The sequence below is a fragment of the Tenrec ecaudatus genome, chromosome Y, assembly GCF_050624435.1.
Source record: "Tenrec ecaudatus isolate mTenEca1 chromosome Y, mTenEca1.hap1, whole genome shotgun sequence".
Lineage (NCBI taxonomy): Eukaryota > Metazoa > Chordata > Mammalia > Afrosoricida > Tenrecidae > Tenrec > Tenrec ecaudatus.
The window spans coordinates 18308541-18380629 of NC_134549.1; the positions used below are offsets into that span (position 1 = coordinate 18308541).

Here is a 72089-nt window from a genome sequence, read left to right on the forward strand (position 1 = left end):
CCACCCAACACCAAGGTGCTCAGCAGGGAACAGTGGCCCAGAGCAGGCTGCAAGGCACGGAGCTCAGAGTCCTCAATTTCGCAGTCAGCTAAGTTCAGGTGGGTCAGGGTGGCTGAGACCCTCCCTAGCAGACTTGGGAGGAATCTACGGCTAAAGCCTGCACTGAGCGCACCACTCAGATCGAGGTAGCTGAGGAGGCTGGTGCAGGGACACGAGCACAGACTACTCATGTCCGAGTCCACAGGCACGCAGTACGAGAGGGTGAGGGACTCTAAGGGGGCTGACAGACTTCTTAGCAGCTGGCCGAGCTGTTCATCCCTGAAGAAGACCGATTCCAGGATGAGGTGCTGGAGCTGATGCAGACCGAGGAGCTGACAGGTCAGTTTTTCAAGTACCTCCTCCACCTTAGTCATGCGATCTGGTACCGGGGGTTCCAGGATTATTCCCGTGAGGTGAAGTGTGTGAAGCTGACCCATATGGGTCAAATAAGGAAGAAACCAGTCGAGGATGTGCAGGTCCCATCTGCAATGCAACGCCACTTTCTGCACATCGCCCAGCTGCACCGCCTTCAGGATCTCCTCCATAACGGGAAGTGGTGGGACACCAACAAACTCTAGCTCCCTACAACACAGATTGGGCAGGTCCTTTCCCTGTTGGGCCCTTTCCATGAGGAAGGTAAGCACTTCATCTGGGCCTGTTTCTAGGACACGCAGGTCTGTGAGGAACATGGCGGAGGCCAAGGGCTGAGGCTTCTCCCCTGTTCTGGAATCCTTCCTGGTGTGGGTCAGAGTCCAGGGACGGGTGGCCACTGGATCCTCTGATGAGGTCACAGAGGCAATGGATTCGGTTCCAGACCACACTTTCCAGAAGTTGGTGTCAGTGTCCAGGCATAGATCCAGCACTCTCAGCTTGCATCTCCTGGGGGGAACTTTTGGGGAAAGCAGGATGTCAAAAGCATCCAGGGCAGCCTTTAAGATGTCCTGGTGAGAATGTGAAGACTTCATGAGAGCCCCTAGTGGGAGCCGGATAAAAGGCCAGGACCCCACCATGGCCTTCACTGTCTCTGCGTGTCCCCCAATGACAGCTGCCATGAACAGCGGGGGGAAGAGCTCTGTGGGCAGCCACTCCAGGGTACCAATGGCTGAGGCCTCATCCTGCAACACACTCTGGATGGCCAGGTTCAGGAGCCTGGGTGGGTTCTTGCTGCTCATGTTGACCAAACAGCTCCACAGAGAGGCCAGACCTGTGAATAAAAAGAAGGGTGTGCTCAGACTTCTCGGATAGCCACACTGGTTGTTCCAGCACTTTAAAACCTGTAACCTGCCCACCTTAGCTCCTCACAGGGAAGCTTCATGGCTATGCCACTCCTGTTATGAACTCACAGTGGTAGAGGCTGGCAAGGTAGGGGCTGGAAAGTTTTCAAACTGGATACTTTCGCAGATTCAAGTGTGTCCTCGAGTTGTAGAATCCAAGATAGGCAGGTCCGATGGTGGGCAGTGACCTCAGCAGCTGTGGAAATGCATAAATCAAAGATCAGTAGGAAGTATGGTGGTTGCGCATTGTATCCAACCATCCTATGGCTTACTGTGCAGGAGAGATCCATTCAGAAGGAATGACTGGGCATTCCTCAAATGGAAATTTTACATCTATATTGAACTACTATGCTCTCTGTTTAGGGATATTACCTATGGGAGGACATGAAAGTCTCGTCAATACAGTGAACAGTCAAATTTGTTCACCAATCGCTAAATGAAAGAACTGAAGGATTCTTCAAACCGTCTCAGTATGAAATTGATCAAAATGAAACCAAACATACATGATCTCAATGAAGAATGCTATTAGCATGAAGCCATGGTAGAGTCCAAAGATTCAGTCAGGATATTCTGTCACTAAGTCATGGAATACAGGAAACTCTCAAGGTCATGAAGCATTGGAAGCTCATTAATCACAATAGGAGGAGGGATTATGGAAACCCAAAGAAGTCCAAGATTTAAAAAGATACTTTTGCCTTCATATAGCTTAGATGATTGATCTTTCCAAAGAAGGCCGCCTAAGCAACAGGGCTAGGGTATGCCTTTTGACTGAAACTTCCAGTACTGGACTATCCATCAAGCACACACCCAATCTGGTGAGAGACTATTGCTCCCAGGATGGCCTGTAGGAGGGTGGAGGTAACCCACTCTCCAATGCACTCTCCCTGTGGGCAAGATGATCTGCTTTATTGTTCCATGATCTCAAGGAATTTAATAAAGAATTTATAGGTGGGGGGAGGGGAGACTCCGGGTGGGGCAAGATCTGGCGAAAGGGCGAGGTATGGATTGCCGGGGGCGCATGGGGGAGGGGGGAGGGGGGAGAGGGGAGGGGCGAGGGATGGGAAGAGAACGGGAGGACCTGATGCAGAGGGCTTGAGTGGAGAGTGGATGCTTTGGGGGTGATTGGGGCAGGGAATGTATGGATGTGCTTTGTACAGTTGATGTATGTGTGTGTATGGATGGTGATGGGAGTTGTATGGGTCCCTAATAAAATGTAAAAAAAGAAAGGAGGAGAAAAAAACGATTGGGGCAGTGACTGTACAGATGTGCTTTATACAATTGATGTATGTATATGTATGAACTGTGATAAGAATTGTATGAGCCCCTAATAAATTGTTAAAATTTAAAAAAAATTAAAAAGAAAATGATTAGGGCAAAGAATGTACAGATGTGTTTTATACAATTGATGTATGTATATGTATGGATTGTGATAAGAGTTGTATGAGCCCCTAATAAAATGTTTTTTAATTAATTAAAAAAAAGAATTTATAGGTAATTTGGGGTTTTTTGGTTGTTGTTGTTTTTATTTGCATTTCAATGTTATGTTTACCCTCCCAGAAAGGAAATGTTCAGAGTTAACCACTAACATAAAGGAGATTCTGGGGGAGCTCGTTATCTGCAGTCAAAAATGAAGCTGAAACCATGAAGCTGAACAAATGATTCCAGTACACAAGAGTTCAAATATAACCTGAGACACATCCCGCATGAATGTCAAGACCATCTCAAGAACAGGTATGGGTAACTGAACACTAACTACAGGGAACTGGACCAGCTGTGGAATGACATCAATAATATCACTATGAAGAGAACAACATCCTTCACAAGGCAGAAAAGGAAGAATGACCAAGGTGGACATCAAGAGACTCTGAATGTTGCCACTGGGAAAATCATAGCTAAAGCAAATGGAAGAATTGGTGAAAGAACGAGCTAACAGAACAATTCAAAGACAAACGGAAGTATTAGAGGGAAACATGCTGCCCGGCGCTAAAAAATCAAAGTTGTAAGAGGGAGAAGACAGAGCACGTCGTTCTCTAGATGTGGTGGAGAAAGGAGAGGTGGGAGTAGGCTCGCAGCCCAAGAAAGGTTTGCCTGACATTATCCAATGAAAAGTATATAGACAACAGTTAATATAGAGTCTGTCCTCCTTACAATCTCTTCATTGGGGGGACGTGGTGTTTGGGGCCCCGTGAGAGTTTGAAGACTAAGATTTAAACTTGCCCTTCAGACATGAGCATTTTGGCAGAAGTTTTGTTGGTTCCAATAGATGACAGCCATGAGCATGTCTTGATGATTTAAAGACTCTTTATTAAGTTATCTACTAAAGGTGATTCTGGTTGCAGTCTGAAGTGGACATTTGAGTCTATCTTTAAAGGCAAAACACTCATACATCATTTGTCTAAGACTCAATCAACAGTGGACAGAACCACAAAGGAAAATGAATGTTATTATTCTATATTGTTAGTGAGCCTTACATGGTACAACATTGATATAACATACCAGTTAAAATAAAAATAGCAATTTCCTGGTTGTGCATCAAAATCAACATTATTGATAGCAATGTTCTGATCTGTAGAACATAAGAGCACACTTTAAAACCAATCACTGTCCGTCCTCTCCACCCCAACCCAGAACTATCAGACCAATTGTTTTCTCCTCCACACTGTTCATCTAGCCAATCTCATCTAGAGAGAGCTGAAGAGATAAAATACTTACCTAAAATACAAGGCATAGCAAGACAAAGTGACAAAAGAGAACCCAGCGATGACAACAGAAGGGTTGTAGTGAGGAGACGAGCCAGTCAGGGTGCGATGTAGCAATGATGGAATATACAACTTTCCTCTAGTTCTTAAATGCTTCCTCTCTGCCACTATCATGGCCCCAATTCTACCTTACAAATCTGGCTAAACCAGAGTATCTGTAGAAGGGTACATATAGGAATTGGAAACACAGGGAATCCAGGGAAGATGACCACTTCAGGACCAGTGCTGAGAGTGGTGATACTGGGAGGGGGGGAGGGAAAGTGGGGTAGAGAAGGGGAACCGATTACAAGGATCCACATATAACCTCCTCCCTGGGCGAATGACAACAGAAAATGGGTGAAGAGAGACATCGGACTATCTAAGATACGAGAAAATAATAATAATGTATAAATTATCAAGGGGTCATGAGGGCGGGGGTGGAGGATAGAGAGAGAGAAATGAGGAAATGACATTAAGTGCTCAGGTAGAAAGCATATGGTTTGAGAATGATGATGGCAACAAATATAACAAATATGCTTTACCCAATTGATGGTTGTATGAGCCCCAAAAATGATTAAAAAACAAACCAAAACCAAAAACCAATCACTAGGTGGACTCTCCATGATGGGAGAGTGAAGGTGGCAGGGCACTCAGCAGTCCACAAGATGGCATATAGCCACATTAAAGCAATCTTGTTGACTAATGAATAACCTGCCTCCTTCCCCCTCCCATGTCAGAGAGTCCCAGTAGTCATTTATTTTAAAATATGCTCCTATATAATCAAAATCAGAACATTTTAATTAATATCATTGTTCCCTTGAATGTTTTAACCATGATGGTACTATTTTTATTTTATTGACCAGGATGTTGTTATCAATTGTATACCCTGAAACATTCACTAACCCTAAAGAATAACAGCATTAATTTTGCTGGCTGATTTGCAGAAGCTGGTGCCTTGTGTACTCTTGCTGGGTGGTCTGCAGGCCAGCAGCACCATGTAAGGCCATAGCCAGTCCACCAGGGGGATGCTGCCCAGGTTGTAGTGGATCTGCTTGTGGTAGAGGAGGAGCCCGTCCACCTCAAATGGGAAGCCTGTGGCAAGCACCTCACACAGCCTCTTGGGGTGCACTGGAACTTCTGGGCCCCACAAACTAAAAAGGATTGAGCTTTGTTTGCTCTCCCAGGTCGCCTTCCTCGTCTAACTTCACTTGCATCCAGTAGAACCAGAAATCAGTGGGGCAGTCATAAACGGGATGTCCCTGCCAGTACATCAGGTCCAGAACGTAGTAGGTCTGCTGCGCCTCGCTGTGAAAGCAGTGCACAATGATGTCCATGAGCTCTGCCTGCTGCCTCCCGGCAGGAGGGAAGGAAACCTGTCCACACAGTAACCGCTCTTGGTGTAGGCGCTGGTGCAACCCCTGGAGGCCACAATGAGCGCTCTTTTTCCAATGGGGCACAAGAACGCAATCCACTCCTGCCCCATGTCCGCGGGGACATAAATCAGCCACTCAGAGAGCATCAACTGATTGGCATAGCACTTGGGGAGTTTCTCATCAATATCAACATCCATGTCTTCATCATCTTTCCTGTGTTCCTCCTCCTCACTCTCCACTCCGGTCCAGTCATCTGCAGCCAGCCTTCTGGTGTGGTTCACAGAGGCCAGTCGCTTGCATTTCTGCAGTTCCAATAATGATGGTGCAGCTCATCCTGCTGCAAGGAACTGCACTTGTGCTTGTACTGGGACAGGTTGGGGTGTGAGGCTGCACAGCCTTTCAAATCTCGGGACACAGAGAATCTGCTAGCCAGGGCTGGACTCAGCTCTTCCATCGTTCCATCAAACTTTTTTGAACAAAATAAATGGCAGCTATGCACGACTGACTTCTGCCTATACAATCCACGGAAATCAAATCCACTACAGAAGTTGCACAAGTGTTTCACTACAAAAGGGACCCTAACACCAAAGATAAGTTAAGGACAAAGTGCCTTCGTTTATGAAGGACACAAAGATGCAGACACATTAGGGTCGCCATTCCCACGAAGTCTTCATACCATCAGACCATTCAAAGACGGGATTTTACTTCACTAAGTCCTATGTTCTAAAGAGTTTAGAACATTGGCACTTTCAAATGAGGCATCTGAGCAAGATGCTGGGGTAGGACTCCTGATTATACAACCTACAGTACTGTCCATCAAGGACACGCCCAGGAAATCCCTAAAACACTGCCTCTGCCTGGACCATCTTTAGACGCATGCAGGTAATGCAATTTCCAATGTACCCTACTTGAGGGCAAGAAGAACTACTTCATTGTTACATGATCTCAAGGCATTTCCGGAAGTGTTTTTTGGTTTGGGGTTTGTTTTTGGCATTTGAAAGTTAGGTATAACATCCAAAAAGTTAATGTTGAGACTTAAGCCCTAACTTAAGGGATTTTGGAGGAGGTCATTATGTGCAGGGAAAAATAAAGCTGGGGCCATGAAGCTGAAGAAATGAATCAACTACGTGAGAGCAGAAATATAACCTGAGATCCATCCCACATGAATGTCAAAGCCATCTCAAGAACAGATATGATTGAGTGAACACTAGCAACAGGAAACTGGACCAGCTGTGTGATGACATCAATAACATCATGTATGAAGAAACCAAAGTCCTCCACAACACAAAAGGTAGAATGACCAAAGTGGACATCTAAGAGACTCTGAATCCCGCCATTGGTAGAAATATAACTAAAGCAAATGGAAGAAATGATGAAAGAAACGGAACAGAATATTTCAAAGAGCAACTTCAGGAGAAAAATTAAAATATTAACATGAAACATGATGCCCAAGGGGGAATCCTTCAAGTTATAATAGTGAGAACATCGAGAATGTCATTCGGTAGATGTGGCACAGAAAAGAGAGGTGGGAATAGGCTCACAACCCAAGAAAGCTTGGCCTGATTTTATCCAAAGAAACATAGTCAGACAGGCATTTTCTGCACAGCTTTCAGTTAATAGCTTAGTAATCAAGAGGGCCTTATTCATCCACCAGGTGAGAATTGACCACAGAAGACTAAGCTATCTCTGGTTTACATGTCTAGGACCTATTTGTCTACCCTCCTTAAAATTTCTGTTTTAAGGGTTTGGGGTGGGGTTGTGAGAGGGTTGAATAGTAAGGCTTCAACTTACTCTTCAGACACGAGAGTCTCGGCAGCAGTGCTGTGGGTCCACAAAAATGACAGCACTAAAACACCTTGATAATTTAGAAGAGTTGTTATTCAGTTTTCACCCGACATCGAGAATCTAAAAGCAATTCTAGGATTGAAGTCTTGAGTGGATATTTAAGTCCATCATTAAAAGCAAACACTCACTTAGAATCTGTCTATAATTATTAAGCAAGCACAAGGTTTGCACTAAAGTGCATTCTCTCAAACAAAGAGTAAAAGGAGCTTCTTGCCACTGTCCATGCAGATGAATGGAAACCACACAGGACAGAGTAAACCACCCCTGTGGGATTCCACGACTGTAATTCTGAATGAGAGAAGAAAGCCCCATCTTTCTCCCCTATTTAAAATACAGGTATCACTGAATGGGCCATTCCATTTCACCTCAGTGGACGTGATCACCTACTTGGGGACCACTATTATATGTCTTTATGGGAGCAGGCTCTCATCACTCTGAACTGGAAACAGCGGTGGTTCTGAAACCTCCAACAGTTGATTACTAGATGAATAACTCCACACTGGAGCCGATCCCCCAAATTGACACCCTTCTTTACCTGCCACACTACAGAGAATCATGATCTCAGCAAGAGGATACATTTAAAAAGAGGACCTGATGCAAAGGGCTTAGGTGGAGAGCAAATGCTGTGAAAATTATTAGGGCAAAGAATGTACAGATGTGCTTTATACACTTGATGTATGTATACGTATGGTTTGTGATAAAAGTTGTATGAGCCCCTAATAAAATGTATTTTAAAAAGATGATACATTTAATGAATCATTGCACAAAAGCAAGCTATTAAGATGCATCAAGTGTCTGCATAGGTACTGAGGTGTGAAGGAGATAGAGGGTAAGCACAACACCCTGGTTAGACTGGGTAGAGCAAATATATTTATATGTTCATAATGCAATATTGAATGCACTCAATTCACATAGGCCTCAAAGAAAGACAAGTTTGGAATGCCACACCTCAACCTCTAGGACCTTCCCCACTTAGCACCTCAGAACTATTTAGAGAATTTTCCTGTTACTCCCTATTTCAAATCACCATAGGAAAAGTTAGAAAGGCTCAGACTTTAATCTTGACTCTTATCTTTGATCAAGTATTTCCAGTGGGTGATGAATCCAAGATGGCAGGTCAAAGGACAAACTTCTTCCCAAGGGTGTTGAGACCAACAATTTCCATAGATACAGAGATAATGGCAGGATTCTCTCTCAAGTCTCCAAACCTTCAGGACACAGGAAGGGTCCAGTTCCTGAACAAAGCTAGAGAGCTTTCAGAGTCATTTTAATTCATAAAACCACACCCACAAGATCGCTAGCTTCCCCATCATTGGCTGTTCACAGTAGGTCTCAGCAGGGAAGTGATGGTATTTTGGGTCATTTTATCCACCAGGCTGATGCCATCCTAACAGAACACACCCTTAGCATCCAGACCCAGCCTTGTTGAGATAAACTCTCAGCCATCAAACCTCACCCGCTGTGATTGATAGAACATAGAACATTTTGAGGAAGTGAGTTAGCAGATGCGAGTGGATTAAGCAATTGGTTACAGAAATGGCTCTAGTCCACAGATTGTCAAATATGCAAAATAATACCCTTATGAATATTCATTGCTGTAACTCATTTCCCATAGCACAAACACACTTGTACTCAGGGTCTTCCAACATAGAGCCAACTTATGGGAAAGAGTAAAAGTGCCTCCTTGGCTGCCTACAGACTGTTGATCTCTCCAGGGGTAGATGACCTCATCAAGCCCCACAGATTGCCTGGTAGGTTTGAATGAGTGCCCTGGTTACCAAGCATGCCACATCAATTGCATTTATCTGGAGCACTGCAGGGGTGATTGGATCACATTGGGCATGTTTAAAGGATTGACCTATGGAGAAGCGCCCAGTATATTCTCTTCTCAATGGCTCTTATGTAAGAAGCATTACCAATTAGGGTTTATAAAACAAACAAACATCATTGTCTTACTGTTTAGGTAGGTGTGGGGGGCTTCTGCCGCACACAGCTGTATGGAGCCAAGAAAGCACAGAGATGGCATTCGAACAAGCCCAGGGGATGTGGCTCTGCCTCCCACCTTTCTGGACCCTGCAAGACAAGGAGGCTTCTCAGGGCGCACGCGCACGCGCAGTGTGACGAGGGGCTGTGCTTTGCCCAAGTTGGATTCACACGGAAGTCCTGAAGAGGGCGGAACTTCGTCATTGCCACGCGCCTGGGCTCAGGTGTCCTGCGCATGCGCGCAGCGGGCTTCCTGGCTGGTTCCTGAGTGACTACCCATCCGGGGCTCGGGCGCGCGGCCGGGGGGCGGGGCTCCCTGGAGGGATCCGCCCCCTTACCGCCAATCCCTGGGCCAGGCGCGTGGAGCGTGGGGCGGGGCTTCGTTCCGGTTCCACTTTCTTTGCGTTCTCACAGATCCAGAGTCAAGACGATGTTTTTTTATATTCTGGGTAGATGAGAACTAAATACCACAATGGATGGTTTTACAAAGCGACATTTATTTCATCTCAGGAAAGGGCTGTTGGCGTACAGAAGCTTAGGTGTGGGTGTGCAAGGCTGTCAGCTGATTGTCTTGCTGTAGGAGGGACTGGCCTCTTTTCAACATGGGGGTGAATTCCTTGGAGATTCGTGGAGTGTTGGCGTCCACGTTCCTCGGAGTCTATGAGGTTCCCAGGGCAGGAAGCTTGGGTTTCAAGGACGGATAATGCTCCTTTCTGTCATTTCCAGGCTGTGGGAATCTATTTTCATTTCTTGTGAAAGAGATGTGAAGCCGGCAAGGAATGACTGGGTGAGGCTGTTAATGTCACATGCTTCCTGTAGTCTTCCAGTCAAACGGACCACACTGTGCTAGCAAAGATAGCCTAATCCTCTTGAACCGAACTCGAAATTATCTTCTTAGCGTAGTAAATATGAATGTCTTAAAAGTGAGAGGGTAAACCAGGAGCAGAGCTGAGAATTGGTAAAGAGGGTCATCACATTCACTTTACACATGTATGATGATTTCATCCCAAGTACTTTTACCTGTGCTGGGAGAGAATTTTACAGAGAGGGGCCCATAGGCCTGCAGGGTCATCTCGAGCTCCCGCAAAGCCTCCGAAAGAGTCCTCAGATACACTGGACCTCCATGATCCCGATAGCAATGCTGAGGAACAGGGAGCGCCACAAAGCAGAAATTGCACAGTGGCCACGTGTGCTCAAGCAGGTCCTGCAGCACAGCCATGGAGACTGAGTTTCCACCCAGCAGCAAGGTAGTGAGCTGGGAGCACTGGCCCAGAGCAGGCTGCAAGGCAGTGAGCTCAGAGTCATTGATGCCACAGTCAGCTAAGTTGAGGTAGGTCAGGGTGGCTGAGACCCTCTGTAGCAGACGTGGGAGGAATTCATGTCTTAAGGCCGCCTTGAACACTCCGCTCAAATCCAGGGATCTGAGGCTCCTGGTGCTGGGACTCGTGCACAGACTAAACATGTCAGAGTCCACTGGCACGCAGTACTTTAAGGTGAGGGTCTTCAAGGGAGCCGGCAAACACCTGAGCATCTGGTCAAGTTGTTCGTCGATGAAATAGACAGATTCCAGAATGAGGTGCCTGAGTTGATGCAGATTAAGCAGCTGAGAGGTCAACTCTTCAAGTAACTTCTCCACTTCCTCCCTGCTACATGACCCAAGGGGGTCCAGGATGATTCCAGAAAGATGGAGTGTGCTCAGCTGAGTGAAGTGGGCCAGGTAAGGTACAAACCACTTGAGGGTTTTCAGGTCCCATCTGCAGTGCAATACCACCTCCTGGACAGAGTCCAGCTGCACCTCATGCAGTACCCCTTCAATAACTGGGAGTTCTGGTAGACCTATAAATTCTAACTTCCTACAGCCCAGGGGTGGCAGACCCCTTCCCTGCTGAACTCTTTCAATGAGGCAGGTGAGCAATTCATCCTGGCCTGTTTCAAGAAAACACAGGTCTGTGATTAACACCATAGAGGCCAAGGGCTGAGACGTCTCCCCTGCTCTGAAATCCTTCCCTTGGTGAGTCATAGCTCTCGGCTGGGTGGACAGCGTATCATCTGATGAGGGCACAGAGCACACTTTCCAGACGTTGGTGTCAGGGTTCAGGGTTAGGTCCAGCACTCTCAATTTGGATCTCCTTGGTGGAACATTCCGTGCCCGCAGACTATCAAAACCATCCATGGCAGCCATTAAGATGTCTTGCTGAGTATAAGGATACTTCAGGAGAGCCCCTAGTGGGAGCCAGATGAAAGGCCAACACCACATCATGGCTTTCACTATCTCTGTGTGTCCCCCAACCGCAGCTGCTAGGAATAAGGAGGGGAAGAGATCTGTAGGCAGCCAGTCCGGAGGAGCCATGGCTGAGGCCTCATTCTGCAACTCACGCTGCAGGTCAAGATCCTGGAGCTTGGGTGGCTTCCTGCTGCCCATGCTGATCAATCTGCCTCAAAGGGAGTCCTGACCTGTAAATAAAAGGAGGGGTCTGCTCAGACTTCTGGGATAGCCAAGGTAGTTGTGCTACAACTCCTAAATCTGACTCTGATCCCCTTTTCTCCTAAGAGGGGAATGTAGGACACTCCTCTTATCAACTCACCGTGGTAGAGGCTGGTGACACTTCCACGTGACACGTCGATTGCAAACTGGATACTTCCTGTGGCTCAAGTGGGTGCTGAGGTTGTGGAATCCAGGATGGGCAGCCAAGGGTGGCAAGTGACCTCAACAGCTGAGGAGGTGCATAAATCAAAGATCAGTAGGAATATCGTGCTTGCATATTGAATCAAGCTATCCTATGGCTTACTATACAGGAGAGTCAAATTCAAGAGGAATGACTGAGCATTCCTCAAATGGAAATTTTGAAATCTATATTCCACTATAATTGTCTGTGTTATCAAATAACGTCTATGATAGTACAAGAAAGTCTTCTAATGCAGTGAAACGTCAAATGTACTCACTAATCACTAACAAAGAAACTGAAGAAATCTTCCAAACATTTTAGTATGAAATTGATCAACCATGTAGTCAGAAGACATAGATGATTATTGGTAATTGTAATAATAAATTAGGAAAGAGAAAGGAAGGAATTGTAGTTGGAAAATATGGTCTTGGTGATAGAAACAAATCTGGAAATCACAGGGCATATCTTGTAAGAACAAGGACTTCTTTGCCACACACCTTCCTTGACAATGCAAATGGAAGCTGTACCTATAGCCTTATGCCAATGTGACTCACAGAAATCGAATCGACAGCATCTGGGGCAAATGTTTTAGAGTACAGAAGAAACCCCAATCCCAAATATAAATTGAGGACAATATTTATTCAGACATAAAGGACATAAAGACAAACCCAAACTAAAGATATATAATCTGGATGAGGAATGCTATTAGCATGAAGTCATGATAGCATCCAAAGATTCTCAGTCAGGATATACCCTCCCTAGGGCATGGAATACAAGAAAAGGTCAAATTCATGAGTCGTTTTATGTCCTTCATCACAGGAGGGGGGATTATGGAAGCCCAAAGAAGGCCTAGATTGAGACACATACATTACGTTCCTTGTCATTTAGAAGATTGATCCTTACAAACAAGGCAGCGTGAGCACAATGGACAGGGTACGATTTTTGACTCTGCAACCTCTGGCTCAGAACTAACCATCAAGGACACACCAGTCAATCCGATAAGGAACTGCTCCTCCCTGAACTGACTGGAGGAGGGTGGAGGTAATCCACTCTCCAAGGTACCTTACCTGAGGGCAAGATGATCTCTTTCATTGTTACATGATCCCAAGTAATTTAATGGAGGGGTTTGGTTGGTTCTTTTTGCATTTGTCTGCTATGTATACCTTCCCCCCAAATGAAATGTTCAGACATAAGACCTGACATGAAAGAGATTTTAGAGGAGCTGGTTATCTGCAGGCAAAAATGAAGCTGAGACCACGAAGCTGAAGAAATGAATCAAATATATGAGAGCACAAACAGAACCTGAGAACCATCCCACTTCCATGGCAAGACCATCTCAAGAACAGATATGGCTTGTTGAGCACCAACAACAGGAAATGGTACCAGCTGTGGGACGACATAAGTAGCATCATGTATGAAGAATGCAACATTATCCACAAGACAAAGAAGGAAGAATGATCAAGGGGGATAAAAAGGAGACCCTGAATTTTGCCATTGGGAGAAATGCAACTAAAGAAAATGGAGGAAATGATGAGAGAACGGAACAGAACGTTTCAAAGAGCAACTACAGACGACAAATTGGAGTATAAAAGTGTAACTTGCACCCAAAGGGTGAAATCATCAAAGTGATAAGAGTGAGAACAAAGAGAGTGTCATTCTGTCGATGAGGTAGAGAAAAGGGAGATGGGAATAGGCTCACACCACAAAACAGCTTGGCCTGACATCATCCAAAGAAACGTAGAGAAAGAGCCATTTATATGGAGTCTGCCCTCTTTAAAATCTCTTCTTTTGCGGGGTGGGGAGTGAGAGGTTGGGGAGGAAGGTTTAAACTTGCTCTTCAGACATGAGCGGTTTGGCATAAATATTGTGAGTTCCAATAAAAGACAGCCATAATCATGCCTTGATGATTTAAAAGAGTCCTTGGTCCGTTATCACCCGGTGCTAGATTTTGAATATGACTCTTTGGATGCAATCACAAGTGGATTTTTCAGTCTCTCTTTAAAGGTCTGCACTCATTTATCATTTGTCCAGGACTGAAACAAGAGTGGACAGAAGTAGAAAGCCAAAATAACATTAGGATTCTTCAGAGTCAGTGAGCCATTGAAGGCACAGCATTGATTGTAATAGCTATGTTAATAAAATTAAAATATTCATATCCTGGCTACATCAAAGGGGACATTGTTGATAAGCATGTTCTCACCTCCAGGCCATAGGATCCATGTTAAAATTAGTCACTAGTAGGACTTCACGTGATGGGAGGCGATCAACAGTCAACAAGATGGCCTCTTTGTGGCTCTCGCTCGTCTGTGGCAGAACACATAATAGAAATAATTAATCATTTAATGCTGTTGTGAAATAATTATTTATGGTGAATTAGGTGGTGATTCATCCTTGAAATCATCCATTTCAGATTGGGTAATTTAAGTCATTTATCAAATTTGTAATTGTTTCACAATATAATTGCTTCTGAGCATCGCCTGTAACCCCTCCTGAGAAATAACATGAAAACACACTTGGCCTAAGCTCCCTTTAGACACAAGAATGGCAACACTTTGTCTAACAGACTTTGCTTGTATGGTCAAGAAGGACCAGTCCGTGAGCAGGAGAGCATGGTGAAGAAGAGGGAAGCCCTCACAGAGGCGGATAGACACAGCAGATGGAACAATAGTCACGTCTTGGGGAGAATGCTGAGGATGGCCCAAAGTGTGCAAGGTTTCTTTCTGTCGTGCGGGATGTGCCTAAGGGTTGGCCCCTATGGGCGGCACCTAACAGACAAAACCACCACCAATAAGAATTCCATCACATCTGGAATCCAAGGCTTGTCCTAAAGCCCGTAATCGAAGACAAAGTATTAAAAGAGCTCACTGCCATCATCAATGTCGATGAATGGAAACCACACAGGACAGAGAAAACCACCCCTGTGGGATTCCAGGACTGTCAATCTCAGTGGGTGGAGAAAGCCCCATCTTTCTCCCCAATATAAATACCAGAATCACTGAAGGGGATCATTCCTTTTCTGGTCAGTGGGCAGGATCGCCTCCTTTGGGAACCACTGTTATATATCTTGCTGGGAGCAGACTCTCTATCTCTGAATTGGAAACATGGTGGTTGTGAAGCCCCCAGGAGTTGACTAGTACACACATAAACCCACACTGGAGCCTGGCTCCCAAACAGACATACTTACATCCCTGCCACAATGTGGACAAGCATGATCTCAGCTAGTTGATACACATAATGAATCGTTGCACAAGGGAAGATAGGAAGACACATCAAATCCCTGGAGAGGTTACTAATGATGGACGTTAAGCAGGACCCACTAATCTGTTTACTCTGATTATACTGCATAGAGAACATACATCCACATATTCATAATGGAATATAGATTACACTCACTTCACATAGGTCTCCAAGAGAGCCACCTGGGAACCCAGCCTTCCCACATCTAGATCTGCCCCCACTTAGTTCCTGAGAACCATTTAGAATGTTTTCATCTTACTCCCTATTTCAACTCACAGTTGCAGAGGCTGACAAAGCTCACATTTCAGTCTTGGACTCTTACCGGTAATCAAGCAGATACAGTGGATGATGAATCCAAGATGGCAGGTCAATGGCAGTCTTCTTCCTCAAGTGTGTTGAGACTGACAACTTCCAGAGAAGCAGGAATGATGGCAGGATTCTGTCTCAAGTCCCCAAACCTTCAGGTCAGATGAAGGGTCCAGGTGCAGAACAAAGCTACAGAGCTTTCAGAGAGTCCTTTTAAACAAGAGACCACACCCACAAGATAGCTATGCTCCCCCTCATTGGCTGTTCACAGTAGATCTCAGCTTGGAATTGATGGCATTTTTATAAAATCTCATCAACCAGGCTGATGTCATCATAACCAACCCTTCCCTGAGAATCCCTACCCAGCCCCATGGACACAAACTCCCAGCCATCACACCTTACCCACTGGGATTGAGACAACATAGAAAACTTTGAGGAGTGTGTTTGCTGCTGAGAGTGGATTAAGCAGTTGCTTACAGGAATGGCTCTAGAGCCCAGATTCTCACATGTGCAACTGAGTTTTGTCCATATGGATTTTCATCTGTGTAATTAATTTCCAATAGCACAAATTTACTTGTAACCTGTGCCCCTTCCAACTTAGAGCCAACTTTGGGAAAGAGTAGACGGGCCTCTTTGGCTTCCGAAGGACTGTCGATCTCTCCAGGTTTAAAAGTTCTCATCGAGCCTCACAGATTGGATGAGTGGTTTGAACCATTCCCCTGGTGGTAAGCACCCCAGTGGATTACCAAACATGCGACCTTAATTGCGTCTCCCTAGAGCACAGTAGGGAGTATTAGATCACATTGGGCGAGCTTAGAGTTTTGACCTCTTGAGAAGAGCCCTGTACATTCTCTTCTCAAGCGCTCTGATGAGAGAAACATCACCAATTAGGGTCCTTAAAACAACCAACATTAATGGTCCCTCTGTTTAGGTAGCTGGAATCCAAATGTAGGGCATCACCTGCAGGAGAAGACTCTCCCTGTGTGCTCTGGGGTGTCTGTCTTTTCTCGTTGCAACATCTCTGCGCCGGACCTCCCTTGGAGAGCACTAAGTTTGGGCCTCAGCCTCACTTTGGGCCTCGGAGGTTCACCAGGCAGGGACTTCACATCCAGAGAAGCTCTCTGGTCTCGGTCAACTTTCTTCTGCTATTCAGCTAAACACTTATCAATAGTGCTGTCCCTGCTTTCCTTTGGTTGCTTTATGCTTCATATGCTTTTGGGCAGCCTCTGATTTTAAATATTTTCAGGTCTCTGTGTACGAGGTCTGAGGTAACATGAGGTAGCATTTGATAGATTTTGTTTTCTGACCCATCAGCTTCTGTCCATCTGTTTAATTTAGAATTAGCCCATTGACCTTGGGTGAGATGATTGATGTGTATGTATTCATTCTAGCAATTTTGCTTTCTATTTGTGCATGTTGTGTGTGATTGTGTATGTGTATTGTGTTTAGTTTCTTCTTTCTTCCTGTGTTACATCATTGCATAGGGTGTGGCTCTGGTGTGTGTTGGTGTTTGTGAGGAAATGCTGGTTTTAGATTTGTGTGTGGTTGTCACCGACATTTTTTTCACAGTACCTCATGAAGGGCTTTTTGTGGTGGTAGTGGTGTTGAATTGTGATTTCATTTTTTCTTGTTTGTGAATTATTTTAATTCTGCATCATATCTGATTGATATTTTTCCCAGGGAAAAGAATTATAACTTTGTCACTGACAAAAATATCAATCACATATCATCGGTAAATAAAGAATTCCCCGACTATTAGTTTAGTTCTTTGCCCTCAGGGGTTGCTGGGTTGGAATGGACTTGATGGCTGTGAGGGAGGAGGGTGACTTTGACCAACATTTGTGTTGAAGTTCAAGGCTTTGTCCATCACAATTAACCTTTGTAATAATCATTTACAACTGAATCCTGTCAGTAATCCTATCTACCTTTCCTCTCTCAGAACAATCATGATAGTCATTAGTTTCTCATTAGAGAATTATGGTTTGCTGAGCGATCCCAAGTAATTCACTGCACCACGTGGGATTTTAAGGGATTAAGAGTTTTGCTTATGATCCTTAATCCTTTTACCAGTGATAGAAGCACCACCAACCAGAAGTAACTATCTCATCATTAAAGCGGGTGAAGCCCAAATCCAGGGCATCAACCAGAGGAGAATGCTCTGTCTTCTTTTGGGTCTAGGGCCGGTTCCTCATCAACTGGTAACATGTGAGAGCGTGTCCTGCCTTAGAAATCTGCCTGTATCTTAGCATCTGCCTTACATTGTGTCTAGGAAGCTTCTTGGTAAGAGACTATAGGTCCAGGGATTCAACCTAACCCATACTTCTATCCTGGATGTAGTCAACTTTGTATTATATCTCCAGGTTGCTCTCACCTAGAATCCCTTGAGAAATGAAAGTTCTGTACAGCCACACCTCAGAGAAACTCCCTTTATATCTATTTCCTTGGGGTTGTGAAGGGATGAGTGCTTGGATGTGCCAGACACAGCTGCCTCAGAGAGCTCCTGACCTCTCTATCTCCTTTCTTTCTGCAGAGACATCAGACTTCTCTCTGCTCACATCTCTAAAATCCCTTGGTAGATGATAGGATCTGGATCCACACCTCAGAAAACTCCCGGGACATCAATCTGACAAAGATTGAGAAGGGATTGAACAGTACTACCCCCACCCTGATCCTTTTACTAAGGAATGTCTTCACACAAGATTCCATTATAGCAGATCCACTCATGGAAGCCACATTATATCATCAAACAATAAAATTAATCAAACTCAGGTGCAAAGGCAATGATGACAGAAAGATATAGGGGATGACAAGCCTCCCCATATCTCTATACCCTGTTTATGCTGAGTAGAGCAGCTGAATGCACTCAGATGAACACACCCTGGAATGCATGCAGCTCCTGCAAAACAGAAAGACTGATATTCAAACCGTGATCTTCTGGCTTGCATCCCAAAAGATAAACTATTGAAACAGTCCAGCATCCCATCATGTACACCACCACTCCATGGTTTCTGAAGGAGTGAATGGTGCCTGGAGCATGTAACTTGTTCTTCTCTGTGGAGCACCTGGTGGGCGTGGCCCGTACATTCATTCTAGGATCCCACATAGTCTCATAAAAAATAAAATAAAACAAACTCTGCACTATTGCGTCCCTTACACCTCATTGCCAAACTGCAAGACACATTAGGGCGGATCTCCACTTCCTTGCAAGCTAAACATCACCGGTTCTCAACCTATGGGTGGCTACCCCTTTAGTGGTTAAACGATTCTTTCACAGGGGTCCCCTAAGACTATCGAAAAACACATATTTTCGAAGGTCTTAGGAAGAGACTCTGCTCCTCTATGCATCTCCTAGGCGTCTGCTCACATGCAGATACCCCCCCACACAAGTACCCAGCGTGAAGACAGTTACCCATGCTACACCATGCTTCAAAACCAAATGTCATCTATTTGTAATTAGAAATAAATATTCCACAAAGTGTGATTATGTATTGTTTTGTGATTAATCACTATCCTTTAATTATGTTCCATTTCTAAAATGAAATATCTGTATGTCTGATATTTACATTACGATTCAGAAGAGTAGCAAAATTACCGTTATGAATGAAGTAGCAACAAAAATGATTTTATGGTTGGGGGTCATCACAGGAGAAGGAACTGTGTTAAAGGATCGCGACATTAGGAAGGTTTAGAACCAGTGCTATGCATCATAGGCTCCCGGGCTTATTGGCATCACTCCATGCCCCCTTCCCAGGAACACAGAAAGAATATGCACACTCTTGCTGACAAATGGAAATTTATTTCCTGTAGCTTATGATGCAGGTTAAAGTATTACAAAATCTTTCTCCCATTATACAAGGAATAATTGCAAACTATGTAAGGATTTATCAAGCATAAATTCATTCTTCCCTACTATCCCTTGGTAGAAAGATAAACTTAGGGGACTACCTGCAGGTCAGTGGTTCTCAACCTTACTGATGTTACGACCCAGTAATAGAGTTCCTCATGTTGTGGTGACCTGACCCTCCAACCATCAAATTATTTTCGTTGTTACTTCCTAAATGTAATTTGCTACTGTTATGCATAATAATGTAAATATCTGATACTCGGGATGTATTTTCATTGTTACAAATTGACCATAATTAAACACACTTAAAGCACAGTGATTAATCACAAACAATATGTAATTATGTATTGTGAAATATTTATGTGTTTTCCGATGGTCTGAGGCCACCCCTGTGAAAGGATTGTTTAACCCCCACAGGGATTGCGCCCCACAGGTTGAGAACCACTTCTGTAGGGGATGACTGTATCTGTCTCTTGGCATTGGATCAAAGTCTTTGTCACCATTCCATATTTGGTGTCCTGATATTTCACTTCCTGCTCCCTCAGGAAATTTGTTGAATCCAAAATATTTCCAGAGAGTCTGAAACATCTCACATGAACTGTCTGGTTCAAATAAGAAGCAAACGAGTTCAGGCAGAACAGTGGCAGCTGCAAAACACCACTACACCATGCACACAGTCTTGTTGCACCAGTTTGAAGAAATCCTCAAAAAGAGCAAGTTAAGGTCTGTAGGAAGCATCCAGCTGACCAAGGTGTTTACTAATGGGTGACTATTTAGTCCCCTGAGCCTCTGTGTCTCTGCAGACAAAAATGTTGCAAACTGACTATTTGTGACTTTGCTGCTAAAAAGCATTGAGGGACAACTCAGTTAATTAGGATCCCTTTGAGGCTCTCTTGAATCTTGTATCCCTGTGATTGTCTTTGAACCTAGTGCTTTTATTATTCTAAGGTTAAGAAACTGTGACCAGTTGAGGTACATTTGCATAGATAAGAGTTTAGGAATGTTTAAGTGCTTTGATGTTTGTTTTGTAACCAAGTCCTGTGTAAGAAGAGTATATATACCAAGATTTGAATGTACTGGAGACTTCAGTCTATTGCATTGGAGTCCTCCCTGTCCCATGCTTTGTACATAGCTCTTTCTGTTCCTTTCATCCACACGCCTCAGTTCTAACCCAGCTTGATGCGGGATAGCTGGTCTAATCCCCCGCAAAGGTCCAGTCCCAATAGAGTTCAGCTGCCTCCAACAGAGAAACGGTGTGCATCATCACCAATTAGGGTAGCGATGAGAAGATGGGGCATTCCAAAACACTTAGAAAAATCATTGTCATTTTATGTCAGAGAACGTTAGCAGTCATCCTCCTGGGCATCACTTCCGTTACCCTAAAGACATTGCTGTCTTAGACAGACTATATTCGGCATTGTAGAACTATAGCATAGGTATATTTGATTGAATATATACAGTAATATAATTTTATATATGATATATTTTATATATAATATTATTGGTAGAACTCTTATACCTCTTATAAAAATCCATACACATTTGTGCATATGTCACCACCATCATTTTCAAAACATTGTTTCCTTCTTGAGCCCATGCTCTCAGCTCCTCTTTACCCCCCTCTTTCCCCATTCTCCCACCCTCGTGACTTAATGATAAATTATAAATTATTTTCACATCTTACACTATCTGCTCTCTCCCTTCACCCACTTTTGTGTTGTTCGTCTCACTCAGGGGTGGGGTGGGTTCTACATCCATCCTTGTGATTGGTTCCCCACCACCTCCACTTCTGTGCACACCAAAATTCTACCCACATGGTATCGCAACACCCATGATTGCTTCTGAAGTTTTATCTGTCCTGGATTCCTTGTGCTGAGAGTTCTCATCTGTCCCTGTGTCTTCATGAAAAGAGTCAATCCCATATTTCCCTGGGGGAGAAAATTGTGGTTTTGAACTCTCAACCTTCTAGATGACAGCCCAACACAAAAGTCATTAGACCATTAGAGCTCTAAAATATATATAATTGCATCACTACCAAACTACAGAAAATCCTGTCCCATCCAAGTAGACATAGAGAAAGCCCCACCGCAAGTAGATGAGATATGCACAAACGACAAGACAGACAGCTGCTGCAGGAACCGTGAGTGCAGAAAGGTACAGGGATGATGAACTCCGACGTCCTTATACCCTGTTGATGCTGAGTACAGCAACCAGGTGCACTCTGACGACTGCACCCTGGGATGCACTCAGCCTATGAAATACAGGAAGACTTATGTTCAAACCCTGATCTCCTGGTTTGTATATTGATACAAACACTGGCAACAGCCACCCTGTCCATCATAGGCAGCCAATATCTCTAATATCTGAGGACATAAATGTTGTTTGAAGCAGATAAATTCGTCCTTCCCTATGGAGCACCTGGTGGGATTAATCTACAGATCTTGTGCTTATCGGCCCATTACTTTCTTCAAAGCCCCACCTGGGATAAAGTGCTGTGCAACGATGCAATAGGGTTCCCCAAATGACATCAGGAAATAACTGAAGTATCCCCTAGGTGCATTACTGAAACCAGGCGTCCTGGTACTTGCGAAGTTGGCCAAAGCCCAGCTTTGAACGTGGTAATATTGGAGGAAAAGAAGAGGGAGACCAGTGCCCCCAAATGTGGATGCCCATTTCTGCTGAGTGTGCAACCACAAACCATGTCATGAATAATTAATGTTCACTCAGGCTGCAAGAGGAATCAATACCACAATGAATGGCTTTACAGAGAGATGTTTATTTGAACGCAGTGTACACAAATTTACGCCTGGCTGTGAACAATGGGTTTCAGTGGCTTGGAAGGAAAGGGGCTGCTCTCTATTCAACAAGGGGGATTCTGAATTTCTTGGAGAGTTTCCTAGGTGGTGGAATCCAGGTTGCAGTGAATCGAGAAGATGCCCAAGATCAGACCTTCAATTCCAAAAACATGGTGCTGTCCTGCCATCCTTTATTGAGGGGGGTCAGCATCCAGTCTGCTGGAATCTTTCTTTCAATGCCTTCTACAAGGCAGGTGAAGCAAGCGAGGGTTGACTTGGGTGTGGGTGATGTCTGATGCATCCTGAAATCTTCACATCTGAAGGCGACTTTATCACAGAGAAGATTCCTGACCCTCGTGTACCTCAAGAACAAATCACTTAGGCATAGGGAACATGAACGCTTTAATATGGGGCAAGGCACCCACAGCTGGACGTTTTGGACTGACAAGACAGCGTGAAAGAGATGATGGCATCAGCTGTCCATTTGGATGAGGATGGCATGCAATGATCTGTTAGTACCTCTGTGGTTACAGAATTCTACAGAATTGACCCCGTTGGGCATCAGGATCACCATCACCTCCTCCAAGACAGGGAGGAGAGCTCCTAGTGCAGCATTCCTTGGGGGCCCAAGTAGCAATGCAGTGGGACAGGGAGCTCCAAGAACTTGCACTGAGGGGTGGTGTGCTGCAGCAGCTCCTGCAGAACATCCCAGGACACGGAGTTTCCACATAACATCAAGGTGACCAGCTGGGAGCAGCGGCCCAGTGCATTCTGCAAGGCCCTGAGGTCAGGGTCCTGGATCCCACAGCCAGCTAAGTTCAGGTGCATAAGGGTGGTGGAGACAATCTCTAGCAGACCCGGAAGGAATGCATAACTGGAGCTAGGCCTGGATAGACCACACAATACCAGGGTCCTTAGGCGGCTGGTACAGGGGCATAAAGACAGGTAACTCAAGTCCTCGTCCAAAAGCACACAATCAGTCAGGCTGAGGGTCAGCAAGGGAGATGGCAAGCGTGTGAGCAGCCGGATGAGGCAGCCCCTGGGCAGGCAGGCAGATTCCAGGAAGAGGTGCTGGAGCTGATGCAGATTGAGGAGCTGAGAGGTGAATTGGGCAAGGAGTTGCCCCACGTTGCAGTCTTTGCCGCAGTCCTTGCAACCCAAGATGACTCCAGAGAGAAAGAGGGTCTGCAGGTGACACATCCGCGCCAAGTAAGGAGCAAACCAGTTGAGGGTGTGCAGGTCCCATTTGCCATGAATTTCCACCTCCTGGACAGAGTCCAGGTGCACCATCTTCAGGATGTCCCCAAGAATGTGAAGTTGTGGGAGAGGTCCAAGAAACGCCACCTTCCTGCAGCACAGCGTTGGCAGGGCCTTCTTCTGCTTGACCCTTTCAATCAGGAAGGTGAGCAGTACATCTGAGGTAGCTTCCTCAAACCACAGGTCTGTGAGCACCTCCATGGAGGTCAGGGGCTGGTGCTTCTTTCCTGATCTGGAATGGGGTCCTTTTTCCATCTGAATTCTGCGGGGTGTGTCCTCAGGCTCTTCTGATGACATCACAGAGTCATTAGATGGGGCTCCAGCCCAGACATTCCAGAAGTTGGTGCCAGTGGGCAGCTGTAAATCCAACACTTTCAGTTTGCATCTCCTGTGCTGAGCATTCTGGGCACGCAGGATGTCAAGGCCATCGAGTGCAGCCTTTAAGATGAGCTCTCGAAACACACAATCCTCCAACAGAGCCCCTAGTGGGAGCTTTGTGAAGGGCCAGTAGTGCACCATGGCCTTCACCACCTCACTGTGTCCCTTGGCAACGGCTGCCATGAACAAGGGAGGGAAGAACTGTGTGGGCAGCCACTCAAGAGCGGCGATGGCTGAGGCCTCATTCTGCAACACGCCCTGGATGGTCAGATCTAGGAGCCTGGGTGGGTTCCTGCTGCTCATGATGATCACTCTGCTCCAAGAGGAATCCTCACCTGTGGATGGGAAAACAGGTCTGCTCAGATCTCAAGGAGAGCCACTCTGTGGACCCCGCCATCCGACAACCGTGTCCTTCTCCCATGTTCGCCTCAGAATCATTTACAAGTAGAGGGCTTTCATGTTAATGATACATATTTCAACGCACAGTGGCAGGGACTGAGAAGGCTCAGATTTCATTCCTGACTCTTACCCTTGATAGCCAGTGGCTGACAAATCCAAGCTGGGCGACTCAGATGACAGGCTTCTTCTTCAAAGGACGTTGAGACTGACAACTCCCAGAGAAGCAGGAGGGATGGCAAGATTCTGTCTCAAGTTCCCAAACCTTCAGGTCAGAAGACTGGGCTAGGACAGAACAAAGATCATTAGCTTTCAGAGAGTCCTTTTAAATCATACGACCACCCCCACAAAGACGCTATCTTCACCCTCATGGGTAGATCGCAGTAGGGCTCAGCATGGAATTTTGGCTTTTTGAAATCTGCTCAACCAGGGTGATGCCATCAGAACTGACCAACCCCTGAGAATCCAGCCCCAACCCTGTTGACACAAGCCCTCAGCCATCTCTGTGCACACTGTGCGTGAGAGAACATGGAAAACTTTGAGGAGTGTGTTAGTAGATTAGAGTGGATTTAGCAATTGTTTCCAGAAAAGGCTGCAAAACCAAAATTCTCATATGTGCAGTACAGTTTTTCCTTTGCATTTTCATGTGGGTAGCTCATTTCCCAAAGCAAAACCTTAAACCCACTGACTCTCTTCTGACTTTGAGAAACCTTATGGAAGCGAAATGCCTCTTTGGGTTCCTACGGATTGTCAATCATTCCAAGAGAGCCTGGGCTCATCTATCATCACAGATCATAATTGAACTACTGACCTCACGGGGGGGAAACCCAAAGCCTAAAAAATATGCCACCGAGATTGCATCCGTCTCGAACACAGTAGGGATTCGTGGACCCCACTGGCTGTCTATGCAGCATTGCTCTCTGGAGAAGAGTGCAGCACGTTCTCTCAGATTTCAAGGGAGATTCTTAGAGAAGCATCAACAACTGGGGGTCTTAAAACCCCCAAGTTGTGCTGTCTTATTGTTCATTTGAATACAATCCGAATCCAGGACCTCAGCTCATGGATAGGTTTCTCTCCCTGTGTGTTCTGGCCCAGTTCCTTGTCTTCTTGCAAAATGTCTAGGCTTGACTTGCCTAGGGATCACTGCGTCTCTGAACATCAGCCTTAATGAGCTCAGGAGCTTCACCAAGCAGGGGCTGCAGGTCTACAGAGGCACCCAGATCCAAGTCACCTGTCTTGCTGCAGACAGATCCTGCTTCTCTCTGCCAACTTTTCTCCAATCCCTAGCTGGGTCAAAGGTTCTGAATTCACACCTCAGGAACCTCTGCTTATATCAATCTGGTAAAGATTAAGAAAGGATTAAGGATTGCTATCCTACACAGAATCCTTTCAACTTGGACCAGCTTCCTAAAGGATCCCATCTTGCAGATCCAATCAAAGATACCACAGTTTAATGTAATAAAGGAAATAAACTGAATCCAGTGTCATTTCATGCTATACCCCCTCATGGCTACACTGTAGAACATGTTACAACTGCTCTCTAGTCCACTCAAGGTTACATATCACAAGCTTGTACACTTATTAGCCCTCGTGTGAGCTGTCTTCTTAGGAAAACAGAAAAGTTACTCATACACTTTCTGGTCATTGAAACCTTTTGTGGGAAAGCTGAAATAAAGTATCAAGACCTTACTGTCACTGTCCCTGTCCATGAATGGTAGCTACATAGAACAGAGTAAACTGCCCCTACGTGTTTCCAATGCTATAATTCTTAATTAGAACAGAAAGCCCCATATATAAAGTACAGGCATCTCTTTTGCAATGAATGCGCATTCCCATTTAACCTCAGTGGGCAGAATGACCTACTTTGGTTAACGCTGCTGTATGTCTTTCTGGGAGCAGACTGCCATCGGTGTGAACTGCAGAGTCTGGTGGTTTTGAAGTCTCCAACCCTTGATTGATGGAGGAATAAGCCCACACTGGAGCCCAGCTCCCAAACTGACATCCTTACATACCTGCCACGCTACGGAGCACATGGACCCAGCAAGTTGATACACATAATGGACCATTGCATAAAGACAAGATATTAAGACACATCAAGTCCCTGAATAGATTCTGAGGTGTGAAGGGGATTGAGGGTGAGCAGGACACCTTAATCTGTTTACCCTTCTTATATGGAGTAGAGGAAACACATCCATATGTTCAAAACACAATATAGAAACGCTCACTTCACGTAGGTCTCCAAGAGGGCCAAGATGGGTACCCCGTGTACAAACGCCTAGTTCCCTCCCAACTTCATTCCTCAGAACCACTTAGAGAATTTTCTGCTTTCTCCCTATTTCAACTTTCAGTTCCAGAGGCTGTCAAAGCTCACATTTCAGTCTTGGACTCTTACCAGTAATCAAGCAGATACAGTGGATGATGAATCCAAGATGGCAGGTCCAATGGCAGCCTTCTTCCTCAAGTGTGTTGAGACTGACAACTTCCAGAGAAGCAGGAACGATGAAACGATTCTGTCCCAAGTCCCCAAACCTTCAGGTCAGTGGAAGGGTCCAGGTCCAGAACAAAGCTACAGAGCTCTCACGGAGACCTTTTAAATCATGAGGCCACACCCACAAGGTAGCTCTCTTCCCCGTCATTGGCTGTTCAAAGTAAGTCTCAGCTTGGAATTGATGGCATTTTATGAAATCCCATCAACAAGGATGATGCCATCGTAAAGAACCAACACCTTAGAATCAAGACCCGGCCCTGTTGACAGAAACTCCCAGCATCACACCTTCCCCACCGAGATTGAGACAACATAGAAAACTTTGAGGAGTGGGTTAGCTGCTGAGAGTGGATTAAGCAATAGGTTACAGACATGGCTCTAGAGCCCAGAATCTCACATTTGCGACAGGCTTTTATCCATGTGGATAGCCATCTGTGTAGTTAATTTCCCAAAGCACAAAATTGCTTGTATGCTGTGCCTCTTCCAACTAGGAGTCAACTATGGGAAAGAACTGAAGTGCCCCTTTAGCTTCCTAATGACTGTCGATCTCTCCAGGAGTAGAGGCCTCATCAAGTCCCTCAGATTGGCTGAGAGCTTTGAACCAGTGACTTGGTGGTAAGCACCCCAGTGGATTACCAAACATGCAACCTCAATTGCATGTCCGTAGAGCACAGTTGGGATTATTAGATCATACTGGACGTGCTTTAAGGATTGACAAATGGAAAGAGCCCTGTACATTCTCTTCTCAAGTGCTCTGATGGGAGAAACAAACCAATTAGGGTTCTTAAAACAACCAGCGTTAATGGTCTGTGTATTTAGGTAGCTGGGATCCAAATCTAGGGCATCACCTGCAGGAGAAGACTCTCCCTGTGTGCTCTGGGGTGTCTTCCTTTTCTGTTTGCAACATCTCTGCGCTGGACCTCCCTTGGCGACCAGTGTGTGTTTGGGTCTCAGACTTAATTAGGGCCTAAGAAGTTCGCCAGGCGGGAACCGCACATCCAGAGAAGCTCCCTGGTCTAGGTCTCCTTTCTTCTGCTATTCAGTTAAATACTTATCAATAGTACTATCCCGGCTTTCCTCTGGTTGCTCTAAGCTTCATATGTTGGGCGGCCTCTGGTTTTAATAGTTCCAGGTCTGGCTGTATGAGGTCAGAGGAAGCATGAGGTAGCATTTGATATATTTTGTTTTCTGACCCACCTGCTTCTCTCATTCTGTTAACTTTAGAATTAGTCTATTGACCTTGGGTGAGGTTATTGATATGTATATTCCAGAAATAATGACTTATGTTTGCACGTGTTGTGTGAGAGTGTGTAACTGTATTGTGTTAAGCTTCCTTGTTCTTCATGTATAACATTTTTGCGTGGGGTGTGGCTCTCCATGTGTGTGTTGGTGCTTGTGAGGAAATGATGGCTTCAGAGTTGTGTGTGGTTGTCACTGATATTTTTCTCACAGTATATCATGTTGTGCTTTTTGTGGTGGTGGTGTTGTATTTTGATTTCATTTCTTCTTGATTGTGAATTTTATTTCTCACTCTTATTAGATCAATATGTGTTCCAGGAAACAGAATGATAATCTCATTACAGAGAAAAGTACCAATCACATATGAGGGGAAATACAAGAATTCCCAGACTAGAAGTGCAGTTCTGTGCCCCATGGCTTTGCTGGGTTGGAATGGGCTTGACGCTAAGAGTGAGGTTGGGGACAGTGACCCATCTTTGTGTTGAGAGATCAGGCTTCGTCCATCACAATTAGCCTTTGTAATAATCACTTACAACGAAATCCTGTCCTTAGTCCCCTCTACCTTTCCTTTCTCAGAACAGTCGTGATACTCAGCAGTTTCTCATTAAAAACCCATGGTTTGCTGAGAGATCTCAATTAATTCACTGCAGCACATAGGATTTTAAGGGATTACGGGTTTTGACTAGGATCCTTAATCATTTCACAGTGATAGAAGCACCACCACCCTGAAGTAATTGTCTTATTATGGTGTGTGAAGCACAAATTCAGGGCATCTACCTGAGGAGAATGCTCTGTCTTCTTTTGGGTGTAGGACCGGTTCCCAGTATACTGATAGTATATGAGAGTGTGAACTGACTCTGAAAAATGACTGTATTTTAGCATCTGGCTTTGCCTGGGTCTAGGTAGATCACTGGGAAGGGATTGCCAATCCAGAGTCACACCCTGATCCACACCACTTTCCTGGCTGCAGACAGCTATGTATTCCATCAGCAGGGTGTGCTGTCCTTGAATCCCATGAGAGATGAAAGTTTAGTTTAGCCACACCTCAGAGAAACTCGCTTCCTTTCTATTTCCTTGGGGTTGTGAAGGGATGAGTGCTTGGATATGCCAGACACAGCTACTCCATGGAGCTCCTGACCTCCTCATCTCCTTTCTTTCTGCAGGGAGATCAGGCTTCTCTCTGCTCACTTCTCTAAAATCACTTGGGAGTTAGAAGTTTCAGGATCGACACCTCAAGAAACTCCCCCGACATCCACGTGACATAAATTGAGGAGATGCTAAGGAGTACTATCCCACCCTGATCCTTCTACTAAGGAATGTCTTCACACAGGATTCCATTATAACAGGTCCATTCATGGAAGCCACATTATTTCACAAAACAATAACACAAACCAAACTCAGGTGCAAAGGCAATGAGGACAGAAAGATATAGGGAACGACAAGTCTCCCCGTGTCTCTATACCCTGTTTATGCTGAGTAGAGCAACTGAATGCACTCGGTGAACACATCCTGGAATGCATGCGGCTCCTGCAAAACAGAAAGGCTGATGTTCAAACCATGATCTTCTGGTTTGGATCCCAATAGATAAACCATTGATACACTGCAGCATCCCAAGATGTGCACCACCCCTCCATGGTTTCTGAGGGCGTAATTAGTGCCTGGAGCATGGAACATGTACTTCTCTGTGGAGCACCTGGTGGGAGTACCCTGTAGATCCGTTCCAGGATCCAACGTTGTCTCATAAAAAATAAAATACACCAAACTCAGCGAGATTGCATCTGTTCCACCTCCTTGCCAACCTGCAGGACACATCAAGACGGATCCCTAGTTTCCTCCCGGCTGAACTTGACCGGTTTTCAATCGATGAGTCGCAACCCCTTTAGTGGTTGAACGATCCTTTCACAGGGGTTCCCTAAGACTATTGGAAAACATATATTTCTGAAGGTCTTAGCAACAGAGACACCGCTCCTCTATTCATCCCCTGGGTTGTCTGTCCACATGCAGATACGGCCACATACTAGTGCCTGGTGTGAAGACAGTTACCCATGCTACACCATGCTTCAAGACCAAATGTCATCTATTTGTAATTAGAAATAAATATTTACATAGCATGATTACATATTGTTTTGTGATTAATGGCTATCCTTTAATTATGTTCCATTTGTGAAATGAAATTCCTATGTGTCTGATGTTTACATTATGATTCATACAGTAGCAAAATTACCATTATGATGTAGTAAGAAACATTATTTTATGGTTGGGCGTCATCCCAGTAGAAGGAACTGTTTTATATGATCGCGATATTTGGAAGGTTGAGAACCAATGCTATGCATCATAGGCTCCCGGGCTTATTGTTATCACTCCATGCCCCCTTCCCAGGAACACAGAAAGAATATGCACACTCTTGCTGACAACTGAAAACTTATTTCCTGTAGCTTATGATGCAGGTTAAAGTATCACAAAATCTTTCTCCCATTATACAAGGAATAATTGCAAACTCTGTAAGGATTCAACAAACATAAATTCATTCTTTCCTACTATCCCTTCGTAGAAAGATAAACTTAGGGGACTGCCTGCAGGTCAGTGGTTCTCAAACTTCTTGATGCCATGACCCTTTAATAGAGTTCCTCGTGTTGTGGTGACACCAACCATCAAATTATTTTCATTGTTACTTCCTAAATGTAATCCGCTACTGTTCTGCATCATAATGTGAATATCTGATAGTCGGGATGTATTTTCATTGTTACAAATTGAACACAATGAAGCAGAGTGATTAATCACAAACAATATGTAATTATGTACTGTGAAATATTTACGTGTTTTCCGATGGTCTGAGGCCACCCCTGTGAAAGGATTGTTTGACCCCCACAGGGGTCGCGCCCCACAGGTTGAGAACCACTTGTGTAGGGGATGACTGTATCTGTCTGTTGGCATTGGGGCAAAGTCTTTGTCATGATTCCACATTTGGCGTCCTGACATTCCGCCTCCTGTTCCCTCAGAATATGTGTTGAGTCCAAAATATTTACAGAGAGTCTGAGACTTCTCACATGAACAATCCGGTCTAAATAAGAAGCAAACGAGTTCAGGCTGAACTGTTGCAGCTGGACAACACCACCACACCGTGCACACAGTCTTGTTGCACCAGTTTGAAGAAATCCTCAAAAAGAGCAAGTTAAGGCCAAGCGTCAATAGACTCTGGCTGCCTCCAAACACAGAGACTGTGTGCATCGTGACCAATGAAGGATAGCGATGAGAAGAAGGGGCATTCCAAAACACTTCGTCATTGCACAGTTACGTTGGAGAAAAAAGTTTGGGAACACGACAAGGAAATAGTGGATGATTTCTAATCGTCACAGGTGTGCCAAAAGGACAAGCATATGTGTCTTGAAAGAAATGTGACCCGATTGCTGCTTACAGGCCTAGATGATGGGGCTCCAATTGACATACATTGGACCTGTTTTGGGGAGAGATCAGTCCCTGGAGAAGGACAGAGAGACTAAAGAAGTCCCTTGACGTGATGGAATGAAGGGGTGACTGCATCATTGGCCTCAAACTTACAAACAGTCATGAGGATGGAAACGGAGTGTGCAGGCTTTCCTTCTGTCACTCATAGGGTCCCAGTGCATCGGAGGTGACTCAATGACACAGAACAACAGCAACGTTGCAATCACTGATTTCACACTGTTCTCTGTGAGATAACGGGGCTGTGCACATCCCTCCACGGTGATCAGAGGGCAGGCATGGGAGCTTTAACCCACCTGTGATCAGCGCAAATGGGCTGTGTGATTCCGCTGTCAGCTCTAGTCTACAACAAAGCAGGTGTGCACAACTGAAACTGCGATGCGATTCTATAATTTAGCACAGGGCTATATTATTTACAACTACTGGATTGAACGGAAGGTGTGGAACGTCAATGGGCACTGACTTAGATGCTTGCTTGTTGGGACGTAAAACTTTAAGACCCCTGACATTGTTCTTTTGAGACCCAGGCACCCATGAGTTCCTTCCTTATACTTTGCTATTGCACTTATATCTTCAGAGATCTCTTCTCTTGAGGGTGTGGAGCATCAAGCAGGAAGTTGTCCTGAGAGCTGATTGTTCTTCCACTGGGGTGAGAATGAAGTGCAAACTCACTCACCACTCATGTATCTAAAATTTATATATGACTCTGATTCACCTTAGAAAAATCATTGTCACTTTATGTCAGGGAACGTTATCAATCACCCTGCTGGGCATCACTTCCATTACCCTAAAGACATTGCTGTCTTAGAGAGACTATATTCGGCATCGTAGAAATGTCCCTTTGAGTCTCCAAGGAATCTACAGCCTAGGTATATTTGATTGTATATATATATGGTAATGCATACATATAGATAGAGTGTTAGATAGATAGATAGATAGATAGATAGATAGATAGATAGATAGATAGATAGAAAATTTTATTGGGAGAACTCTTATGCCTCTTATAAGAATCCATACATCAATTGTATCAAGCACTTTTGTACATGTGTCGCCGCCACCGTTTTCAAAACATTGTATCAGACTTGAGCGCCTGCTATCAGCTCCTCTTTTTTCCCAACTTTTCCCCTATCTCCAACCCTCGTGGGTCCATGATAAATTTAAAATTATTATTATTTTCACATCTTACACTGTCTGCTCTCTCCCTTCACCCATTTTTCACTTGTTCACCTCCCACAGGGGTGAGGTGGGTTATACATCCATCCTTGTGATCGGCTGCCACTCTCCTTCACTTCTGCCCACACCTCACCCCTACCCTAATGGTATCGCTAGTCCCATGATTGTTCCTGAAGTTTTATCTGTCCAGGGTTCATTGTGCTGAGAGCTCTCATCTGTCCCAGTGCCTTCCTGAAAATAGTCAATCCCATATTTCCATGTGGGAGAAAATTGTGGTTTTGAACTGTCATCTTTCTGGATAACAGCCCAACACATAAGTTGTTACACCATTAGGGCTCTAAAATATATACAATTACATCACTACCAAACTACAGAAAATCCTATCCCATCCAAGCAGACAGAGAGAAAGCCCCACCAGAAGTAGTTGAGATAAGGACAAAAGACAAGAGAGACAGCTGCTGCAGGAACCGTGAGTGCAGAAAGATACAGGGGTGATGAGCTCCGACGTCCTTATACCCTGTTGATGTTGAGTACAGCAACCAAGTGCACTCTGACGACTGCACCCTGTATGCACTCAGCCCATGCAACATAGGAAGACTTATGTTCAAGCTCTGAACTCCTGGTTTGTGTATCGATACAAACACTGGCAACAGCCACCCTGTCCATCATAGGCAGTCATCCATCTCTGATATCTGAGGTCATAAATGTTGTTTGAAGCAGATAAATTCGTCCTTCCCTGTGGAGCACCTGGTGGGATTATTCTACAGATCTTGTGCTTATCTGCCCAGTACTTTCTTCAAAGCCCCACCTGGGATAAGGTGCTATGCAACGATGCAATAGGGTTCCCCAAATGACATCAGGAAGTAACTGAAGTATCCCCTAGGAGCATTACTGAAACCAGGCATCCTGGTACTTGGGAAGTTTGCCAAAGCCCAGCTTTGAACGGGATAATATTGGAGGAGATAAAGAGGGAGACCAGTACACCCAAATGTGGATGCCCATTTCTGCTCAGTGTGCAACCTCAAACCATGTCATGAATAATTAATGTTCAGTAAGCCTGAAAGAGAAATCAATGCCACAATGAATGGCTTTACGGAGAGATGTTTATTTGAACGCAGTGTACAGAAATTTACACGTGTCTTTGAACAATGGGTTTCAGTTGGTTGGAAGGAAAGGGGCTGGTCTCTTCTCGACAAGGGAGGTTCCTGAATTTCTTGGAGAGTTTGCTAGGTCGTGGAATCCAGGTTGCACTGAATCGAGAAGGAGGCCAAGGCCAGACCTTCAATTCCAAAAACATGGTGCCGTCCTGTCATCCTTTATTGAGGGGGGTCAGCATCCAGTCTGCTGGAATCTTTCTTTCAATGCCTTCTACAAGGCAGGTGTGAAGCAAGTGAGGGTGGACTTGGGTGAGGGTGATATCTGATGCATCCTGAAATCTTCACATCTGAAGGCGACTTTATCACAGAGAAGATTCGTGATCCTCGTGTACCTCAAGAAGAAATCACTTAGGCATAGGGAACATGAACGCTTTACATATGGGGTAAGGCACCCACAGCTGGACGTTTTGGATTGACAAGATAGCATGAAGGAGATGATGGAATCAGCTGTCCATTTGGATGAGGATGGCATGCAATGATCTGTTAGTACCTCTGTGGTTACAGAATTCTACAGAATTGACCCCGTTGGGCATCAGGATCACCATCAAATTATCCATGACAGGGAGGAGAGCTTCCAAGTCCAGCTTTCCTTGGGGGCCCACGTAGCAATGCAGTGGGACAGGGAGCTCCAAGAACTTGCACAAAGGGGGTGTGTGCTGCAGCAGCTCCTGCAGAACGTCCCAGGACACGGGGTTTCCACATAACATCAAGGTGACCAGCTGGGAGCAGCGGCCCAGTGCATTCTGCAAGGCCCTGAGGTCAGGGTCTTGGATCCCACAGCCAGCTAAGTTCAGGTGCATAAGGGTGGTGGAGACAATCTCTAGCAGACCCGGAAGGAATGCATAACTTGAGCTAGGCCTGAATACACCACACAATACCAGGGTCCTTAGGCGGCTGGTACAGGGGCATAAAGACAGGTAAGTCAAGTCCTCGTCCAAAAGCACACAATCAGTCAGGCTGAGGGTCAGCAAGGGAGATGGCAAGCGTGTGAGCAGCCGGATGAGGCAGCCCCTGGGCAGGCAGGCAGAGTCCAGGAAGAGGTGCTGAAGCTGATGCAGATTGAGGAGCTGAGAGGTGAATTGGGCAAGGAGTTGCTCCATGTTGCAGTCTTTGCCGAAGTCCTTGCAACCCAAGATGACTCCAGAGAGAAAGAGGGTCTGCAGTTGACCCATCTGCGCCAAGTAAGGAGCAAACCAGTTGAGGCTGTGCAGGTCCCATTTGCCATGAATTTCCACCTCCTGGACACAGTCCAGCTGCACCATCTTCAGGATGTCCCCAAGAATGTGAAGTTGTGGGAGAGGTCCAAGAAACGCCACCTTCCTGCAGCACAACGTTGGCAGGGCCTTCTTCTGCTTGACCCTTTCAATCAGGAAGGTGAGCAGTACCTCTGAGGTAGCTTCCTCAAACCACAGGTCTGTGAGCACCTCCACGGAGGTCAGGGGCTGGTGCTTCTTTCCTGATCTGGAATGGGGTCCTTTTTCCATCTGAATTCTGCGGGGTGTGTCCTCAGGCTCTTCTGATGACATCACAGAGTCATTAGATGGGGCTCCAGCCCATTCATTCCAGAAGTTGGTGCCAGTGTGCAGCTGTAAATCCAACACTTTCAGTTTGCATCTCCTGTGCTGAGCATTCTGGGCAAGCAGGATGTCAAGGCCATCGAGTGCAGCCTTTAAGATGAGCTCTCGAAACACACAATCCTCCAACAGAGCCCCAAGTGGGAGCTTTGTGAAGGGCCAGTAGTGCACCATGGCCTTCACCACCTCACTGTGTCCCTTGGCAACGGCTGCCATGAACAAGGGAGGGAAGAATTGTGTTGGCAGCCACTCAAGAGCCTCGATGGCTGAGGCCTCATTCTGCAACACGCCCTGGATGGCCATGTCCTGGAGCCTGGGTGGGTTCCTGCTGCTCATGATGATCAGTCTGCTCCAAGAGGAATGCTCACCTGTGGATGGGAAAACAGGTCTGCTCAGATCTCAAGGAGAGCCACTCTGTGGACCCCGCCATCCGACAACCTTATCATTCTCCCATGTTCGCCTCAGAAACATTTACAAGTAGAGGGCTTTCATGTTAATGATACATATTTCACGCACAGTGGCAGGGACTGAGAAGACTCAGATTTCATTCCTGACTCTTACCCTTGAGAGACAGTGGCTGACGAATCCAAGCTGGGCAACTCAGATGACAGGCTTCTTCTTCAAAGGACGTTGAGACTGACAACTCCCAGAGAAGCAGGAGGGATGGCAAGATTCTGTCTCAAGTTCCCAAACCTTCAGGTCAGAAGACTGGCCTAGGAGAGAACAAAGATCATTAGCTTTCATAGAGTCCTTTTAAATCATACGACCACCCCCACAAAGACGCTATCTTCACCCTCATGGGTTGATCGCAGTAGGGCTCAGCATGGAATTTTGGCTTTTTGAAATCTGCTCAACCAGGCTGATGCCATCAGAACTGACCAACCCCTGAGAATCCAGCCCCAGCCCTGTTGACACAAGCCCTCAGCCATCTCTGTGCACACTGTGCGTAGGGGAACATGGAAATCTTTGAGAAGTGTGTTAGTAGATTAGAGTGGATTTAGCAATTGTTTCCAGAAAAGGTTGTATCACCAATATTCTCATATGTGCAGTATCGTTTTTCCTTTGCATTTTCATGTGGGTAGCTCATTTCCCAAAGCAAAACCTTAAACCCACTGACTCTCTTCTGACTTTGAGAAACCTTATGGAAGTCAAATGCCTCTTTGGGTTCCTAAGGACTGTCAATCATTGCAAGAGAGCCTGGGCTCATGCATCATCACAGATCAGATTTGAACTGCTGACCTGACGGGGGGCAACCCAAAGCCTAACAAAATATGCCACCGAGATTGCATCCCTCTGAGCACAGTGGGGACTCGTGGACCCCACTGGGTGTCTATGCAGCATTGCTCTCTGGAGAAGAGTCCAGCACGTTCTCTTAGATTTCAAGGGAGATTATGTGAGTAGCGTCACCAACTGGGGGTCTTAAAACCCCCAAGATGTGCTGTCTTATTGTTCATTTCTATACAATCCGAATCCAGGACCTCAGCTCAAGGATAGGTTTCTCTACCTGTGTGTTCTGGCCCAGTTCCTTGTCTTCTTGCAAAATGTCTAGGCTTGACTTGCCTAGGGATCACTGCGTCTCTGAACATCAGCCTTAATGAGCTCAGGAGCTTCACCAAGCAGGGGCTGCAGGTCTACAGAGGCACCCAGATCCAAGTCACCTGTCTTGCTGCAGACAGATCCTGCTTCTCTCTGCCAACTTTTCTCCAATCCCTAGCTGGGTGAAAGGTTCTGAATTCACACCCCAGGAACCTCTGCTTATATCAATCTGGTAAAGATTAAGAAAGGATTAAGGATTGCTATCCTACACAGAATCTTTTGACCCTGGACCAGCTTCCTACAGGATCCCATCATAGCAGATCCAATCAAAGATACCACAGTTTAATGTAATAAAGGAAATAAACTGAATCCAGTGTCATTTCATGCTATACCCCCTCATGGCTATACTGTAGAACATGTTACAACTGCTCTCTAGTCCACTCAAGGTTACATATCACAAGCTTGTACACTTATTAGCCCTCCTGTGAGCCGTCTTCTTAGGAAAACAGAAAAGTTACTCATACACTTTCTGGTCATTGAAACCTTTTGTGGGAAAGCTGAAATAAAGTATCAAGACCTTACTGTCACTGTCCCTGTCCATGAATGGTAGCCACATAGAACAGAGTAAACTGCCCCTACGTGTTTCCAATGCTATAATTCTTAATTAGAACAGAAAGCCCCATATATAAAGTACAGGCATCTCTTTTGCAATGAATGCGCATTCCCATTTAACCTCAGTGGGCAGAATGACCTACTTTGGTTAACGCTGCTGTGTGTCTTTATGGGAGCAGACTGCCACCGGTGTGAACTGCAGAGTCTGGTGGTTTTGAAGTCTCCAACCCTTGATTGATGGAGGAATAAGCCCACACTGGAGCCCAGCTCCCACACTGACATCCTTACATACCTGCCACGCCACGGAGCACCTCTACCCAGCAAGTTGATAACATAATGGACCATTGCACAAAGACAAGATATTAAGACACATCAAGTCCCTGAATAAGTTCTGAGGTGTGAAGGGGATTGAGGGTGAGCAGGACACCTTAATCTGTTTACCCTTCTTATATGGAGTAGAGGAAACACATCCATATGTTCAAAACACAATATAGAAACACTCACTTCACGTAGGTCTCCAAGAGGGCCAAGATGGGTACCCCGTGTACAAACGCCTAGTTCCCTCCCGACTTCATTCCTCAGAACCACTTAGAGAATTTTCTGCTTTCTCCCTATTTCAACTTTCAGTTCCAGAGGCTGGCAAAGCTCACATTTCAGTCTTGGACTCTTACCGGTAATCAAGCAGATACAGTGGATGGTGAATCCAAGATGGCAGGTCCAATGGCAGCCTTCTTCCTCAAGTGTGTTGAGACTGACAACTTCCAGAGAAGCAGGAACGATGAAACGATTCTGTCCCAAGTCCCCAAACCTTCAGGTCAGTGGAAGGGTCCAGGTCCAGAACAAAGCTACAGAGCTCTCACGGAGACCTTTTAAATCATGAGGCCACACCCACAAGGTAGCTCTCTTCCCCGTCATTGGCTGTTCACAGTAAGTCTCAGCTTGGAATTGATGGCATTTTATGAAATCCCATCAACAAGGATGATGCCATTGTAAAGAACCAAGCCCTGAGAATCTGGTAGCAGCCTTGTTAATACAAACTCTCAGCCATCACACCTTCCACACTGTTTTTGAGACAACATAGTAAACTTTGAGGAGTGGGTTAGCTGCTGAGAGTGGATTAAGCAATTGGTTACGAAAAGCCTCTAGCGCCCAGAATCTCACATTTGCCACAGGGTTTTATCCATGTGGATATCCATCTGTGTAATTTATTTCCCAAGGTACAACATTACTTGAATTCTGTGCCTCTTCCAACCTACAGCCAAATATGGGAAAGAATTGAAGTGCCTCTTTAGCTTCCTAATGACTGCCGATGTCTCCAGGAGTAGAGGCCTCATCAAGTCCCTCAGATTGGCTGAGAGCTTTGAACCAGTGACTTGGTGGTAAGCACCCCAGTGGATTACCAAACACGAGACCTCAATTGCATGTCCCTAGAGCACAGTAGGGATTATTAGGTCACACTGGCCGTGCTTCAAGGATTGACTTCTGAAAGAGCCCTCTGCATTCTCGTCTCAAGTGCTCTGATGGAAGAAACATCACCAATTAGGGTTCTTAAAACGACCAACGTTAATGGTCCCTCTGTTTAGGTAACTGGGATCCAAATGTAGGGCATCACCTGCAGGAGAAGACTCTCCCTGTGTGCTCTGGGGTGTCTTCCTTTTCTCTTTGCAACATCTCTGCTCCGGACCTCCCTTGGCGAGCACTGTGTGTTTGGGTCTCAGCCTTAACTTGGGCCAAGGAGGTTCACCAGGCAGGAACCGCACGTCCAGAGAAGCTCCCTGGTCTAGGTCTCCTTTCTTCTGCTATTCAGTTAAACACTTATCAATAGTACGGTCCCGGCTTTCCTTTGGTTGCTCTATCTATGCTTCATATGGTTTTGGGCGGCCGCTGGTTTTAAGTAGTTTCAGGTCTGTGTGTATGAGGTCTGAGGAAGCATGAGTTAGCATTTAATAGATTATATTATCTGACCCATCCGCTTCTCTCATTCTGTTAACTTTAGAATTAGTCCATTGACCTTGAGTGAGGTTATTGATATATATATTCTAGAAATTTTGCCTTATGTTTGCACATGTTGTGTGAGTGTGCAAGTGTATTGTGTTAAGCTTCCTTGTTCTTCATGTATAACATTTTTGCGTGGGGTGTGGCTCTCCATGTGTGTGTTGGTGCTTGTGAGGAAATGATGGCTTCAGAGTTGTGTGTGGTTGTCACTGATATTTTTCTCACAGTATATCATGTTGTGCTTTTTGTGGTGGTGGTGTTGTATTTTGATTTCATTTCTTCTTGATTGTGAATTTTATTTCTCCCTCTTATTAGATCAATATGTTTTCCAGGAAACAGAATGATAATCTCATTACAGAGAAAAGTACCCATCACATATGAGGGGAAATACAAGAATTCCCAGACTAGAAGTGCAGTTCTTTGCCCCATGGCTTTGGTGGGTTGGAATGGGCTTGACGGCCAAGAGTGAGGTTGGGGACAGTGACCCATCTTTGTGTTGAGAGATCAGGCTTCGTCCATCACAATTAGCCTTTGTAATAATCACTTACAACGAAATCCTGTCCGTAGTCCCCTCTACCTTTCCTTTCTCAGAACAGTCGTGATCCTCAGCAGTTTCTCATTAAAAACCCATGGTTTGCTGAGAGATCTCAATTAATTCACTGCAGCACAAAGGATTTTACGGGATTAAGGGTTTTGACTAGGATCCTTAATCATTTCACAGTGATAGAAGCACCACCATCCTGAAGTAATTGTCTTATTATGGTGTGTGAAGCCCAAATTCAGGGCATCTACCTGAGGAGAATGCTCTGTCTTCTTTTGGGTGTAGGACCGGTTCCCAGTATACTGATAGCATATGAGAGTGTGAACTGACTCTGAAATCGGACTGTTTTTTAGCATCTGGCTTTGCCTGGGTCTAGGTAGATCACTGGGAAGGGATTGCCAATCCAGAGTCACACCCTGATCCACACCCCTTTCCTGGCTGCAGACAGCTATGTATTCCATCAGCAGGATATGCTGTCCTTGAATCCCATGAGAGATGAAAGTTTATTTTAGCCACACCTCAGAGAAACTTGCTTCCTTTCTATTTCCTTGGGGTTGTGAAGCGATGAGTGCTTGGATATGCCAGACACAGCTGCCCCATGGAGCTCCTGACCTCCTCATCTCCTTTCTTTCTGCAGGGAGATCAGGCTTCTCTCTGCTCACTTCTCTAAAATCACTTGGGAGTAAAAGTTTCAGGATTGACACCTCAAGAAACTCCTCTGACATCCACGTGACATAAATTGAGGAGATGCTAAGGAGTACTATCCCACCCTGATCCTTCTACTAAGGAATGTCTTCACACAGGATTCCATTATAACAGATCCATTCATGGAAGCCACATTATTTCACAAAACAATAACACAAACCAAACTCAGGTGCAAAGGCAATGAGGACAGAAAGATATAGGGAACGACAAGCCTCCCCGTGTCTCTATACCCTGTTTATGCTGAGTAGAGCAACTGAATGCACTCGGATGAACACATCCTGGAATGCATGCAGCTCCTGCAAAACAGAAAGGCTGATGTTCAAACCGTGATCTTCTGGTTTGGATCCCAATAGATAAACCATTGATACAGTGAGCATCCCATGATGTGCACCACCCCTCCATGGTTTCTGGGGGCGTAATTAGTGCCTGGAGCATGGAACATGTACTTCTCTGTGGAGCACCTGGTGGGAGTACCCTGTAGATCCGTTCCAGGATCCCACGTTGTCTCAGAAAAAATAAAATACACCAAACTCAGCGAGATTGCATCTGTTCCACCTCCTTGCCAACCTGCAGGACACATCAAGACGGATCCCTAGTTGCCTCCCAGCTGAACTTGACCGGTTCTCAATCGATGAGTCGCGACCCCTTTATTGGTTGAACGATCCTTTCACAGGGGTTCCTTAAGACTATTGGAAAACACATATTTCTGAAAGTCTTAGCAACAGAGACACCGCTCCTCTATTCGTCCCCTGGGTTGTCTGTCCACATGCAGATACGACCACATACTAGTGCCTGGTGTGAAGACAGTTACCCATGCTACACCATGCTTCAAGACCAAATGTCATCTATTTGTAATTAGAAATAAATATTTACATAGCATCATTACGTATTGTTTTGTGATTAATGGCTATCCTTTAATTATGTTCCATTTGTGAAATGAAATTCCTATGTGTCTGATGTTTACATTATGATTCATACAGTAGCAAAATTACCATTATGATGTAGTAAGAAACATTATTTTATGGTTGGGCGTCATCCCAGTAGAAGGAACTGTATTATAGGATCGCGACATTTGGAAGGTTGAGAACCAATGCTATGCATCATAGGCTCCCGGGCTTATTGTTATCACTCCATGCCCCCTTCCCAGGAACACAGAAAGAATATGCACACTCTTGCTGACAACTGAAAACTTATTTCCCGTAGCTTATGATGCAGGTTAAAGTATCACAAAATCTTTCTCCCATTCTACAAGGAATAATTGAGAACTATGTAAGGATTCAACAAACATAAATTCATTCTTCCCTACTATCCCTTGGTAGAAAAATAAACTTAGGGGACTGCCTGCAAGTCAGTGGTTTTCAAACTTCTTGATGCCATGACCCTTTAACAGAGTTCCTCGTGTTGTGGTGACACCAACCATCAAATTATTTTCATTGTTACTAACTAAATGTAATCCGCTACTGTTCTGCATCATAATGTAAATATCTGATAGTCGGGATGTATTTTCATTGTTACAAATTGAACACAATGAAGCAGAGTGATTAATCACAAACAATATGTAATTATGTACTGTGAAATATTTACGTGTTTTCCGATGGTCTGAGGCCACCCCTGTGAAAGGATTGTTTGACCCCCACAGGGGTCGCTCCCCAAAGGTTGAGAACCGCTTCTGTAGGGGATGACATTATCTGTCTGTTGGCATTGGGGCAAAGTCTTTGTCACCATTCCACATTTGGTGTCCTGATATTCCACCTCCTGCTCCCTCAGGAAATGTGTTCAGTCCAAAATATTTCCAGAGTCTGAGACGTCTCACATGAACCATCAGGTCCAAATAAGAAGCAAAGGAGTCGAGGCAGAGCAGTGACAGCTACAAAACACTACCACACCATGCACACAGTCTTGTTGCAATAGTTTGAAGAAATCCTCAAAAAGAGCAAGTTAAGGTGTGTAGGAAGCATCCAGCTGACCAAGGTGTTTACCAATGGGTGACTATTTAGTTCCTTGAGCCTCTGTGTCTCTGCAGACAAAAGCATTGCAAACTATTTGTGACATTGCTGCTAAAAAGCATTGAGGGATAACTCAGTTAATTAGGATCCCTTTGAGGCTCTCTTGAATCTTGCATATCCCTGTGATTGTCTTTGAACCTAGTGCTTTTATTATTCTAAGGTTAAGAAACTGTGACTAATTAAGTTACATTTGCATAGATAAGAGTTTAGGAATGTTTAAGTGCTTTGATGTTTGCTTTGTAACCAAGTCCCTGTGTAAGAAGAGTATATATACCAAGCTTCCAATATACTGGAGACTTCAGTCCATTGGATTGGAATCCTCCCTATCCCTTGCTTTATACATAACTCTTTCTTTTCCTTTAATCTGCACGCCTCAGTTCAAACCCAGCTTGATGCAGGATAGCTGGTCTAATCCCCCGCAAAGGTCCAGCCCCAATAGAGTTCAGCTGCCTCCAACAGAGAAACAGTGTGCTTCATCACCAATTAGGGATAGTGATGAGAAGAAGGGGCATTCCAAAGCACTTCGTCCTTGCAAGGTTACATGGATGAAAAATCATTTGGGATCACAATGAGGAATTAGTGGATGATTTCTAATCAGCGCAGGTGTGCCAAAAGGACAAGCATATCTATCTTGAAAGAAATGTGACCAGATTGCTGCTTACAGGCTTGGATGATGGGATTTCAATTGACATAATTTGGAAAAGTTTTTGGGAGGGATCATTCCCTGGAGAAGCACAGGGAGACTAAAGAAGTCCCTTGACGTGATGGATTGATGGAGTGGCTGCAACAAGGGCCTGAAACTTAAAGTCGTGAGGATGGAACAGGAGTGTGCAGTCTTTCCTTGTGTCGTGCATGGGGTCCCTCTGCATCAGAGGTGACTCAGTGACACAGAACAACAGCGACGTCGGCCATCATTGAATTTACACTGTTCTCTGTGAGATAGCAGGACTGTTCGCATCCCTCCATGGTGATTACAGGGCAGTCATGGGGAGTGTAATTTACCTGTAATCAGCGCAAATGGGCTGTGTGCTTCCCCTGTCAGCTCTAGTCTACTACAAAGCAGGTGTGCACAACTGAAGCTGTGATGTGATTCCATCATTTAGCACAGGGTTATATTATTTACAATCAATGGATTGAATGGAAGTTGTGGAACGTCAATGGGCACTGATTTAGAAGCTTGCTTCTTCGGACGTAAAGCTTTAAGAACCCAGACATTGTTCTTTTGAGGTCCAGGCACCCAGGAATTACTACGTTATACTATGCTATTGCACTTGTATCTTCAGAGATCTCTTCTCTTGAGGAAGTGGAGAATCAAGCAGGAAGATGTCCTAAAAGCTGACTGTTCTTAGAATGGGGCAAGAATTAAGCGCAAACTCACTCACCATTCATGCATCTAAATTATATATATATATATATATATATATATATATATATATATATATATATATATATATATATATGATTCACCTTAGAAAAATCATTGTCATTTTACGTTACAGAACGTTATCAGTCATCCGCCTGGGCATCACTTCCATTACCTTAAAGACATTGTTGTCTTAGAGAGACTATATTCGGCAGTGTAGAACTTCCCTGTGAGTCTCCAAGGGATCTACAGCATAGATATATTTAATTGTATATATACGGTAACATATATATAATATAACTTTATTGGTAGAGCTCTTACACTTCTTATAAGAATCCATACATCAATTGTATCAAGCACATTTGTACATATGTCACCACCAACATTTTCAAAGCATTGTTTCCTACTTGAGCCTGTGCTATCAACTCCTCTTTACTCCCCTCCTTTCCCCACTCTCCCACCCTCGTGAGTTAATGATAAATAATAAATTATTTACATATCTTACACTGTCTGCTCTCTCCCTTCACCCATTTGTTTTTAGTTTGCTTCACTCAGGGGTAGGGCGGGGGTTCTACATCCATCCTTGTGATCGGTTGCCCATCCCCTCCACTTCTGCCCACACCTCAACTCTACCCTCATAGTATCGCAACACCCATGATTGCTTCTGAAGTTTTATCAGTCCTGGATTCCTTGTGCTTAGAGCTCTCATCTCTCCCAGTGTCTTAGTAAGAGTACTCAGTCCCATATTTCTCTGGTGGAGAAAGTTGTGGATTTGAACTGTCAGCCTTCTAGAAAACAGCCCACATATAAGTCGTTACACCATTAGCGCTCTAAAATATATATCCTTACCTCACTACCAAACTACAGAATATCCTGTCCCGTCCAAGTAGACATAGAGAAATCCCCATCGAAAGTAGATGGGATATGCACAAAAGATAAGACAGACAATTGCTGCAAGAACCGTGAGTGCAGAAAGATACAGTCCAAACTTTATACCCCATTCATGCTGAGTACAGCAACCAAGTGCATTCTGATGAATGCACCCTGGAATGCACTCAGCCCATGCAACGTAGGAAGACATGGGTTCAAGCCATGATCTCCTGGTTTGTATATCGATACAAGCACTGGAAACAGCCACCTCTTCCATCATAGGCAACCATGCATCTCTGATATCTGAGGTCATAAATGTTTGAAACAGATAAATTCGTCCTTCCCTGTGGAGTACCTGGTCGGATAATTCCATAGATCTTGGGCTTATCAGCCCAGTACTTCTTTCACAGCACCACGTGTGATAAGGCACTATGCAACTATGCAATAGGGTTCCCCAAATGACATCAGGGAATAACTGAAGTATCCCTTAGGAGCACTGGGAGGGTAGAGGGTGAGTGGGTTGGAAAGGGGGAACTGATTACAAGGATCCACATGTGACCTCCTCCCTTAGGGATGGACAACAGAAAATGGGGTGAAGGGAGACGCCGGATATGGCAAGATATGAAAAAATAATAATTTATAAACTACCAAGGGCTCATGAGGGAGGGGAGAGCGTGGTGGGAGGGGAAAAAAGAGGACTTGATGCAAAGGGCCTGTGTGGAAAACAAATGCTTTGAAAATGATTAAGGCAAAGAATGTACAGATGTGCTTTATACAACTGATGTAGGAATACGATGGATGGTGATAAGAGTTGTATGAGTCCTAATAAAATGTTTTAATAATAATAAATAAATAAATACAACTGCAGTGTTTCTCTTCATTGCTAAAAAAATAAAGAAGGAAAGAGAACGAAAGAGAGGAAGGAACAAGAAGCTGTGTCACATCCACACAATGGATCCTGCGCTTTCCTGAACACGGTGGATAAAACGATGAAACCCCGCGAGACATGGGAGGACCTGGAACCCGTTAGGCTGAGTGAAGTCAGTCCATCACAGAAGGATAGGTATTGTGCGAATCCACTAGTATAAGGAAACACACCAATTAAACAAATCTTAGAGGCCGATTCCAAAACACGCTGGTAGATAGTTTGCCTTCAGTCCCTAATGCACAGAGCACTGTCCTTATAAGCACTTCGTACCATCCAACTGGAAAGAGGCCTCACCTCAGCGAGGGTCATCCTATGGGAAGGAGGAACAGGGTGAAGACCATCCACTTGATGCTGTACAGCATCGAGACAAGGCTGGGACAAAATCAGCAGGCCCTCCACAGGACTGAGAGGAGAACCTTACTGGACAATCAGATTAAGACCAGGGCAGGGGGCATGTCCATTTCAGAGGAGGCACTGACCATTCTGTTGGTGGGTCAATGGAGAGGAGCATCCTCATAGGGGGAAGGTGTGCTGAACAGTAATTTTAGGGAATTAAAGGAAGATTAAACCCAGTTCTATGATCCTGAGTAGAAACGTTTGAATAAGTTTCTATGAAAAACTCATTGATCCATGCCACGGACTAAGGACTATGATGACCCCAAGTGCTGACCGTACAGGGAACATGGCTTCACAATAGAAGAACTCAGTGTGGAAGCCTGACTGAAGGCCGGGGAACATCTCAGTCAGACCTTGCTGTGGCTTCAGACTTAGGACTGAGATTCCTTGATGGGAGTGCTAGCAAACAATGCCCACCCCACACGGTGGAAATGGCCAGCTTTGGACTTTGGGTGGGACCCCTGGCTTCTTGGGTGTCCAATCAAAGGGCCCCCAGAACATCCATATATTTACTACTCAGCTCTCTCCTTGCATTCTTCTGACAGGTATGGATCTGATCGACAAGGTGCCACCCTTGTAAAGAACGTTACAGGAAATGCAACCCTGACTCAATGAAAACAGAGCTCGATCATTTCAGCATCCAATGCATGCAATGAAACCACGCAAAGACTGTGGTTCACACCTGCACTGGGCTCACATACACTCTTCTCCATATTACCTCGCTATCTAAGCCAATGGATCAATTACTGCCTCTGTCAGCACAATTGCACAATACCCCAAGGGGATGACGGTTAATGTTTTCATTTTGCTTTGTTTGTTCGTTTTACACTGTGTGTTTTCTTTGTTTGTTTTCCACAAACAAATCAAAACAAGACCCCCCAGTAAACCGGCGTGGTTTATAATCAGTGGACAAGCAGAAAGAGTGGAAGCATCGAGATAATATCTGACGCAACGGTGTATCAGTGACAGAGGATGGAGAGGGTGAAGGGAATAGGGGAGCAAGTAATGAAAGTAGGAGGGGGGCATAGAGTGGATTGTGAGGATGCATATGCAACCCTTTTTAAAAGCAACCAAACTATGGAGGTGTAAGATATGTGAAATTTATATCAATAAAACTATACAGGCAGGCTAGGTTTTGCAATGTCAGAATGGAAATTGTGTCAAATATGAATAGGTAGTGATGTGATACAGGCTACATTCTTCCACTGACGTCTTCCCAAATATTCGTTTGTTTTTAAAAATCATTTTATTGGGAGCTTAAACAACTCTTATCAAATTACCCCATAACCAGAGTGTGGGTGTCAAACTTTGTGTTGGTGTTTATTCCTACAATAGTGTTCTCATACAGTATTTGTGCTTTTGAGATTGACTGAGCACAACACCAGAAGTTGTAAATGATGACTCACTTCGTGGGGTAAGTGGAGGCTGTGTCAGTCCCGAGGGGCAGTTACTCCCTGTGGTGTAGGCTCCCTAGGTGTTGGAAGCACACTGATGGTGGTGGCTCTGGCGTGTGCTATAGGGATTGAGATAGACAGATGTATATCCAACAGAACAAAACTCTATGTAGACCTGAGATTGAGCATGATGATTCTGTTTCAGGTGACTAATGTTTAGCCTCCTCCTCCTACACTGCCTTTCACATGTTCCTTTATGTTCTAAAATGAATCCCTTGTCAACACATGCAGTCATGGAGAAGGGCTGAGGTGATGTGTCAGCATGTCTGTTCTAGTATGCTCATGGACTGGGCTGGTATAATGCACTGGTCTTGGTGGTGAGGTTGATATCACATGATGAAGTCCAAGTGGAGATGTACTGTGAGCCAGGGAACTCGGAGGTAATTTCCTCATGACCATGGTCTCCCCATGTTTAAGGATTCTATGAAACTCTATGACTTTGAACTGGATCTGGTCATGATCATCTTTGAAAAACATGGGATATATATAAGGGCCCAAGAGCAGGGAATATACAGGCTACCAGATCTAAGAAAGGGAGCAGACACCATGGAGAACACAAAAGATGAGTGGAACCTGTTAAAAGAAAATATGTGTACATTAAAATATTTCCTCAAAAGATTAAAACAAGAATCCAGACACTGGGAAAATATATTTATTGATAAAATAATGGACAATAATGAAATCCCATGTAATAACCAAAACTGTATCTCAATTATTAAAAATAAAAATTTAAAAATAAAGAACAACAAATGATTGAAGGGGTAGAGATAGTGAACACTATCCATTGCTGGTGGGCATTTAAATATGTACAAACACATTTAGGAATCTGGTGATTCCTAAAAGAGCTGGCAATAGAAATAGCATAAAACCCAGCAGTGCCATTTGGGGGCATACACCCCAAAAGATATGAGACCACTGAGGAACAGATGTATCTTGTCCTATGTTTGTTCCAGCAGCTAAAATCACGAAACCCAGAGATTAAAAGTCAATGTCAAAAAACCAAAATTGTCATAACTGAACCAGTATGTCACAGCATGATCAATGGAGAAAAATTTTAAATGGTCAAGGATTCTTTTCTTGCTTGGATCCACGATCAATGGTATGGAAACAGTATTCAAAATATCAAAAGACATTTTATCCTAAGGAAATCTGTTGCACAACACCTTCTTGAGGTGCAGAACAGCAAGGTAGTCCTTTGAGAATTAAGGTATTCCTGACCAAGCCATGGTATTCTCCATGGACTTCTACACATATGGAAGTTAGACACTGAAGAAGGAAGACCATAGTAAAACCGGTGCATTAGAATTCAGGCGCTGGAGAAGATCATTAAAAGTGCCATGGACAGCTAAAATGACAAACCAAAGTGCCTTCATAAAAGTGTGGCCAGTGTGATCCTTAGATGCATGGAGCGCAAGACTTCTCCTGAACGTACTTTGAACATATTGTCAGGAAAACCAGTCCCTGCAGAAGGGCTTCCTGCTTGTCAGAGTGGAGGGTGGATAAAAAGAGGAAAGCCCTCATGGAGATAGAGTGACACGGTGGCTGCATCAATGGGCTCAGGAATAGGGACAATTGTGAGGATGGAGACGACTGGTCCGTGTTGGTTCTGTTGTGAAGAGGGTTGCTACGGCTGGGGTGTGATTCTACAGTAACTCACACCGACATCAGTAGGTATGCTCAAGGTATTTATTATCATGATCATTAAATATTTTGCGACTCTTATCACAATCCACACATCCATCCATTGTGTCAAGCACATTTGTGCATATGTTGCCAACATCATTTTCAAAACATTTTCTTTCTACTTGAGCCGTTCATATCAGCTCCTTATTTTTCCCTGCCTCCTTTTTGAACGCTTTGTTTGTTATAAATTATTATTTTCATGTCTTACATCATCCGCTGTCCCCCTTCACCCACTTTTCTGTGGTTTCTCCCCCTGGGAGGGGGTTACAAGTCGATCCGAGTGATCGATTCCCTTTTTCTCCCCACACTTACACCTTACCCTCTTGGCATCCCTACTCTCATTATTGGTCCAACGTCTTTATCGATCCTGGATTCCCTGTGTTTCCAGCTCTGATCTTTATGAGTGTACATCCTCTGGTCTGGCTGGATTTCTGAGGTAGAAATGGGATCATGATAGTCAGGGGGAGTGGGCAGAAGCCTTAAAGGACTAGAGGAAAGTTGTATGTTTCATTCATACTGCACCCTGAGTGTCTCAACTTCTCCCCGACACACCTTCTGTAAAAGCATGTCCAATTGTCTACAGATGGGCTTGGGGATTCCACTCTGTGCTTCCTCCCCACCACCCGCTGCACCCCTATTGAAATTGGTATGATTTTGTTCTGGGTCTTAAATGCCTGTAACATAATCCCATTGACACCTCATGATCACACGGGCTGGTGTCTTTCCATGTGGACATGTTTGCTTTTCAGCTAGATGGCTGACTGTGTATCTTCAAGCCTTTAAGTCTCCAAATGCTATATCTTTTGATAGACGTGCACCATCAGTTTTCTACAACACATTTGCTTATGCACCCACTTTGTCTTCAGCGATCCTGACGGGAAGGTGAGCATCACTGGGTGTTCTTAAGTTCGGCACTCTTGCAGCAGGAGAAATGAATAGAACGGGTGCATGGCTTTGGAACATGCGTTTATTTTCTACTATTGCAAGTGGTAGGAGACAGAAATGTGGGGCAGGGCTCTCGGCACTTGTTTTCTCCCTGGAAAGGAGTCAGCGGAAAGTCATGTCGCTTTTTAGCATCGGGGACACCTGCAGTCCTGAAGAACTCCATGTGCCTGGGCATCCACGTCGCCAAGGTCCTGCATATGCCCACGGAAGGGGCCGTGGGTGACAGGGATGTATTTTGCTCCTGGCTTTGATTCGTGATGTGGGTGAGCACATCTGCTACCTGCTGCTGAATCTCCTTTTCCATCACTTTCAGAAGATGGATGTGAAGCAATTAAGGCTTGACTTCAGGAAGGCTGATCACGTTAGATGCATCCTCTGACCAATACCTCCAACCTCCTTCGTCATCATGGCAAACATGACCTCAAGCTCAAGAACTCAATCCAAACCGCTCTAATTTAGGAAACACTAGTCTTTCCAAATACGACATTGGGATCCCGAGGTAGAAGTCAGGATTGAGAACAGATGGCAAAGGGTTGTGGCACTAGTTGTCCATACGGATGCAGATTGCATCGCACAGGGTGCGACAGTGCCTGTAAGCAAGGCGTATTCTTTGGGGTCCAGGGAGCTGCAAGGTCAGCCTCAGCTGCTCCATCACCTCTGCAAGGGTATGCCAGGGAAGAGTTAACTGGGGGTCCATGTAGCAATTGAGGGGGACAGGAAGCTCTAGAAAGGCAAAGTTGCACCTTGGGAAAGTGTGAAACAGCAGGGTCTGTAGGACAGCCATGGACAACGGGTTTCCGCAGAGTTTCAAGGTTCTGAGCTGAGAGCAGTGACCCAGAGCAGGCTGCAAGTAATTGCAGTCCGAGTCCGTGATGCCACAGTCCGCCAAATCCAGGTGGACCAGGGTGGCTGAGACTCTGTTCAGCAGAGCAGGGAGGAACTCGTAATTGGAGCCAGGCCTGCGTACACCACTCAAGTCAAGGGATTTCAGGTGGCTGGTGCAGGGACATGAGGACAGGTATGTCAAGTCCTGGTCCATAAGCAAGGAACGGCGTATGTGCAGGGTCTCCAAGGGCGCCTGCAAGCATCTGAGCAGCTGGTGGAGGTGGTTACCAAAGAAGTTCACAGAGTGCAGCATGAGGGTGTGGAGCTGATGCAGACTGAGGAGCTGAGTGGTGAATTCTTGAAGTAGCTTCTGCACCTCGTCCTCATCGTTCTCCCCGGGGACGATGCAATACAGGGTGCATTCAGAGAGGAGGAGTGTATGCAGCTGGACCATCTGGGCCAGGTAAGGAGCGAACCAGTTGAGGCTTTGCAGGTCCCAGCTACCAAGCAATCTCACCTCCTGGACAGAGTCTAGCTGCACTATGTTGAGGATCTCCCGAAGAATGGGAAGCGGGGCAACATTCCGAACAAGCTCGAGCTTCCTGCAGCACAGGTGTGGCAGGTCCTTCGTCTGCTTGGCCCTTTCGGTGAGGAAGGTTAGCATTTCATTTGGGATGTCGTCCTGAAAGCACAGGTCAGTGAGCACCGTCATGCCAGCCAAGGCTGGATATTTCTCCACTGACCTACATTTGTCTTCTTTGAGGATCTGTGTCTTGGGATGGGTGGACTCTGGATCCTCTGATGACGTTACAGAGGCAGTAGACTGGCGTCCAGCCCACACTTTCCAGAAGTTGGTCCCAGTGCTCATTTGTAAATCCAGCACTTTCAGTTTGCATCTCCTGTGCTTAACCTTCTGGGAAAGCAGTATACAAAGGCCATCAAGGGCAGCCTTTAAGATGTCAGGGGGAGACTGACAATCTTCCATCAGAGCCCCCAGAGGGAGCTTGAGGAAGGGCCACACCCCAACCATGGCCTTCACTGTCTCTCTGTATTCTCCGACAACAGCTGCCACGAACAGGGGAGGGAAGAGCTCTGTGGGCAGCCACTCCAGAGAGGCAATGGCTGAGGCCTCATTCTGCAACACGCTCTGGATGGCCAGGTCCAGGAACCTGGGTGGGTTCCTGCTGCTCATGATGATCAATCTGCTCCAAGAGCGATCCTGACCTGTGAATGAAGAGAAAGGGTCTGCTCAGTGTTCTGGGAGAGCCAATCTGGTTGTCCTAGCCCTCCACACTCTGGACTCCACTGTCATCCCCTTAGCCCCTCAGAGAGGAGCTCGCTGACCATGCTAATCTTTCCAGTAACTCACACTGGTCGAGGCTGGTCCACGTGGGCTTAGATTTCAAACTGGATTCTTCTTCTTCTGACTCAAGTTGGCCCAGAGGCTGTGGAATCCAAGATGGGCAGTCAGGAGTCTGATGGCAAGCAGTGACCTCAGCAGCTGGGGAGGTGAATGAAGCAAAATTAAGTAGGAAATTTGGGGAACGCTACCTCAAGTTTCAAAGACTGAGAGTGAGATGAAAGGGCCCGACATTTCAGAGCTAGGGAACACTTATCCATGGGACTGGAGGTCTCATCCTTTCAGTTCAGGGGCTCGGGCAACAGATGGTTTTGCCTCTTTGGATTCATCTGCTTCGCTCATTCCCTAGACCATGAATGCAGAATATTCAAACAACACAACAGAGTGAAATCATCTGGAAAGAGAAATTCCACTCAAATCTTACTTTCTGAGTAAGAAGCTGGATGTCCGCATTCACTTTTAAAAAATCTCTTTTAATGGAAGACAGATGTTTCTTTGCTTTTATTAAATACCTTTATTGGGGGCTCTTACATCTCTTATCGTAAGCCACACATGCATTCATTGTGTCAAGCACATTTGCAGGGATGCTAATATCATCGGTTTCAAAATATTTTCTTTATACTTGACCCTGTTTATGTACAATGAGAGGGAAATCGATCCATGTACTTATATCTATATGTTAAGAATTAAGGTTGCAGATGGACATGGGGCCTAGATTCAAGTACTACCTCAACACAGGACCACTTGTCCTAATTATCTGCATTCTGTGATGCTCACCTTCCCGATACCATAGCGTAAGTCCAAATGTATGCATAAGCAACGATGGAGAAAGCTGCCTGTCTATGAAACGATATAGCATTTGGGGTGTTAAGGGCTTAAAGTTAAATAAGCAGCCATCCAGCTGAAGGGGTTTTCTTGATTTGACTGTTATTGATAACTTATTGAAAATGAAATGTTCTGACTGAAGCCCTTACCTAAAAGACATTTTGTGGGAGTTCATTATCAGCAGACAAAAGCGAAGCTGGGGCCATGAAGCTGAAGACATGAATCAGATGCAGGAGAATGCAAATATAACCTCAGACACATTCCACTTGAATGTCAAGAGCATCTCAACAACAGATATGATCAAGTGAATACGATCGACAGAAAACTGGACCAGCTATAGCATGACATCAATAGTATCATGTATGAAAGAAAAATCCTTCACAAAACAGAAAAGAATGAATGACCTAGCTGGACGCAAAGGAGACTCTGAATCCTGACATTGATAGAAGCATTGCTAAAGCCAATGGAAGAAACCATCAAGAGCTGAGCAGAACATGTAAAACAGAAGACAAATTACACTATTATAGTGAGATATGCTGCTCAATGTGAACATCACTAGTGATAATAGGAGGTCAAAGAGGTGGTAAGAGGAGGCCATTCTGTGCATGTAACAGAGAAAGGAGAGGTGGGAAGGAACTGAGACCCAGTTAAAGTTTTGTCTGACATAAAAGCTGGAAAAATAAAGGCAGAGCCAATTAAATACAGATTCGTTTGGGGTTTCCTCCTGTCGACAGAAAAACTAAACATAGTCATTTCTGCCAAGATCTTTGTTAATAGCTTTGTAATAAAGAAGGGACTTTCTTTTATCCATCACATCATCATTGAGGAGGACAAAAGACTAAGCTTTCGCTCATTTACATGTCTTAGTTTACAGGAGACCTCCCTTAAGTCTACACTCTCATTCTGCCCCTGTGCTTCAGCATCATTTACCTGTCTTTCCCAGAGCAATCTGTTCCACCTTGCTTCCAGGACACCATGAGATTCTGAGCTACTGATCTTCCCCGTGTCCTTTCAAGTTCAACATGAGAATTTGGTGGTCAGAAAATGAGTGTTGGTTCTCAAGAAGGCAGTGGGACTATTCCCTGCCTTAGGACAGGCTCGGGAGCCTTCACAGGCAGTGGTTATGCCTTGGGCTGCTGTGACCTGCATGGTCAGCAGTTTGAATCCACCAGCAGCTTCGCAGGAAAAACACTGGGCTTTCTTGTCCCATGAAGAGTTATCGCACCAGCATTTCTAAGGGGTTGCTGAAAGTCAGCAGTGACTCCATGGCAGTGTGCTTCAGTCTGAGAGGCTGTCAGAAAGTGCTCGACATGTAAGGTCAAACCCAATGCAGACAGAGCTGAAGAACCTTCCTTAGAATTTTTTAAGCACAAGGAACTGAAGAAGACTACAAGTGCTAGAAGCAAAACAAAACAAGACAGAACAGAACGAATCGAAAGTGCAAATTTCACAATCAAAATTCTATGGTTCCCAATTTTGAAAGATGCTGTTTTGGTTAGGAGCATTTGTGTCATTCCAGATGCACACAAATCCTATAACCTACGAAGGAAGCACTGTTCTGTCCTGTCCTCCCAAGCCACCACTGTGAAACAAACTACCACACAAATATTCGATGAAAAATGCAGGGGCCACCAAAACAAGATGAAGGAACACACAGAGTGGGTTTCCTAAAAGAAGGAGACATTCAACCATGACAAGAAGTAGCGTATGAAACAGGGATTCTAGGACAAGACCCTTTCCCTCTGTCCATCCATGGATCTGGTCTCCCACGGAGAGGCCGCTGTGTTCTCCCATCTCCTTACACCAGCCCTCCAAGATCTGCGTCCCTCCCCATCAGCTCCTCGCAACCATTCAGGTAGTTTTCATGTAACTCTCATTCAACTCACAGTTGCAGAGGCTGACAAGGCTCCAATTTCACTCTTGGCCACTGTCCTTGTTGAGGTAGATCCGGTGCCTGAAGAATCCAAGAAGGCAGGTCGAACGGCAGACTTCTTCGTCAAGAATGTTGAGCCTGAAAACTTCCAGAGAAGCCAGGAAAATGTTGGCACGGTTCCGTCTCAAGTCCAGAAACCTTCAGGTCAAGGGAAGGGTCCAGGTGCAGAACAAAGCTCCAGAGCTTTCAGAGAGTCCTTTTAAAGGATAAGACCACACCCACCAGGAAGCTATTGCTTCCCCCTCATTGGCTGTTCACAGTAGGTCTCATCATGGAAGTGATGGCATTTCGTGAGATCTCATCAGCCGGGCTGATGCCATCAGAACAGACCAACGCCTGAGAATCCAGACCCAGCCCTGTTCACACAAGTCCTCGGCCATCACCCCTTATGCTCGGGGAGGGAGAGGACACAGAAGATGGCGAGGGTTGTGTTGGCAGGTGAGAGGGATTAAGTGGGTGTTTACAAAAATGGTTTTGTTGCCCCGTTTCTCATACATGCAATATAGTTTTGTCATTATGGATGCTCCTCTTTGTAGCGCACTTCCTGAAGCACAAACTTTCTTCTACTGTAGCTCATCCGACTCATGAACAAACTTATGAAAAGGAGTAGAAATGCCTCCTTGTCTTCCTACTGACTGTCAATCTCTCCAGGAGTAGATGGCTTCATTAAAGCACATGGACTGGCTGACAGATTTGAACCAGTGACCTGGTGGTGTGCTGACCAATGTTTGAAGGACTGACCTCTGCCGAAGGATCCCACACATTGTCTTAAATCTCAAGTGCTCTCAGGATACAAGCATCAACCTAAGAGTTTCCATGATTGTAACTCTGTGTGGGAGTAGAAAGCCCCATCTTTCTCCCATATATAAAGTGTCTTGTCTGCTTTTGCCCCATGGGATGCTTTCCACTTTCTCTCAAGGGCTGTATGAGCTTTGTTGGTAAACAATGCTGCGTGTCTTTGAGGTGGCAGACTCTCATCTTTCTCCATTGTAGAAGCTAGTGGTTTTGGAAGCCTCCAACTATTGATTTATAGACAAGCACAGCCCACTACCTAGGCACAACTCCAAAACTGACATCCTTCCATGCCCATTTCTGTTAGGTCGAGGGAACAGAGCCCAAAATTGAATGCACATTTTTAATAGTGTTGCTCCAGGAGAGGTAAATACCACAAGAGGATAGCTTTACAAAGAGACATTTATTTTATCTTAGGCAAAATATGTTAGTGTCAGAAGCTTAGACATGGATATGAAAGATTGGATGTTGATTGTCTTGTACTGGGATGGACTGGTAACTTTTCAGCATCTGTGTGCATTCCATGGGGATTCCACGAGTGTTGGCATCCAGGTTCTTCTGAATCTATAAGGTTCCCCTGCAGGGACCCTGGGTTCCCAGGACATGCTCTGCTCCTGTCTGTTGGCCTCTCTTTTCATGTCTTGTAGATGAGAGATGTGAAGCCAGCAAGGAATGACTGGGCTAAGGGCGTAAATGTCAGATGCTTCTTGTAATCTTCAACTCCAATCACCACATTGTTAGAGCAAAGATAGCCTAATCCTCTTGAACCTAACTCCAAATAATATCATTTGCATAGTGAACATGAGGGTTTTCCAAGTGGTACAGTAAACCAGAAGCATAAGTGAGGATTAGTAAGGAAGGCAACCACATTAGCTTTCCACATGCATGATGATTTCATCCCAACTTCCCTTACTGGGAGAAAATCTTAAAGTGAGGAATCTGTAGCCTGCAGGGTCGTCTTGGGATCCTCCATTGCCTCTAAAAGAGTATCCTAAGACAGAGAACTTTCCGTGTCCTCATAGCAATCCTAAGGCACAAGGAGCCTCAGAAGGGAGAACTTACACAGAGCTTGTGTGCTGAAGCAGGTCTGCAGGACAGCCATGGAGACTGGGTTTCCACCCAACTCAAAGGTGGTGAACTGGGAGTACTGGCACAGAGCAGGCTGCAAGGCAGTGAGCTCAGAGTCATCGATTTCACAGTCAGCTAAATTCAGGTGGTTCACGGTGGCTGAGACCCTCTCTAGCAGACTTGGGAGGAATTCATGTCTTAAGGAATCCCTGAACATACCACTCATATGCGGGGACCTTTGATGGCTGGTTCGGGGACAAAAGCACAGGCTGGCAGGCCAGAGTCCAACGCAATGCAGTGCTTTTAAAGAGAGAAACTGCGAATGTGTAGGCCAACAACTGAGCAGCTGATAGACGTGGTCATTGAGGAAGAAGACTGCTTCCAGAACGAGGTGCTGGAGTAATGCAAACTGAGGACATGAGAGGCCAATTTTGCAAGACACTTCTCCACTTTGTCCATGGTACATAACACCAGGGGATCTGGACTTATGTGGGACTTACGTGGGAAACATGGAGTGTGCTCTGGTGACCCATCTGGGACAGGTAAGCAGTAAACCAGTTGCACCTCTGCAGGTCCCATCTGCAGTGGATTCCCACCTCCTGCACAGAATCCATGTGTACCCCATTTAAGATCTCCTCAATAATCGGAAGCTGTGACAGATCTCCTTCAAATGCTAACTCCTGACAGCAGAGGGGTGGCAGGGTCTTTCCACAGTTGACTCTTGTAATGATAATAGTGAGCAATTCATCTGATACTGTTTCAAGAAGGCAAATGCTTTGAGCAAATACATAGAGGCCAAACACTGAGGCTTCTCTCCTGCTACGGGATCCTTCCCTTTGAGTGTCACAGTCCTGGGCTGCGTTGTTACTGGACGCAATGGATTGGGTTTCAGACCACACTCTCCAAAACTTGGTGTCAGTGTTCAGGCATATATCCACAACTCAGAGTTCACATCCCCTGCGTGGAATCATCTGGGAAGCAGGATATCAAAATATCCTGTTGAGAATGCCAAGACTTCATGAGAGCCCCTACGGGAGCAGGATAAAAAGCCAAGACACTACCGTGGCCTTCGCTGCGTATCTGTGTCCACCGACCACAGCTGCATGACAGAGGTGGGAAGAGTTCGTGAGTAGCGACTCCAGGACGGCCATGGCTGAGATCTCATTATGAAACACACTCTGGATGCCCAGGTCCAGGAGCCTGGGTAGGTTCCTGCTGCTTATGCTGATGAATCTGCTCCAAGAGCAATCCTGACTTGTGAATGGTATGAGACGTCTGCTCAAACTTCTGGGAGAGCTACACTGGTTGTCCTTGCCCTCCAAAACTGGATCATGGCACCCAGAGCTCCTCAGAAGGGAGCTTTCTGGCTTTGTTACTCCTCTTATCAACTCACAGTGGGAGAGACTCGCAAGACCTATGTGAGGCTTACATTTCAGTCTAGATACTTCCTCTGTCTATGTTGGTCCTAAGGTTTTGGAATCCAATATGGGCAGACAGATGGTGGACAGTGACCTCAGCAGCTGGTGAGGTGGATAAATCAAAGATCAGTAGGAAATGTGGTCATTGCACATTGAATCGAACCATCCCAAGGCTTACTCTACAGGAAAGGCAAACTCAAGAGGCATAATGGTGCGTTCATCAAACTGAACTTGGAGATCTGTATTGAACTACAACGCTCTGGGTGATGGGGTATCTATGGGAGTACAAGAAAGTCTTGTCAATACAATGATGAGTAAAATTTCCTCACGATTCACTAATGAAGAAGCTGAAGTAGTTTTCCAATCACTTCAGTATGAAATTGACCCATCATGTAGTCAAGAGGCATAGATAATTATTGGTAATTGGAGTAAGAAATTAGGAAACAATGAGGTAGGGAAAACAGTTGGAAAATATGGTCTTGGTGATAGAAGGATTTGGGAAATCACAAGGTAAAATTTGCAAGTATACTTTAGACAGACAAACATTAGCCACATTAAGGCCATCTTGTTCACTGATGGATAACCTGCCTCCTTCCCCCCCCCCTCCCATGTCAGCGAGTCCCAGTAGTCATTTATTTTTATTTATTTTTAAATATGCTCCTATGTAATCAAAATCAGAATATTTTAATTAATATCAGTGTTCCCTTTAATGTTTTAACCATGATTGTACTATTTTTATTTTATTAACCAGGATGTTGTTATCAATGCTATACCCTGCAACATTCACTAACTCTAAAGAATAACAGCATTAATTTTGCTGGCTGATTTGCTGCAGCTGGTGCCTTGTGTACTCTTGCTGGGTGGTCTGCAGGCCAGCAGCACCATGTAAGGCCATAGCCAGCCCACCAGGGGGATGGTGCCCCTGATTTAGTGGATCTGCTTGTGGTTGAAGAGGAGCCCGTCCGCCACAAAAGGGAAGCCTGTGGCCAGAACATCACACAGCCTCTTGGGGAGCACTCGAATTTCCGGAGCCCCACAAATTTAAAGGGATTGAGCTTTGTTTGCTCTCCCAGGTCGCCTTCCTCGGCTAACTACACATACATCCAGTAGAACCAGAAATCAGAGGGGCCGTCATAAACGGGAATATCCCTGCCAGTACATAAGGTTCAGAACGTAGTAGGTCTGGTGCGCCTCGCTGTGAATGCACTCCACAGTGGTGTCATCAGTAGCTGTCCATGAGCTCTGCCTGCTGCCTCCCGGCAGGAGGGAAGGAAACCTGTCCACACAGTAACCGCTCTTGGTGTAGGCGCTGGTGCAACCCCTGGAGGCCACGATGAGCGCTCTTTTTCCAACGGGGCACAATACCGCAATCCACTCCTGCCGCAAGTCCGCGGGGACATCAATCAGCCACTCAGAGAGCATCAACTGATTGGCATAGCGCTTGGGGAGTTTCTCGTCAATATCAACATCCATGTCTTCGTCATCTTTCCTGTGTTCCTCCTCCTCACTCTCCACTCTGGTCCAGTCATCTTCAGCCAGCCTTCTGGTGTGGTTCACAGAGGCCAGTCCCTTGCATTTATGCAGTTCCAATAACAACGGTGCGGCTCATCCTGCTCCAAGGAAGTGCACTTGGGCTTGTACTGGGACAGGCGTGGCTGTGAGGCTGCACGGCCGTTCAAATCTCGGGACACAGAGAATCTGCTAGCCAGGGCTGGACTCAGCTCTTCCATCTTTCCAGCAACCTTTATGGACCAAATGGCAGGAATGCACGACTGACTTCTGCCTGTACAATCTTCAGAAATCAAATCCATTACAGAAGTTGGACAAGTGTTTCAGTACAAAAGAGACCCTAACACCAAAGATAAGTTTAGGACAAAGTGCCTTCATTTATGAAAGATACAAAGACACAGACACATTAGGGACGCCAACCCATTAAGTCTTGGTACCTCAGACCATTCAAAGACAGGATTTTACTTCACTACGTCCTGGAATACTGGAAGCTGTACAAATTCATGAGTAATTGTAAGACCATTAATCACAATAAGAGGGGGATTATGGAAGCCAGAGGAGGACCAAGATTGGGACACATAGTTTATGTTCTAAAGAGTTTAGAAGATTGTTGATTTCAAATGAGGCATCTGAGCAAGATGCTAAGGTAGGACTCCTGATTATGCAACCGACAGTCCTGTCCATCAAGGACACGCCCAGGGAGCCCTAAAACACTGCTTCTCCCTGGACCATCTTTAGAAGCATGCAAGTAATGCAATTTCCAATGCACCCTACCAGAGGGCAGGATGAACTACTTCATTGTTACATGATCTCAAGACATTACCGGAAGTGGTTTTTGATTTGGGGTTTTTGTTTTGTTTTGTTTTGTTTTGGGCATTGGAAAGTTATGTGTAACATCCAAAAAACTTAGTGCTGAGACTTAAGCCCTAACTTAAGAGATTTTGGAGGAGGTCATTATGTGCAGTCAAAAATGAAGCTGGGGCCATGAAGATGAAGAAATGAATCAACTACGTGAGAGCACAAATATAACCTAAGATCCATCCCACATGAATGGCAAGGCCATCTCAAGAACAGATAGGATTGAGTGAACACTAGCAACAGGAAACTGGACCAGCTGTGCGATGACATCAATAACCTCTTGTATGAAGAAAGCAGTCCTCCACAAGACACAAAAGGTAGAATGACCAAAGTGGACATCTAAGAGACTCTGAAACCTGCCATTGGTAGAAATGTAACTAAAGCAAATGGAAGAAATGATGAAAGAATGCTGAACAGAACATTTCAAAGAGCAACTTCAGGAGAAAAATTAAAATATTAACATGAAACATGATGCCCAAGGGGGAAATCCTTCAAGTTATAATAGTGAGAACATCGAGAATGTCATTCGGTAGATGTGGCACAGAAAGGAGAGGTGGGAATAGGCTCACACCCCAAGAAAGCTTTGCCTGACTTTATCCAAAGAAGCATAGTCAGACAGGCATTTTCTGCACAGCTTTCAGTTAATAGCTTTGTAATCAAGAGGGTCTTATTCATCCACCAGGTGAAAATTGACCACAGAAGACTAAGCTATCTCTGGTTTACATGTCTAGGACATGTTTGTCTACCCGCCTTAAAATTTATGTTTTTAGGGTTTGTGGTGGGGTTGTGAGAGGGTTGAATAGTAAGGCTTCAACTTCCTCTTCAGACACATGAGAGTTTCAGCAGCAGTGCTGTGGGTCCACAAAAATGACAGCCACTGAAATGCCTTGATAATTTAGAAGAGTTGTTATTCAGTTGTCACCCGACATCGAGAATCTAAAAGCAATTCTAGGATTGAAGTCTTGAATGGATATTTAAGTCCATCATTAAAAGCAAAAACTTACTTAGAATCTGTCTACAATTATTAAGCAAGCACAAGGTTTGCACTAAAGTGCATTCTCTCAAACAAAGAGTAAAAGGAGCTTCTTGCCACTGTCCATGCAGATGAATGGAAACCACACAGGACAGAGTAAACCACCCCTGTGGGATTCCACGACTGTAATTCTGAATGGGAGAAGAAAGCCCCATCTTTCTCCCCTATTTAAAATACAGGTATCACTGAATGGGCCATTCCATTTCACCTCAGTGGACAGTATCAGCTACTTGGGGACCAATATTATATGTCTTTATGGGAGCAGGCTCTCATCACTCTGAACTTTAAACAGCAGTGGTTCAGAAAACTCCAACAGTTGATTAATAGATGAATAACTCCACACTGGAGCCCATCCCCCAAACTGACACTCTTCTTTACTTGCCACACTACTGAGATTCATGATCTCAGCAAGATGATATTTTTAAAGAACCATTGCACAACAGCAAGCTATTAAGATGCATCAAGTCCCTGAATAGGTACTGAGGTGTGAAGGAGATAGAGGGTAAGCACAACACCCTGATTAGACTGGGTAGAGCAAATATATTTATATGTTCATAATGCAATATTGAATGCACTCAATTCACACAGGCCTCAAAGAAAGACAAGTTTGGAATGCCACACCTCAACCTCTAGGACCTTCCCCACTCAGCACCTCAGAACTATTTAGATTTCATGTTACTCCCTATTTCAAATCACCATTGGAAAGGTTAACAAGGCTCAGACTTTAATATTGACTCTTATCTTTGATCAAGTATTTCCAGTGGGTGATGAATCCAAGATGGCAGGTCAAAGGGCAAACTTCTTCCCAAGGGTGTTGAGACCAACAATTTCCATAGATACAGAGATAATGGCAGGATTCTCTCTCAAGTCTCCAAACCTTCAGGACAGAGGAGGGTCCAGGTCCAGAACAAAGCTAGAGAGCTTTCAGAGTCATTTTAATTCATAAAACCACACCCACAAGATAGCTAGCTTCCCCATCATTGGCTGTTCACAGTAGGTCTCAGCAGGGAAGTGATGGTATTTTTGGTGATCTTATCCACCAGGCTGATGCCATCCTAACAGAACACACCCTTAGTGTCCAGATCCAGCCCTGTTGAGATAAACTGTCAGCCATCAAAACTCACCCGCTGTGATTGATAGAACAAAGAACATTTTGAGGAAGTGAGTTAGCAGATGAGAGAGGATTAAGCAATTGGTTACAGAAATGGCTCTAGTCCACAGATTGTCACATATGCAAAATAATACCCTTATGAATATTCATTGGTGTAACTCATTTCCAATAGCACAAGCACATTGTACTGTGTCTCTTCCAACATAGAGCCAACTTATGGGAAAGAGTAAAAGTGCCTCCTTGGCTGCCTACAGACTGTTGATCTCTCTGGGGTAGATGACCTCATCAAGCCCCACAGATTGCCTGGTAGGTTTGAATGAGTACCCTGGTTACCAAGCATGCCACATCAATTGCATTTATCTGGAGCACTGCAGGGATGATTGGATCACATTGGGCATTTAAAGGATTGACCTCTGGAGAAGGGCCCAGTATATTCTCTTCTCAACGGCTCTTCTGTAAGAAGCGTTACCAATTAGTGTTTATAAAACAAACAACATCATTGTCTTACTGTTTAGGTAGGTGTGGGGGGGCTTCTGCCGCACACAGCTGTATGGAGCCAAGAAAGCACAGAGATGGCATTCGAACAAGCCCAGGGGATGTTGCTCTGCCTCCCACCTTTCTGGACCCTGCAAGACAAGGAGGCTTCTCAGGGCGCACGCGCACGCGCAGTGTGACGAGGGGCTGTGCTTTGCCCAAGTTGGATTCACACGGAAGTCCTGAAGAGGGCGGAACTTCGTCATTGCCACGCGCCTGGGCTCAGGTGTCCTGCGCATGCGCGCAGCGGGCTTCCTGGCTGGTTCCTCCGTGACTACCCATCCGGGGCTCGGGCGCGCGACCGGGGGGCGGGGCTCCCAGGAGGGATCCGCCCCCTTACCGCCAATCCCTGGGCCAGGCGCGTGGAGCGTGGGGCGGGGCTTTGTTCCGGTTCCACTTTCTTTGCGTTTTCACAGGTCCAGAGTCAAGGCGATGTTTTTTTATATTCTGGGTAGATGAGAACTAAATACCACAATGGATGGTTTTACAAAGCGACATTTATTTCATCTCAGGAAAGGGCTGTTGGCGTGCAGAAGCTTAGGTGTGGGTGTGCAAGGCTGTCAGCTGATTGTCTTGCTGTAGGAGGGACTGGCCTCTTTTCAACATGGGGGTCAATTCCTTGGAGATTCGTGGAGTATTGGCGTCCACGTTCCTCGGAGTCTATGAGGTTCCCAGGGCAGGAAGCTTGGGTTTCAAGGACGTATAATGCTCCTTTCTGTCATTTCCAGGCTGTGGGAATCTATTTTCATGTCTTGTGAAAGAGATGTGAAGGCGGCAAGGAATGACTGGGTAAGGCTGTTAATGGCAGATGCTTCCTGTAGTCTTCTAGTCAAACGGACCACACTGTGCTAGCAAAGATAGCCCAATCCTCTTGAACCGAACTCGAAATTATCTTATTAGCGTAGTAAATACGAATGTCTTAAAAGTGAGAGGGTAAACCAGGAGCAGAGCTGAGAATTGGTAAAGAGGGTCATCACATTCACTTTACACATGTATGATGATTTCATCCCAAGTACTCTTACCTGCGCTGGGAGAGAATTTTACAGAGAGGGGCCCATAGGCCTGCAGGGTCATCTCGAGCTCCCGCAAAGCCTCCGAAAGAGTACTCAGATACACTGGACCTCCATGATCCCGATAGCAATGCTGAGGAACAGGGAGCGCCACAAAGCAGAAATTGCACAGTGGCCACGTGTGCTCAAGCAGGTCCTGCAGCACAGCCATGGAGACTGAGTTTCCACCCAGCAGCAAGGTAGTGAGCTGGGAGCACTGGCCCAGAGCAGGCTGCAAGGCAGTGAGCTCAGAGTCATTGATGCCACAGTCAGCTAAGTTGAGGTATGTCAGGGTGGCTGAGACCCTCTCGAGCAGACTTGGGAGGAATTCATGTCTTAAGGCCGCCTTGAACACTCCGCTCAAATCCAGGGATCTGAGGCTCCTGGTGCTGGGACTCGTGCACAGACTAAACATGTCAGAGTCCACTGGCACGCAGTACTTTAAGGTGAGGGTCTTCAAGGGAGCCGGCAAACACCTGAGCATCTGGTCAAGTTGTTCGTCGATGAAATAGACAGATTCCAGAATGAGGTGCCTGAGTTGATGCAGACTGAGCAGCTGAGAGGTCAACTCTTCAAGTAACTTCTCCACTTCCTCCCTGCTACATGACCCAAGGGGGTCCAGGATGATTCCAGAAAGATGGAGTGTGCTCACCTGAGTGAAGTGGGCCAGGTAAGGTACAAACCACTTGAGGGTTTTCAGGTCCCATCTGCAGTGCAATACCACCTCCTGGACAGAGTCCAGCTGCACCTCATGCAGTACCCCTTCAATAACTGGGAGTTCTGGTAGACCTATAAATTCTAACTTCCTACAGCCCAGGGGTGGCAGACCCCTTCCCTGCTGAACTCTTTCAATGAGGCAGGTGAGCAATTCATCCTGGCCTGTTTCAAGAAAACACAGGTCTGTGATTAACACCATAGAGGCCAAGGGCTGAGACGTCTCCCCTGCTCTGAAATCCTTCCCTTGGTGAGTCATAGCTCTCGGCTGGGTGGACAGCGTATCATCTGATGAGGGCACAGAGCACACTTTCCAGACGTTGGTGTCAGGGTTCAGGGTTAGGTCCAGCACTCTCAATTTGGATCTCCTTGGTGGAACATTCCGTGCCCGCAGACTATCAAAACCATCCATGGCAGCCATTAAGATGTCTTGCTGAGTATAAGGATACTTCAGGAGAGCCCCTAGTGGGAGCCAGATGAAAGGCCAACACCACATCATGGCTTTCACTATCTCTGTGTGTCCCCCAACCGCAGCTGCTAGGAACAAGGAGGGGAAGAGGTCTGTAGGCAGCCAGTCCGGAGGAGCCATGGCTGAGGCCTCATTCTGCAACTCACGCTGCAGGTCAAGATCCTGGAGCTTGGGTGGCTTCCTGCTGCCCATGCTGATCAATCTGCCTCAAAGGGAGTCCTGACCTGTAAATAAAAGGAGGGGTCTGCTCAGACTTCTGGGATAGCCAAGGTAGTTGTGCTACAACTCCTAAATCTGACTCTGACCTCCTTTTCTCCTAAGAGGGGAATGTAGGACACTCCTCTTATCAACTCACCGTGGTAGAGGCTGGTGACACTTCCACGTGACACTTCGATTGCAAACTAGATACTTCCTGTGGCACAAGTGGGTGCTGAGGTTGTGGAATCCAGGATGGGCAGCCAAGGGTGGCAAGTGACCTCAACAGCTGAGGAGATGCATAAATCAAAGATCAGTAGGAATATCGTGCTTGCATATTGAATCAAGCTATCCTATGGCTTAATATACAGGAGAGTCAAATTCAAGAGGAATGACGGAGCATTCCTCAAATGGAAATTATGAGATCTATATTGAACTATAATGATCTGTGTTATCAAATAACGTCTATGATAGTACAAGAAAGTCTTCTAATGCAGTGAAACGTCAAATGTGCTCACTAATCACTAACAAAGAAACTGAAGAAATCTTCCAAACATTTTAGTATGAAATTGATCAACCATGTAGTCAGAAGACATAGATGATTATTGGTAATTGTAATAATAAATTAGGAAAGAGAAAGGAAGGAATTGTAGTTGGAAAATATGGTCTTGGTGATAGAAACAAATCTGGAAATCACAGGGCATATCTTGTAAGAACAAGGACTTCTTCGCCACACACCTTCCTTGACAATGCAAATGGAAGCTGTACCTATAGCCTTATGCCGATGTGACTCACAGAAATCGAATCGACAGTATCTGGGGCAAATGTTTTAGAGTACAGAAGAAACCCCAATCCCAAATATAAATTGAGGACAATATTTATTCAGACATAAAGGACATAAAGACAAACCCAAACTAAAGATATATGATCTGGATGAGGAATGCTATTAGCATGAAGTCATGATAGCATCCAAAGATTCTCAGTCAGGATATACCCTCCTTAGGGCATGGAATACAAGAAAAGGTCAAATTCATGAGTAGTTTTATGTCCTTCATCACAGGAGGGGGGATTATGGAAGCCCAAAGAAGGCCTAGATTGAGACACATACTTTACGTTCCTTGTCGTTTAGAAGATTGATCCTTACAAACAAGGCAGCGTGAGCACGATGGACAGGGTACGATTTTTGACTCTGCAACCTCTGGCTCAGAACTAACCATCAAGGACACACCAGTCAATCCGATAAGGAACTGCTCCTCCCTGAACTGACTGGAGGAGGGTGGAGGTAATCCACTCTCCAAGGTACCTTACCTGAGGGCAAGATGATCTCTTTAATTGTTACATGATCCCAAGTAATTTAATGGAGGGGTTTGTTTGGTTCTTTTTGCATTTGTCTGCTATGTATACCTTCCCCCAAATGAAATGTTCACCTATAAGCCCTGACATGAAAGAGATTTTAGAGGAGCTGGTTATCTGCAGGCAAACATGAAGCTGAGACCACGAGGCTGAAGAAATGAATCAAACACATGAGAGCACAAATAGAACCTGAGAACCATCCCACTTCCATGGCAAGACCATCTCAAGAACTGATATGGCTTGTTGAGCACCAACAACAGGAAATGGTACCAGCTGTGGGACGACATAAGTAGCATCATGTATGAAGAATGCAACATTATCCACAAGACAAAGAAGGAAGAATGATCAAGGGGGATAAAAAGGAGACCCTGAATTTTGTCATTGGGAGAAATGCAACTAAAGAAAATGGAGGAAATGATGAGAGAACGGAACAGAACGTTTCAAAGAGCAACTACAGACGACAAATTGGAGTATAAAAGTGTAACTTGCACCCCAAGGGGGAAATCATCAAAGTGATAAGAGTGAGAACAAAGAGAGTGTCATTCTGTCGATGAGGTAGAGAAAAGGGAGATGGGAATAGGCTCACACCACAAAACAGCTTGGCCTGACATCATCCAAAGAAACGTAGAGAAAGAGCCATTTATATGGAGTCTGCCCACTTTAAAATCTCTTCTTTTGCGGGGTGGGGAGTGAGAGGTTGGGGAGGAAGGTTTAAACTAGCTCTTCAGACATGAGAGGTTTGGCATAAATATTGTGAGTTCCAATAAAAGACAGCCATAATCATGCCTTGATGATTTAAAAGAGTCCTTGGTCCGTTATCACCCGGTGCTAGATTTTGAATATGACTCTTTGGATGCAATCACAAGTGGGTTTTTCAGTCTCTCTTTAAAGGTCTGCACTCATTTATCATTTGTCCAGGACTGAAACAAGAGTGGCCAGAAGTAGAAAGCCAAAATAACATTAGGATTCTTCAGAGCCAGTGAGCCATTGAGGGCACAGCATTGATTGTAATAGCTATGTTAATAAAATTAAAATATTAATATCCTGGCTACATCAAAGGGGACATTGTTGATAAGCATGTTCTCACCTCCAGGCCATAGGATCCATGTTAAAATTAGTCACTAGTAGGAGTTCACGTGATGGGAGGCGATCAACAGTCAACAAGATGGCCTTTTTGTTCCTCTCGCTCGTCTGTGGCAGAACACATAATAGAAATAATTAATCATTTAATGCTGTTGTGAAATAATTATTTATGGTGAATTAGGTGGTGATTCAGCCTTGAAATTATCCATTTCAGATTGGGTAATTTAAGTCATTTATCAAATTTGTAATTGCTTCGAAATATATTGCTTCTGAGCATCGCCTGTAACCCCTCTTGAGAAATAACATGAAAACACACTTGGCCTAAGCTCCCTTTAGACACAAGAATGGCAACACTTTGTCCGACAGACTTTGCACGTATGGTCAAGAAGGACCAGTCCGTGAGCAGGAGAGCATGGTGAAGAAGAGGGAAGCCCTCACAGAGGCGGATAGACACAGCAGATGGAACAATAGTCACGTCTTGGGGAGAATGCTGAGGATGGCCCAAAGTGTGCAAGGTTTCTTTCTGTCGTGCGGGGTGTGCCTAAGGGTTGGCCCCTATGGGCGGCACCTAACAGACAAAACCACCACCAATAAGAATTCCATCACATCTGGAATCCAAGGCTTGTCCTAAAGCCCGTAATGCCAGACAAAGTATTAAAAGAGTTCACTGCCATCATCAATGTCGATGAATGGAAACCACACAGGACACAGAAAACCACCCCTGTGGGATTCCAGGACTGTCAATCTCAGTGGGTGGAGAAAGCCCCATCTTTCTCCCCAATATAAATACCGGAATCACTGAAGGGGATCATTCCTTTTCTGGTCAGTGGGCAGGATCGCCTCCTTTGGGAACCACTGTTATATATCTTGCTGGGAGCAGACTCTCTATCTCTGAATTGGAAACTTGGTGGTTGTGAAGCCCCCAGGAGTTGACTAGTACACACATAAACCCACACTGGAGCCTGGCTCCCAAACAGACATCCTTACATCCCTGCCACAATGTGGACAAGCATGACCTCAGCTAGTTGATACACATAATGAATGGTTGCACAAGGGAAGATAGGAAGACACATCAAATCCCTGGAGAGGTTACTAATGATGGAGGGTAAGCAGGACCCCCTACTCTGTTTACTCTGATTATACTGTGTAGAAAACATACATCCACATGTTCATAATGGAATATAGAATACACTCACTTCACATAGGTCTCCAAGAGAGCCAAGCTGGGAACCCAGCCTTCCCACCTCTAGGTCTGCCCCCACTTACCTCCTGAGAACCATTTAGAATGTTTTCATCTTACTCCCTATTTCAACTCACAGTTGCAGAGGCTGACAAAACTCAGATTTCAATCTTGACTCCTCTCCATGACTGATGAATCCAAGATGGCAGGTCTAATGGCAGACTTCTTCCTCAACGGTGTTGAGACCGACAACATCCAGAGAAGCAGGAATGATGGCAGGATTCTGTCTCAAGTCCCCAAACCTTCAAGTCAGATGAAGGGTCCAGGTGCAGAACAAAGCTACAGAGCTTTCAGAGAGTCCTTTTAAACATAAGACCACACCCACAAGATAGCTATGCTCCCCCTCATTGGCTGTTCACAGTAGATCTCAGCTTGGAATTGGTGGCATTTTTATAAAATCTCATCAACCAGGCTAATGTCATCATAACCAACCCTTCCCTGAGAATCCCTACCCAGCCCTATGGACACAAACACCCAGCCATCACACCTTCCCCACTGGGATTGAGACAACATAGAAAACTTTGAGGAGTGTGTTTGCTGCTGAGAGTGGATTAAGCAGTTGCTTACAGGAATGGCTCTAGAGCCCAGATTCTCACATGTGCAACAGAGTTTTGTCCATATGGATTTTCATCTATGTAATTAATTTCCCATAGCACAAATTTACTTGTAACCTGTGCCCCTTCCAACTTAGAGCCAACTTTGGGAAAGAGTAGACGGGCCTCTTTGGCTTCCGAAGGACTGTCGATCTCTCCAGGTTTAAAAGGTCTCATCGAGCCTCACAGATTGGATGAGTGGTTTGAACCATTGCCCTGGTGGTAAGCACCCCAGTGGATTACCAAACATGCGACCTTAATTGCGTCTCCCTAGAGCACAGTAGGGAGTATTAGATCACATTGGGCGAGCTTAGAGTTTTGACCTCTTGAGAAGAGCCCTGTACATTCTCTTCTCAAGCGCTCTGATGAGAGAAACATCACCAATTAGGGTTCTTTAAAAAACCAACATTAATGGTCCCTCTGTTTAGGCAGCTGGAATCGAAATCTAGGGCATCACCTGCAGGAGAAGACTCTCCCTGTGTGCTCTGGGGTGTCTTCCTTTTCTCTTTGCAACATCTCTGCGCCGGACCTCCCTTGGAGAGCACTGTGTGTTTGGGCCTCAGCCTCTCTTTGGGCCTCGGAGGTTCACCAGGCAGGGACTTCACATCCAGAGAAGCTCTCTGGTCTAGGTCTCCTTTCTTCTGCTATTCAGCTAAACACTTATCAATAGTGCTGTCCCTGCTTTCCTTTGGTTGCTTTATGCTTCATATGCTTTTGGTCGGCCTCTGATTTTAAATATTTTCAGGTCTCTGTGTACGAGGTCTGAGGTAACATGAGGTAGCATTTGATAGATTTTGTTTTTTGGCCCATCAGCTTCTGTCCATCTGTTTAATTTAGAATAGTCCATTGACCTTGGGTGAAGTTATTGATGTGTATGTATTCATTCTAGCAGTTTTGCTTTCTATTTGTGCATGTTGTGTGTGATTGTGTATGTGTATTGTGTTCAGTTTCTTCTTTCTTCCTGTGTTACATCATTGCCTGGGGTGTGGCTTTGGTGTGTGTTGGTGTTTGTGAGGAAATGCTGGTTTTAGATTTGTGTGTGGTTGTCACCGACATTTTTGTCACAGTACCTCATGAAGGGCTTTTTGTGGTGGTGGTGGTGGTGTTGAATTGTGATTTCATTTTTTCTTGTTTGTGAATTTTTTAATTCTGCATCATATCTGATTGATATTTTTCCCAGGGAAAAGAATTATAACTTTGTAACTGACAAAAATATCAATCACATATGATCGGTAAATAAAGAATTCCCCGACTAGACGTTTAGTTCTTTGCCCTCTGGGGTTGCTGGGTTGGAATGGACTTGATGGCTGTGAGGGAGGAGGCTGACTTTGACCAACATTTGTATTGAGAGTTCAAGGCTTTGTCCATCACAATTAACCTTTGTAATAATCATTTGCAACTGAATCCTGCCAGTAATCCTCTCTACCTTTCCTCTCTCAGAACATTCATGATAGGCATTAGTTTCTCATTAGAGAACTATGCTTTGCTGAGAGATCCCAAGTAATTCACTGCACCACGTGGGATTTTAAGGGATTAAGAGTTTTGCTTATGATCCTTAATCCTTTTACCACTGATAGAAACACCACCAACCAGAAGTAACTATCTCATCATTAAAGCGGGTGAAGCCCAAATCCAGGGCATCAACCAGAGGAGAATGTTGTCTTCTTTTGGGTCTAGGGCCGGTTCCTCATCAACTGGTAACATGTGAGAGCGTGTCCTGCCTTAGAAATCTGCCTGTATCTTAGCATCTGCCTTACATTGTGTGTAGGAAGATCCCTGGTAAGAGACTACAGGTCCAGGGATTCACCCTGACCCATACTTCTATCCTGGATGTAGTCAACTTTGTAGTATATCTCCAGGTTGCTCTCACCT

General features: G+C 45.2%; 2 protein-coding genes and 3 pseudogenes across 2 annotated transcripts; all 5 read right to left on the minus strand.

Moving 5' to 3' along the window:
- Positions 1–4955: 4955 nt before the first annotated feature.
- On the minus strand, positions 4956–5878 carry LOC142435683 (snurportin-1 pseudogene; annotated as a pseudogene).
- Positions 5879–22703: 16825 nt separating this feature from the next.
- Positions 22704–23876, minus strand: LOC142435684 (melanoma antigen preferentially expressed in tumors-like). Its single transcript, XM_075539879.1, has one exon. It carries the CDS (start codon positions 23874–23876, stop codon positions 22704–22706), a length of 1173 nt encoding a protein of 390 aa, XP_075395994.1.
- A 10214-nt stretch (positions 23877–34090) lies between these two features.
- On the minus strand, positions 34091–35557 carry LOC142435685 (melanoma antigen preferentially expressed in tumors-like). The gene has a single exon (XM_075539880.1). It carries the CDS (start codon positions 35555–35557, stop codon positions 34091–34093), a length of 1467 nt encoding a protein of 488 aa, XP_075395995.1.
- A 15239-nt stretch (positions 35558–50796) lies between these two features.
- On the minus strand, positions 50797–52272 carry LOC142435687 (melanoma antigen preferentially expressed in tumors pseudogene; annotated as a pseudogene).
- Positions 52273–59268: 6996 nt separating this feature from the next.
- LOC142435688 (snurportin-1 pseudogene) lies at positions 59269–60206 on the minus strand (annotated as a pseudogene).
- Between the last annotated feature and the right edge of the window lie 11883 nt (positions 60207–72089).

What these genes read in the sequence shown, in the direction of transcription:
- LOC142435684 (XM_075539879.1), bottom strand. Translation starts at nt 23,876, where the DNA reads ATGGTGCACTACTGGCCCTTCACAAAGCTCCCACTAGGGGCTCTGTTG.
- LOC142435685 (XM_075539880.1), bottom strand. Translation starts at nt 35,557, where the DNA reads ATGAGCAGCAGGAACCCACCCAGGCTCCAGGACATGGCCATCCAGGGC.